The sequence below is a fragment of the Musca domestica genome, unplaced genomic scaffold, assembly GCF_030504385.1.
Source record: "Musca domestica strain aabys unplaced genomic scaffold, Musca_domestica.polishedcontigs.V.1.1 36, whole genome shotgun sequence".
NCBI lineage: Eukaryota > Metazoa > Arthropoda > Insecta > Diptera > Muscidae > Musca > Musca domestica.
Genome location: NW_026712318.1, coordinates 3300914 through 3361861, shown reverse-complemented (window position 1 = coordinate 3361861; position 60948 = coordinate 3300914). Strand labels below are relative to the sequence as shown.

Sequence of the window (60948 nt, the reverse complement as noted above, 5' to 3'; positions counted from 1 at the left end):
AAATAAACGTGGATTTTTAATTAATATTTAAAAAGAAAAAAATCTAGGAACCAATTGTAAAATAACCCTGAATTATGATAAAAAAAATAAACGTGAATTTAAAACAAAATTCTAAGGACCAACAGCCAAATAAACCTGGATTTTTAAAGAATATAATGGCTTTATTTATATATATATTTTTTAAAATTTTCAAAATTCGTTCTAAATGCTGAGGGGTATCCAAAGATCGGCCCGGCCGAACTTACTGCTTTTTTACTTGATGGTGGTTGTCTTTGTTGACAAAATAAAATAATAAAACATTTCGAATTTATTCTCCTAATTTTATTAACATGAAAAAATGTTTCAAGAAAAAGAATACTTTAAAAATAATCGTCATAAATGCAAATCTTAAAATACATCTAAAAATATAATATATTTTATAATTTTTATTTAACAAATATAAGATCTGTTCACAGAGATCTTAAAAATGAATATAGCTATATTTATTTCGGAGGATTATCACGTTTCCTTATTGCTTTGTTTCAATACAATGTTTTAATAAATATCTGCACTGGGAAAGTTTAGAACTTATATTATAAATTACATAATTATATCGCCACTGGCTATTTTAATAATTTTTAAAAAGGTGAAAATTTAAATATCTCTTACGCTCATTTTTTACTGGACTTGTTAACATTTGGTAACTTTTTTGTACGGATTGTTTAGCTACTTACACTAAACGGATTTTTTTAAGATCTTATTCTTACAAGGTTCACCTTAAATTACAATTTACAAAATGAAATCGTTGAGATTTTTGTTCTAAAGGGCATTACAATTAAACATTCGAAACACAAGGTAGCCTATTCTTAATATTCTACACATAAAAAAATAAAGTATCAATTCTTTTAAATGTCCTTAAATTTTAAGTATTCCGTTCCGCAGGATCCGCAACACCAAAGGCAGAGATGAAAACATTCACTACCGTCACAATAAATATACCAATAACGGTATAGTTATTGATTTTATTTGCCCGGCAAATTTCCCGTTCATTTTTGATGTTATATTTACTATTCAGAATTAGGCCAACGCCTACAGCGATCTGCAACAAAGGAACACACACACAAATTATTAAAATAACAAAAATCTATGCCATCTTACACCCACCTGAAATATAATGCTCAACGAAATGAACACCAAACTGGGATAATAATACGGATGACGGTCATATGACTCCAAAACGTAACGCAATTGATTAGCATTTGCCGATAGCAAGGCCAAATCCATCATTCCCTGGGCCAAGGTCTTTTTGTGTTGATAGGCATTGACATCGGGTATGGGTGTATCGACACCATTAATTGTCACAAAACCAGGACCCGCATAGCCGGGGAAACTAAAACTAGGACGTCGCGAAGGCTTCTCGGGTGTTCTGGACGGCACATCATGACCACCGTTTGGCAGCAGTCCATCATCCACTCCCATTCGGGGTCCTACGGCAAAAGGTCGATCATCATATTCATCTTCATCGGCCTCAGATACTTTTTTTGTCAAAGCAAAATGGTAAACAAAAGCAAAGTGGGAAAGGAGAACGGGAAAGAAACAAAAAAGGAAAACATATCGTAAGTAACTAGCTGTTCTACAGTAAAATATAACAAAAAGGGGATGCAAAATAAAAACATACATAAATTTCTAAGAGGATTAAACTAAAGAGAGTTGTTCTGCAAATAAAAATGGTTTTAAGGATCTTCTATAGGCAGAAGGCCTTGGCAGGTCTTCTATAAACAGAAGTCTTTTAAAAGGTCTTATATATATTGCTATAAATATTACAGGGAAATTTTGATAATTTAGATAGATTTGAATTGAAAGGTTCATTTTTATTAAATAGCTGTTATACCCTTCACCATAGTATGGAGGCTATATTAAATTTGTCATTTCGTTTGTAACACCTCGAAGACCCCACAAATTATATATACGCTTAATCAGCATAAAATTCTATGTCGATTTAGTGATGTCCGTCCGTCTGTCCGATTAAGTAGGTGATAAATTTTTATTCAGATATGGTTTAGATCTGGAAAAATGGCCTATATAGGTCCACGTTTTGTAATAGCCCCATATAACAAATTTAATTTTTTTTTTTGGTGTTTTAGTCACAATTTCAAACCGAATTTGCTCTAAACTGGGAGTATTTGTTCCCAGTATGTAGGCAACATCCTTGTATAAAACAGTCCATATTGGTCCACGTTTTAGTAAAGAACCATGTACCTTCGGATATTTGATGATTTGTGTAACAATTTTCACCCGAAATGTTTAAAATTTCATATTTGGAGTTCGTCATGGGAACTTTCTTTTATGACACAAAATTTCCTGGACAGGTTCACACCTTCGTATAACCCCATACAACGGGGCCTCCCCATATTCGGTATTTTGATGACATTAGCCACAAATTATATATACCCTTAATCAGCATAAAATTCTATGTCGATTTAGTGATGTCCGTCCGTCTGTCCGATTAAGTAGGTGATAAATTTTTATTCAGATATGGTTTAGATCTGGAAAAATGGCCTATATAGGTCCACGTTTTGTAATAGCCCCATATAACAAATTTAATTTTTTTTTGGTGTTTTAGTCACAATTTCAAACTGAATCTGCTCTAAACTGGGAGTATTTGTTCCCAGTATTTAGGCAACATCCTTGTATAAAACAGTCCATATAGGTCCACGTTTTGGTAAAGAATCCTATACCTCCGGATATTCGGTATTTTGATGATTTGTGTCACAATTTTTAACCGAAATGTTTAAAATTTCATATTTGGAGTTCGTCATGGGTACTTTCTTTTATGACACAAAATTTTCTGTGCAGATCCACACCTTCGTATAACCCCATACAACGAGACCTCACCATATTCGGTATTTTGATGACATTAGCCACATTTTTTAAAAGAATTATCCCGAACATGGTATTTTCAGTACGTAACAGGCATCAGCTTCTCTGTCAAATAATTGGCTATATGGGTGCACGGTTAGGTATAGATCCTATATAACTAACCTTCACACATTCGGTATTTTGATGATTTGGTTTACCGGGATTTTTATCGAATTTGTAATGGGTACTATTTCTAAGATAAAAAATGCCTATACAAGTCCACATTTTCATATAGCACATATATATATAACTGTACCTCCCTATATTCAATTATGTTGACAATTTTTGCCACATCTTTCACCAGAATTATTTCAAATTTAGAGTTCGTAGTGGGCACTAGTGAACCTATGACAAAAAATTACCCATGCCTCACAATATTCATTTGGTGATTTTTAGATAAATTTTTTAACTGAAGTATTTAAAACTTGATATAAACACCTCCTCCTCTGGCAGATAATTGGCTCCTATGATACACATTTACGTATGGGCCCATATAATCGTAACACCTGAGCGGTATTTTCAACAGATTTTTTTTTATATTTTGCCAATTCTAAATAATGGATTGTAGTAGCAGATCGGTCCGATCTTATCTACTTTTTAATCGTCAGATTTTTATTTGAATCAGTTTACAACAACAATTTCTGTACAGAATTTTTATACCCTCCACCATACTATGAGGGGTTTTTGTATAGCCCCCATATAAGAGTTCCTCCCGATATTGGGAATTCCGACCAGTATATAGCCCCATATAATAGTACCTTCCGATATTAGTCATTTGGACGATTTAGCCAAAAAATAATATCTAAAAATCACCCTTCTATAGAAAGATTTGTTCTCAAGTATTCAGTGAAGTGGTAACAGACAGTAGACCTCAAAAATTCTTCTATTGTCAAAAGGCCTGCAAAAGTTTTTTTTTTTAATTTTCTATATTCAGCAGTTCCGTAACAGGGACTGGCAACAGGTGGAAGACCTCTAAAGGTCTTCTAAAGTCAGTGAACTTGTGTCAGTTCTGCATATAGCAGCAGGCTCTTACTAAGTTGCATATAGACAGAAGCACTGTAGCAGGTCTTCCATAACGATCACATTCAGATTATACCGATATCCCTACTTACTTGTTTTGGGAATTTTTGGTACATGGCCATCGATGTAATCGATATCTTCGGGAGGAAATGTCTCTGTGGCCTGAAAGCATAAGAAAAAGTTTAAATATTAAACGACAATATATTCCAGCAAATATGTATCCTAAGAATAACAATTAAAAAAGCAGCTAAGTTCGGCCTGGACGAACTTTTAATATCCTCCACCATTGTGAAGGATCTTGAAAAATTATAAAAAAAAATCCGTCGAAAAATGACACTTAAATGAAAACCGTTCGTTATACGAAGAAGTGAACCTGCGTAGGCAATTTTTCGTCGTAGGTTCTAGAACTCATTACGAGCTTCAAACTTTAAATACGAAATTTGATACAACTCCTGTCAAAAATGTCGCTTTACAAGCGTACAAAAGCATTTTTGTGAGAATTTTGCAGAAAAAAAATTATTCGCGATAGTGTGATTTCTTTATATCTGGCTGGAAAACCACAAGTGGCTATCGTTAGAGCACTCCAGAATTTATTTGTGAATAAATCTTTTGTGTCTCGTACCATCGCTCGTTACCGTGATACTGGTAGCGTAGCCCGACGTCAAGGAAGTGCACGGAAGAAAACATCAACATCATCAGAAATGGTTCGAAACGTAAAAAAGCGACTTAATCGAAACCCGCGGCAAAAAAAAAGCTGAACATATCGCAATATTCTATTCGGCAAATATTGAAAAATTAGCTCGGGGTAAAGCCATTGAAATTCCAAAGAGTGCAAGAACTTACACCGCAACAGAAAGAAAATAGACTCAAAAGAGCTAAGTAGTTGCTTCGCTTGGCTGAAAGTGGTGAACTGCCGAATTTGGTTTTCTCCGTCTCCGATGAGAAAATATTCGTTGTCCAGCAGTTTGTAAACAAACAAAATGATCGTGTTTACTTGCCAAAGAGGTCAGCTGGAAATGTGCACCTTCGGTTGGCCACCAGAACTCAAGGGCCGGCCATGGTGATGGTGTGGGTCGCCATAACAGCCAATGGTCGCTGTCTGCTCGTATTAATCGTCCGTGGCATCGGAATAAATGACGAATATTATCGCGAAAATATTCTGGAGGGTGTATTAAAGCCTTGGGCACGCAAACATTTTGGCCGCACACCTTGGACATTCCAACAGGACTCAGCAGCATCGCACTCAGCACGCGCCACCCAAGAATGGTTTCAAAATGAGGTTCCTCCTGCATTTCCAGCGCACAATGGCCACCAAAATCTCCGGATACCAATCTATTGGACTATTGTGTCTGGAGTAGTTTGGAAAGCAAGGTTGGCACTAAAAAGTTTCCAAAATGACGATCACCTCAAGCAAGCGCTTCGCCGGAAATGGACCCAAATACCGCAGAGCGATATTCGGGCAGCGTGTGACGGTTTCATTGGCCGTTAATTCGTGCCAAAGGTGACCAATTCTAACAAATGTAAACTTATTCTAAAATGTGATGCTATTTTCCACATTTTTCTTGGCTTTCATTTAATAACATTTCAAGAAAATGTAAAAATTATGGCGTTTGACTTTGTTGCAGTTTTTTTATCTCACCTTGTATATGTTCTTAAAAAAATATCACTAAAAACTCATAAATATACTTTTAAAAATTTTGCAATATGAAACGTTATCCCACATTAAACTTAATTTTTCCTCGTTGCTCGACATATAAAATCATCGTTTTACAAGCCTCTTCTTAGTACCAGCAAGTAAATACTTGCTTGAAAAACTGCCAATAGATGACGTAGAAAAACAAAACACACAACAACATTTTATTGCTATAACAAATTTCGATATGTTTAGTAAGTCGATAGACACGTTTTGTGCTCCCGAAACTAGAATTTTTTATTGATCGTGAAGCCTTCACATTGTTCTCGCAATGAGATAATGACTAAGTCGTCGTACAACCATAGCCAACTTCATGAAGCATTTTTTTGTTTTTTGTTTATGTTGTTGTTATTTTGTTTACATCATAATTTTTTTTGTTTTTGTTTTTTTTTAATTCCAGTTTTATAGACATTTTGCTTCTATATAAAGTTAAATAGAATAGAAAAAATCGAACAAGTATCGATCGATAATAAATCATCAGCCCGGAGGAGATATTGAAACAATTAATAATGTTGAGCAAAAAGTCAGCATCTTTTATTAATTTATATGAGATTTGTAAATGTATTTGAAAATATAACCGAAATTCGCCTAAAATTTTTGTAATACCACTAACTAGCTGCCGCTAATAGATTAATATCTTTTTCAAATCTGCATTAAATTTTAGGTACTTTTTACAAAAGGTCGAGCGAGGCCGACCGTTGAATACCCTACAACACTATAATAAACGATACAGTTTATATAGGCAAGATACTCGAAAGAATTCCACAAGATATTGTGACAAATAATACAAGAAAACCATCAGGTTTCGTTCTCTAATTTCGAATAATAGCAACTTAAACTAATTTGCTCATTTCCAATTTATTGGTAGATGTTGCACGTAAATGGTCTTCCTAGATCTGAACCAATATTTCCCAAAGACCTATAATCTCTCAGAAGTGGCAAAAGATTAACAGTTATTATAGGTTTTTGACTGAAATGCATCTATATAAGATACAGTCATTTGACTATATTCAAAAAGTCACTGGAATGGACCTTTTCGTATTTTGTCTACAAAAGTTGGCAAACTCCTTCACACATTGAATATTTTTGGATGGCCATCCAAAACTGCTTGGGTTTTGAAATGTCCGGTAATCTCCATTCAAATGTGCGTGAGGATCGGACGATAATTACGACCTCCTGACAATTTTGCAGTTTTTTTGGTCCATTACAACCCCTATATATATGGCGATCATCTCCAAAAAGAGTAGGCTTCTACTCTGACCCTCATCTTATCCCCATGCAAAATTTCGTAAGGATCGGGCCTTAAATGCGATCTGTATATAATATCCTGATATTCTAACTACTTAGTTTTGTTAGCTGTAGAAATATTACCAAATGTTTAATTCAAAATGAAAATATGCCAAAAATATGACAAAATTGAAAAAATATGAGAAAATGTTACAAAACCAATATTTTCATCTTTAGAGAGATATTTTTATGCGATTTTTTAGACGTTTTTTCTTTCCTGCCAAAAGGCAATTCTGAATTAATGAGAACTGTCGAAATAAGTTCAGCCGTTCTCGACTAATAAGAGATCTTTCAAGCATATCTTCTTTGATAGACATATATATCGCACATATTTTGCTATATATCCGATTTGTTGGATGTTAACATCAATGTAAAGATCAGAAGTAACCTTGTCATGGCTTTGTGATTTCGCCGGGATTTAAAATATTCGCGGTTTAATAAAAAATTTTGAATTTTTTCAACACAAAAGATATGGTATATTTTACCCGCTAAATATTATCCGATGACCACCCAAATTGGTAGGATTCTTTCCCGCCCTAAACTCTAGCTACATGCGAAATTCCGCGTCGATTGGTCTATAATTGCGACCTGTATAGCTACTGCAAAATCTGACATTTTTTTAGTAGTTGGTCCATTTCAACCTCTAAACATTTGGCGATCATCTCCAAAAGAAATAGGGTTCTATTCTGACCCTAGCCCCACCACCATTCTAAATTTCGTAAAAATCGGGCCATAATTGCGACCTGTAGAGTGATTACAAATTAACATGGACAGACGGACAGACGGACGGACGGACATACATAGCTAAATCGACTCAGCTCGACGAGATAGGAAGATCCATATATACTTTCCTATGTGGGAAATCAATATTTCGTGGAGTCACATAATTTTTGGCCCAATCAAACTTATAATACCCCCAACACATAGTGTTGTAGGGTATAAATAGTTTACAAGAATTTTAACAGCTGTAGGGTCTACTTACCCCGTATTAGATCAAAGAGGAAGTCATGTTGCATAAAAGTCATATCAATTAATTATTCTATAATTAGAATGCCAGATGTTTTTTTATTTGCGACTTCTTCGGCTTGGTGCTGGCTTGTCGGTTATTTGTTTAGAACTCGTGACATTCTGCTAAGTAGTTAGTCATACAACACTCGCTGAGTGACAGAAATAATTTTGATTTTCTTCTAAATGTACAGATGCTATTATATCATATATTAAACCTATATTCAAGCTATTAATTCGAATTTTTTATACCCTCCACCACAGTATGGAGGGTATAATAAATTTGTCGTTCCGTTTGTAACACCTCGAAATACTCATGTCAGAGCCAACATATTGTTGATCAGCGTAGAATTCTAAGACGGTTTAGCAGTGTCCGTTTGTGGAAATCACTCTAGCTTCCGAACAAACTGAAGTAGGTTGATAAAGTTTTTTTTTGAATATTATGTCTGCAGGATATTTAGTATTGAAAATAGGTCATGTAGGTCTACGTTTTGGTATAGCCCCCATATAACTGTACCTCCCTATTTTGAGTATTTGGATGATTTTAGCGACATTATCCACCGGAATTGTTTCAAATTTGATATTTGAAGTTCGTAATGGATACTTTAGTCTATGACAGAAAATTGTCTGTGCAGGTCCACGTCTTCATATAGCCCCCATATAACAGTACCTCCCGATATTCGGTATTTTGATGATTTTAGCGACATTATTCACAGAAATTGTTTTAAATTTGGTATTTAAAGTTCTTAATGGATACTACATTCTAAGACAGATAATTGTCTGTGCAGGTCCACGCCTTCGTATAGCCTGCATATAACAGCACCTCCCAATATTCGGAGTTTGGATGATTTCAGCGACATTATTCACTGGAATTGTTTCAAATTTGGTATTTGAAGTTCGTAATGGATACTACAGCCTAAGACAGAAAATTGTCTGTGCAGGTTCACGTCTTCGTAGAACCCCCATATAACGGCACCTCCCGATATTCGCTATTTTGATGAAGTATTTGAAGTTCGTAATGGATACTATAGCCTATGACAAAAAATTACGTATACAGGGCCACGTCTTCGTATAGCCTCCATACAACGGTACCTTCCAATATTCGGTATTTTGATGATTTTACTGACATTTTTCACCGGAGTTGTTTCAAATTTCGTATTTAGGGTTCGTAATGGTAACTAAGGTCCAGTTCTTCGCATAAGCCCCATATACCAGTACCCCCCCCCCCCTTTATTCGGCGTTTTGGGGATTTTAGTTACAATATTAACCGAAATTGTTTGAAATTTCGTATTTGAAGTAACTAATGGGTACAACAGCATGTCACAGAAAATTGTCTATGCAATGTCTTCGTATAGCCCCTATATTCGGTATTTTGATGATTTTAGCTACATTGTTCGCCGTTTTTTTTTTTCCAGTTTTGTATAGACCCCAATATAACGCATTTAACAGATTTTTTAACGGACTTTTCTTTTGAAAATTCCAAATTTGTTCCCAATGGTGGAGGGTATTCAAAGTTAGGATCGGCCAAACTAACTGCATTTTTACTTGTATTGTACTATCTATCAAACATATTTTCTAACGTTTAATTTGATTTTTTTCTTTATAATTATGTATATTTTTTTTGCATTTTTTGTAGCATTCTTGCGAGAATGAAAACTATTTTATCGTCGGATATCGGATTAAGCATCGAAAGAATGAGCCCATTCGTTCGAATCCGGCTTGTCATTCCCATGTAATGTGTTTCATCTTATGAATAATGAATTGAATTTAATTTCAATTAATTCTAGTAATTATTTCATTTGAAGTGCAAATATTGATGTCGTTGTTTGTGCATAATGTGAAAATTATTTGTGTCTTTTTATTTTTAATTATCTTTAATTGATCCAACTTAAAATTCAAAATAATGTTCAGGTAAGAAATGTTAACAGAAGAGTCACAATACAGTACATATATGATAAACCAGTAAAAAAGTCTTAAAGTCAGGCGGGGCCGACTTTATGATACCCTACACCACTTTGCTATACTAACTCCGCATAACAATTTAAAGTTTTTTTATGGGAGAATTCAATCATACACGATATGCTTAAAATTATAATTTAAAGTTCAATATGCCGAAGCATTTGTATCTTTTAAATTCGGACTTGTATTGCCCATTTGGTGCACAATTAATTTTAAATCGGATAAAGATATATATGGGAGCTATATCCAAATCGGAACCGATCTCGATAAAAATTGGCAAAGATATTTCTGAGCGGTATTTGATATATTTTCCTGAATATTGTTGTTACAGAATGCATATTACGGCTGCGGAGGACAAAAATAACAAATCGGATGAACAATATATATGGGAGCTGTAGCTATATCTGAACCTATTTCGATCAAATTTGGCATACTTATTTTCAGGTCTAATTTGGTTGCATGTGCAAAATTCCATAATATTCGGGCTGATATTACACGTTTGGTGCACAATAAAAGGCAAATCGGACGAAGATATATATGGGAGCTATATCTAAATTTTTACCGATTATCTCCAATTTCAATAGGGTTCGTCCTTGGGCCAAACAAATGTTGTTTGGAAAATTTCATCTCAATCGGATAATAAAAGCGACCTGCATTTTGTTCACAAGAATACATGGACACACGGACGGACGGACTGGACGGACTGGACGGACTCGTTTCCATTTGCCTATTACAAACAAATGTACAAAGACATAATACCCTGACCACCTTTTGGTGTAGGGTATAATTAGTTATAGTAGCCATAACTCCGTATATTTGGTAATTTTATGATTTTAGCAGCTTTTTTAACGGAATTTTTTGAAAATTTGCAAACTCCTTCAAATGGCGGCCGAACTTACTGCTTGTTTACATTTTTTTCATTCAGCCACACTTTTTTGTGTTACTGTTTATCCGATGAAGGCACTAAATCTGGCGTTCTTCTGATTGGTAGCTGATCACACTATTCCTCCGCTGTTGTGAATATTAATTTTTGTTAGAATATACAACGGAAAAATCTTCCTATTTTTTGCAAGTTATGACTATTATAAGTATTGAATATTCTGATCCTTTATGGGAGAGGTACCGCTTTCGCTTTCCTTAAGCGTTTTGCTTTTCAAAATCATGAACCCTATGTGGGGAAGGTACCAGAAGGAATGGTCGGATCTTTATAACATATCTTGTGTTGATAGAAATATTCAGATGTGCCAAGTCTAAATGGAATCGGATGTTAATTTCGCGTTTTATGATCTTAATGGATATTCAAAACTTCGACCTTTTGTGGGGGAAGTACCAGAAGGAGTGGACCGATATATTCCATTTTAACACCAGATCTTGTGTTTATAAAAATATTAGGATGTGTGAAATAAGACAATCGGATCCTTACATCACATTTTATAAGAGTTTCAATTATTCAAAATTATGACCCTCTGTGGGGGAGGTACTTGATGGAGTCGACCTATATTGACGCAAATGTTAGGATTTGTTAAGTTGGAGCAAAATCGGATTATCGTTTCTCTTTCTTTGCAGAAAATATATATATTGAAAATTTCGACCTTTTGTGGGGGAAGTACCAGAAGAAGTGGACCGATCTACTCCATCTTAACAGCAGACTTTTGGTTAATACATTTATTGGGATGTGTGTAATTTGAAGACAATCGGACTCTTACATCACATTTTCTAAGAATTATACAGGGTGAGATGAAAAAATTGCAACCAACTTCAGACTGCTGTCATTTGTAAGCCACTCGTCCGACAGCTGTTAAATTATTTCAGTGACAGCTCATTATATCATATCAACAATATCAGCAAAAATGGTTCGAAAAGTAAAGGAGTGACTTGATCGAAACCCGCGTAGCAGTGGCCGAAATATGGCTCGAGAGCTGAACATATCGCAACATTCCATTCGGCAAATTTTGGAAAATGAGCTCGGGGTAAGGCCGTTGAAATTCCAAAAAGTGCAAGAACTTACACCGCAACACTGGCCGAACAGGTCAGCTGAAAATGTGCACCTTCGGTTGGCCACCGGTTGGTGTGGGCCGCCATAACAGCCGATGGTCGCTCTCCGCGACCGTGGCATCAGAATAAATGCCGAATATTATCGAGAAAATATTCTGGAGGGTGTATTAAAGCCTTGGGCACGCAAATATTTTGACCGCAGACCTTGGACATTCCAACAGGATGCAGAACGCGCCACCCAAGAATGGTTACATAATGAGGTTCATCGCTTCATTTCCATCGCCAATGGCCACCAAAATCTCCGAATACCAATTCGTTGGACTATTGTGTCTGGAGTATTTTGGAAAGCAAGGTTGCCACTATAAAATAAAATCGACAGATCACCTCAAGCAAGCGCTTCGCCGGGAATGGGCCAAAATACCGCAGAGCAACATTCGGGCAGCGTGTGACGGTTTCATTGGCCGTTTGAAGGCCACAATTCGTGCCAAAGGTGACCAATTCAAATCTAAACTTTTTCTAAAATTTGATGCTATTTCCGACTTCCGATTTTTTGCTTTCATTGAATAAAATTAAAAAAATGAAAAAATTATGGCGTTTAACTTTGTTGCAGTTTTTTATAAAAAAATTAGCCTAGGAACCCAAAAGCCTTTTAAACTACTAACCGAAAACTATCACCTAAACATGGGATTTCCCACTCCCATATCATGTAGATTTAACCAGACTTTAATAATTTCCCCCCTCTCCCCCCTTTATTAATATGTATCAAGGCCAAACATTGCTTCAAAACTCTCCCTACTGCCAATTTCTAATGTAAATGTTTGATTCTGCTCTGGTCACAGCAGCATTTCATAGAATTGGGACTTCACATCAATGTTTGAGACGGTGAGTCAAACCGGTTGGGATTTTTTTTTCATTTTATTGTTAAAGAAGCCATTGGAAGACGAGTCTATAGAGATATTGTACATACACATTCAACGCTCACCATTAGAGTGATGTGAAAGAAATTTATAGGCTGGTGGTACAAAAACAAATTAAGCAGCATTTTTAAACTATCTAATTGATTACTAAGCTAAAACCAAACTTAAAATTTACAAAAATATTTATCTAAATTTAAAAATTAAAATTCACAAAAATATTTATCTAAATTTAGATTTATGTTTACATATCCAACTTACATGATGATCGACATTTGTATCTGTCGGATTGCCAAATTCATAATTGAGCTTAGTTTCATTCATTTCCAAAGCCACATGAGGTTCAGTTTCTTTGTGATTTGCCATATCGACTTCCATTATTGACATTTTTCTTTAAATATATTTTATTATGTACTCCTTAGAATTCCAAATAGTTAATAAACAATTTTTTCACAATTATTTAAGCGCAATTTTCTTAATGTTAATGCGGTTGGCCTGGCGGTTTTTGTTTATCACCAAGTTTTCTTTTTTTTAATTATTTCTATTTTTTCTTTATTCCCGCAAATGTTAAAATTATACTTTTTCTTCGTAAAATGTTTGCTGATGTGTGTGTGTTTGTGTGCGTTTCTTGAAATATGTATTTTATTTAATAAAATAAAAATTAATGCATTTGCCGGTTCACAGTCCTCGCTATCTCGTTCGTCGTTTACTTTTTATTAATCCGCCGCGTTCCGTTGCTGTCCGTAGCGAACAACTTTTCCAACTGAGATCGTTGCTGCCGGTTTGTTTACTTTTAAATTGAGATGAGAATTTTGCTAAATCTTCTGGGGATTTTTTTCTCTGAGTACGTATTAAAATTTAAAACCGGAGGTTTGGGTGATTTTTATCTCAAATTAAAATCTCTTAAATATGTGAACATGCTTCTCTTTCAATTCGGATATATTTGAATGGCGAAATTGTCATTGTTCTTTTTTCCAAAATATATGTATTATAAAGGTATTTTTCTTAATTTTTATGCCAAAAAAATGTATTGGTCATTGTGGTCGGTATCTAGTGGCGGTTATCCCCCTTTGAAAGTGGTATTTTTTTTTCTTAGGTTGACAAACACAAATATCATGAAATTTGTTAATCCCTTGCAAAATGCTTTTTAGAATTAATTTGCAATAAACACATCAAAAATTCAGAAAATTACAAAATTAGTCGTTTCCGATAATGGGAAAACTTTGATCGTTTATTCTTAAATTCTATGGTATAGCAATACTCTTGGCATTTTTTGTCCATACCATGGTCAAGAAAAATTGGTGAGACATCGTGATGCACTGATTTTTTTTGGTATTATAGGACAAATTTAGAAGTATGATATCAATTTCTTTAAGTTTCAAGTCATAAAACGGAAAGTAGACATACGAGCTGATTACATTAATTGTTTTGAAAAATAAAACAAGTAAAAAAGCTGTATGTTCGGCCGGTCAGAATTTTGAATACCCTTCACCATTTGGTACAAATTTAACAATTTTCAAAAAAAAAATAATAATAAAATCCGTTAAAAATTCTGTTGAAATCTTAAAAATACCGAATGTATATTGGGGTCAATACAACGACGTGCATAGGCAGGTCCACCATTATATGGGGGCTATACGAAGAAGTGCTCATTTTCAATACCAAAAATCCTTCAGACATAATATACATTTGAGTAAAATTTTATCAACCTACTTCATTTCGTTCGGAAGCTAGAGTGATTTCCACAGACGGACAGATGGACGGACATTGATAAATCAACATAGAATTTTATGCTGATCACTAATATATATACTCTGTGGGGTCTAAAATGTATATTTCGAGGTCTTACAAACGGAATGACAAACTAAATATACCCTCCATACTATGGTGGAGGGTATAAAAATATTTTCAAAATCAATGATTAAAAGGTAATAACAAATTTTATACCCTCAGACATAGGGGTAAAGAGGGTATATTTCATTTGATACAAGCCGTATCAAAATAAAATATCTTTGGACAAAATCCGTTTCAGAACATTTGAAATTGATCTAGCGATGTTCGTCCTTCCGTCTGGCTGGTACCCGATTTGGTTCATATTTGGTACATGGTAATATTATTGTCAAACTTAGGTCGAGTTCCAAGATGGGCAATCTCCTTATTTTCATAGAAAAAAATTATTATTCGTATAGACCGAAAAAAGATCATCCTATTTTGTTGAAACTTTGCAAATCCTAATATTTGTATCAGTTCTAGGTCAGGTGGGAAAATTGACAATATCGGCCCACTCGATCAACTAGTTACCCCACAAAGGGTCAAAATTTTGAATATTCGTAGCTCTTATAAAATGTGAAATATAGCATTTTTCGACGGATTTTTTTTTGAAATTCTTGAAGTTCCTTAAAAATGGTGGAGGGTATTAAAAGTTCAGCCCTCCCGAACTTAGTTGTTTTTTTTTTGTTATGTTCTTTTTTTTTAATCGTTCCTTCTAATTCATTCGTATTTATAATTACTGTTCCCTTTGTCGTTTACATGAATTCACTTGTTTGTGTACAGGGTGAGATGAAAAAACTGCAATAAATTTCAGACAGAACAGAAAGAAAATTTACTCAAAAGAGCTAAAACTTTGTTTCGCTTGGCCGAAAGTGGTGAACTGTCGAATTTTGTTTTCTCCGTCTCCGATGAGAAAACATTCGTTGTCCAGCAGTTTGTAAACAAACAAAATGATCGTGTTTACTTGCCAAAGAGGTCAGCTGAAAATGTGCACCTTCGGTGGCCACCAGAACTCAAACGTCGGCCATGGATCACCACATGTTGTGGATCGCCATAACAACCGATGGTCGCTCTCCGATCATATTAATCGATCGTGGCATCAGAATAAATGCCGAATATTATAGCGAAAATATTCTGGAGGGTGTATTAAATAAAGCCTTGGGAACGCAAACATTTTGGACCTTGGACATTCCAACAGGACAGGATACCAATCCGTTGGACTATTGTGTCTGGAGTATTTTGGTTGACACTAAAAAATACCAATGTGTCGATCACCTCAAGCTTCGCCGAAAATGGGCCAAAATACCGCAGAACAACATTCGGGCAGCTTGTGACGGTTTAATTGGCCGTTTGAAGGCCATAATTCGTGCCAAAGGTGACCAATTCGAACAAATCTAAATTTATTCTAAAATTTGTTGCGGTTTTTATACCCTACACCACAAGGTGGTCTGGGTATTATGTCTTTGTGCATTTGTTTGTAACAGGCAAAAGGAAACGAGATAGACCCACAGTTCCTTTTGATGATCTGCATAGAATCACATTCTGTGTCGATTTATGCATGTCCGTCCGCTTGTCCGTCCGTCCGCTTGTCCGTCTGTCCATATATTTTTGTAAACAAAGTACAGTTCGGATTTATTGTCCTATCCAGATGAAATTTTGCACAAATCATTTGTTTGGCCCAAGGACGAACCCTATTGAAATTGGAGATAATCGGTCAAATTTAAAATATAGCTCCCATATATATCTTCGTCCGATTTGCCTTTTATTGTGCACCAAACGTGTAATATCAGGACGAATGATATGGAATTTTGCACATACAACCATGGTACAATAAAAAGGTAAGGTAGAGCTATCAGCTGATTACAATTTATTTCTAAGTGTGCCCGACTTCTGCCAATTTTGTGTATGTATTATTGTTTTGAAAATATTTTCAAAACCAATGAATGGAAGACACGTACATCGCGGCTCGCGTATTAAGGCTATTAACCAGTTTAGCCGTGAAATTGAAAGATTGAACAGTTTGGATCATATTTTTAAGAAAAAATCCAAACATTTCATTCATTTTTCGCCCTATTTATTTTATTTTAAAAATGAGGGAAAATATGAAAAAAAAAAGAAAACAACTTTGACAGGAAGCGGGCATAGCCTCAGGGCTGTATTTCTGTAGTTTTACGAAGCTGTTCTACCTCCTTATTGTACCATGCATACAACCAGATTAGGCCTGAAATTTTATCGAAATCGGTTCAGATATAGCTATAGCTCCCATGAATATTGTTCATCCGATTTGTTATTTTTGTCCTCCGCAGCCGTAATATGCACTCTGTAACAACAATATTTTGGGAAATATATCAACTTAGAAACACACTTCCTAAATTTTATCGCGATCGGTTCAGATTTGGATATAGCTCCCATATATAACTGTAAGCCTCCACCATTTGGAACGAATTTGGCAATTTTCAAAAAAAAAAAAAACGTTAAAAATTTTGTTGAAATTTTAAAAATACCGAATGTAGCCGTTATATTAGGGTCTATACGACAACTTTTGTTATAAGCTATTACAATATTCAAATGCGAAATACCGAATATCTGGGGTACCGTTATATGGGACCTTTACGAAGACGTGGGTCTGCACTGACAATTTTCTGTCATAGGCTGTAGTATCCATTACAGACTTCAGATACCAAATTTGAAACAAGTCCGGTAAATAATGTCGCTAAAATAATCAAAATATCGAATATCGGGAGGTACCGCTATATGGGTGCTATATGAAAACGTGGACTTACATGGCCCATTTACCTTTTAGCCTGCCTACTGGTAAAATAAACATGTGTGCAAAATTTTCGCCTTCTATCTTAATTCGTTCGAAAGATAGCGTGATTACAACAGACAGACAGGCGGACATCGCAAAATCGACTTAGAATTTTACGCTGATCAAGTACATATATACTTTGTGGGGTCTGACATGAGTATTTCGAGGATATACAAACGGAATAACAACGTTAATATACCCTCAATAGTATGAAGGAGGGTATAAAAATTGTTAAAAAATTCATATCATAACAACCTCCGTTTGGCTTTTATAGGAACACATAGACAAATCTACATATTTTTAAAGAAACATTTAAAAAATGTTGACATCAATGTTCCCCAAGCGTTGATGCATCTACCTGTATTCTTCTACCATGGATAAATCATTAAGACTTCCTGTAATATACTGCTGAGAATTGATGCAAGAAGCAGAAAAACTACAGTTCCCTGGGCAAACGCATGTAACCCAACTGTATCAGGAAAAATAATACAATTTAATATTTAATATATAATTTAATATTTTTAATCACCTGTTCTCTATTGGAGATATTTGTGCTTAACTTAAGAGACTTTAATTGCTAGAGGTTAAGAGAAAGAGAAATATTGACAATTTTAAACAGCAAAGCATTAACACTGAGAGCTTGTTTATGTGCAAATAATCTCTTATTGTTCGATGGATGTTCAAAGAGCAGTGACCCAACCACTGTTCCATGGTACGTCATCGCTTACAGAAGTTTTTCCCCATTTTACAGACAATAGGATACAGTTACATATAATGGGGGAAAAATCAACTCATTGACGAGCACCATCAACTTCTTGTAGTGGGGAATTCCATGAACGGTTGATTTAAAGTAGCAGACTGTGACTAATACTATTCCAGTCAGAAAAATGCTATGTGTACGAATTTTTTGGGGAGAAGAAATAAAACAGTGTTGACCACATGTTAGCAATGTTGGCTAGTAATTTAGACACCAATGCATGTAATAGGATTGCATTATAAATGTTAGGGTCTATTGAATAGTAAATATTTAGTCGACATACACCCATATGTAAGCATGCATTTAATTTACATTAAAATACGTTTACATACAACTTGATTACGCTTAATTACAGGAATAACTCTGTAGTAAGTAAAAATAGAAGATAAAAAAGATTTAAAAGTGTGCATCGCAAAATAACTCAAATACAGGGGACAAGGTCCCCTCTCTTCTAAATGTTTGAAATGTTTGGATTAAGATTCCGTGTAATCTTTAAATTTTGATATATAGCGAATTCGACAATATTAGAAATAACAATACTAGAATAATTTTGGTCATAAATATTAACCCTCAAACGAGGTCGTTTTGGTCAATTTTTCAAAATATGAAACGGGGTCGTAGCAAGGGAAGATATTCTTCAAAATTATTTGTCACAAAATACTATCATAGGTCGCAGAATAAACCCAAATTCTAAATCTTAGAGAAAAATTGGCATGAAGAACTTATAGAACAGATCACTATTTCCGGTACCTCTCCCAGAACGTGTCAAAATTTTAAATAACTCATAAAACGCTGTAACACCGTATGGTAACACCTCGAAATATACATTTTAGACCCCACAAAGTATATATATTCTTGGTCAGCATAAAATTCTATGTCGATTTAGTGACATCCGTCCGTCTATCCTTCTGTAGAAATCACTCTAGCTTCCAAACGAAATGAAGTAGATTGATAAAATTTTACTCAAATGTATATTATATCGGCAGGACTTTTTGTATTGAAAATGGACCATGTAGGTCCACGTTTTGGTATAGGCCCCATATAATGGTAACTCCCTTTTTCGGTATTTGATATTTGAAGTTCGTAATGGGTAGTATAGCCTATGACAGAAAATTGTCTGTGCAGGTCCACGTCCTCCTATATTCCCCTTATAACGGTACCTCCCGATATTCGGTGTTTTGATGATTTTTGCAAATTTTTCTACGGATTTGTCTAAAAATTGGTCTGTGTAGCTCATAATGAATTCTAGCTGCGGGGGCGAAATATTGTATTTATAGGTCCACGTTTTGGTACCGACAGTCGCTATTTTGATAATTTGCGCCACACTTTTAACGGATTTGTCTAAAAATTGGAATTTGTTGTTCGTAATGGGTTCTAGCTCCGGTGGCGGAACATAGTATATATGGATCCACGTTTTGGTGTAGCCCACCTATATCGGTACCTCCCGATATTCGGAATTTTTAAGATTTTTGCCCCATTTCTTCGTGGATTTGTCTGAAAATTGTTATTTGTAGGTCATAATGAGTTCTAGCTCCGGTGACAAAACATTGTATGTACAGGTCCACGTTTTTGTATAGCCCCCATATAACGAACCTCCCAATATTCGGTATTTTCATGATTTTGCCACATTTTGTGCACGGATTTGTCTAAAAATTGTTATTTGTATTTCATAATGGGTTCTAGCTCCGGTGGCAGAACATTGAATATTTAGTTCCACGTTTTCCTATAGCGCACATATAACAATATCCACCGATATTCGGTATTTTGATAATCCTAGTCATATTTTTTTAGAGGATTTTGTAGATGACAATCCTTGAAGTATAAGTATTTCTACAGAGGTTCCCGTGTTGGTATGGCCCCCACATAACCAACTTTATGTTTTTTTGAAAAAAAACTAAGAGCATTATCGAAATGGTCTTACTGGTATTTCTAGTTTAAAGCGGAACGCGTTTGAATTCAGATACTTTCATATATAAAAATGTTTTCTTTACCCAGGAGTGGAGGGTGCTAAAATTTCGGCCCTTCCGAACTTAATGATTTTACTTGTTAATATTATTGAAGACACTATATACCTAAATTGTAAGGATTTCAAAAAATATCAATCCGGAAATGTAAATAAATGTGGAAGAGGGGAGAACTTATTATTTCTATATAGGTTACTTTCCCATGTAAACTTTCAAAACGCCGGCAAAAGTATTTTCTAATATTAGCTCCATTTACTGGGTTGGCTTAATTCGAAATTTTTCCCAGAGGTAGGTACCCTGACTCCGGGAAACTATTTTTTTCTTGGGGGACGGACCCGGGAACCCAGATTTTTGACCCGAAAATCCGGGTTCAAGACCCGGCCTGGACCCGGATCCAATTACCCGATATAGACAATATAGGTATCGTTGGAAAGCTTATACCTATCCAGCAAGTGGGCACATGATGGGGTAAGTGGTCAAGGTTCGGAAGTTACAGTCAAATTATCGATTTTTTGGAACCGGATTTTTTATAAAACCCCCAAAAAGTCAAAAAGGGCCCATTATGGGGGTCAACAAAATTGATGGCAATCTATATCTGATACTCCCACCTTTCCAAATTTTATCTACTTGCACCGCTTTAATTAGAACTATTTACTATTGTTTCAAAGACATAGAAGTATAAAGATAGGACAAGACAGAGTAAAATATGGCAACCCTGTGAAAAATACCTCTGTTGTTATGATATCGTAACAAAATAGTTACCAATGTTAAACAATTTAAACCGCTAAGGCAGTATGCAATTATTTGGGAAGGTATATGGAATAAAATTTTGAATCCAATATTTTGGATTATCCAATCTTTTATTTGTCATTCTTTCCTATAATTGTGTTTTTTATATTAACATGCCTTTGTCATATACTGTTATTCAAAGTAGTATAGCCTCAAACCATTTGCTCAGAATGCATTTTGTCTAGTCTTTACCATTTTAGGTCTTTGATTGTTTACTGAAAAACGAATGAATGAATGACGACGGACTGGCCATTTTCTAAATAAATCACTTCAAACTTTAATATATCGTCCTTGCTTTAATGATTACAATTGCTCCTTATTATGTAAAGATAAATTCTTTAAATTTTCAATTTAATTTCCATCTAGTAATAATCTTGAAGCGGTCGCCAAATCAATGTAATACAATTTTTAATTTCACATATAAGGAGTAGCTTGTAGCACATACATACAACAACAATATCTCAACCTCAAAATAAAAAGCGAACAAAGAAAAAACGGCGGCAAAAATTGCGTGCACAATCGCGGAATGCTTTGATGTATAACGTCATAACTAATATGAGAAACAATACCCTCGTTGAACAAAGCATAATAGAATAGTATTTTATCACATCGATATAAAAAACGAAGCAAAACACAATTATTTACAGATGTATTTTAAAGATTACCGACCTAACTCAATATAAAAAATATTAAAAAATTGCCACTTATTTCATTCGATTGGTATTTACTTTTATTATCACTTTCTTCTTCAATTTTCGCAAGGGTTTCCTCTCATCTGATCGATTTATGTAAGTATGTGTTTCAACCGAAATTTTGGGGCAAAAACGTCTTTACCCACCAAAAGACACAAAGTGAACTAAAACAAGAATGGATTCCTATCGACGCTGTTGTCGTACGCTCTCAGCCAACAATGCGTTTTTTGGCGAAAAGAGGAATTCACAACAAAAAAACCGTCAACAAAACAGAACACAAACCTTGCCATAATTAGTAGCATTCCAGGAAAACCGTTTAACATTAACTAAATATTGCATGCAAGAAAAAAATGTGGAGCATGTTTGTATGTCATGAAATATTTTTTGTGTGCATGGGTTTCTCCAATGAAAAACGAAGCAGTTACAGTCATGGACGAAATTGTGTCAAAGCTGAAAATACAAACATTTATGTAAATAAAGAGTGATTTTTAGGAGATATCCTAAGTCTCCCAAAAAACACATAAAATCCAATAAGAAATGCATGAAAAATTTTTTATGAATTGTTAGTACGGACCATATAATTTAATGGTTGATGATAACTTTATGTGTGGCAAATGTCGACCGCGACTGCACTTTAAATGGTCAATCCGCTTAATCCAATTTTGGTGTCTCACAAATTAATTCTTCTATGTTCTCTCCCAATGCGTCAATTCGAGCGGACTCGTCTGGATAGACATTAAATTTAACATAGCCCCATATAAAATAGTTTGAAGGCGTTGAACCACACGATCTAGGCCACCAATTGACCGATTCCGAACATGAAATAACATGTTCACCGAACTCCTCTCTCAATGAGTCCATGTAAGTATACAAATAGGCTTTTAATTTCCATTCAAACATGTTATATTTTCTACCATAGTATGGAGCGTATATTAAGTTTGTCATTCCGTTTGTAACACCTCGAAATATACATTTAAGACCCCACAAAGTATATATATTCTTGATCAGGATAAAATTCTATGTCGATTTAGGGATGCTCGTCCGTCTATGGAAACGAAATAAAGTAGGTTGATAAAATTTTACTCAAATGTTTACTATGTCTGTAGGACTTTTGGTATTTAAAATGGGCCATGTAGGTCCACGTTTTGGTATAGCCCCATAAAATGGTATTTTTCGGTATTTTGCTGATTAAAGCGACATTATTCGCCGGAATTTTTCCAAATTTGGTATTTAAAGTTCGTAGTGGATACTACAGCCTAAGACAGAAAATTTTCTGTGCAGGTTCACGTCTTGGTATAGCCCCCATATAACTATACCTCCTGATATTCGGTATATTGATGAATTAGCGGCATTATTCACAGGAATTGTTTCATATTTGGTATTTGAAGTTCATAATGGATATTACAGTTTAAGACAGAAAATTGTCTCCTCAGGCCCACGTCTTCGTATATAACGGTACCTTCCGATATTCGGTATTTTGATGATTTTAGTGACATTATTCACCGGAATTGTTTCAAATTTGGTATTTGAAGTTCGTAATGAATACTACAGCCTATAACAGAAAATTGTCTGTGCAGGTCCACGTCTTCGTATAGCCCCCATAAAACGGTACCTCCTGATGTTTGGTATTTTGATGATTTTAGCGACATTATTCTCCGGAATTGCTTCAAATCGGGTATTTGAAGTTCGTAATGGATACTACAACCTAAGACGGAAAATTGTCTCTGCAGGTCCACCTCTTCGTATAGCCCCCATATAACGGTACCTCCTGATGTTTGGTATTTTGATGATTTTAGCGGCATTATTCACCGGAATTGTTTCAAATCTGGTATTTGAAGTTCGTAATGGATACTACAACGTAACACAGAAAATTGTCTGTGCAGGTCCACGTCTTCGTATAGAATCCATAAAACGGCACCTCCCTATATTCGGTATTTTGATGATTTCAGCGACATTAATCACCGGAATTGTTTCAAATTTGGTATTTGAAGTTGAATAATGCAGCCTATGACAGAAAATTGTCCGTGCAGGTTCACGTCTTCGGGAGATCCCAATATTAGGTATTTGGATGATTTTTAGCGGCATTATTCACCGGAATTGTTTCAAATTTGTTATTTGAAGTTCCTAATGAATACTACAGCCTATGACAGAAAATTGTCTGTGCAGGTCCATAGAATCCATAAAACGGTACCTCCCGATATTCGGTATTTTGATGATTTTACCGACATTATTCACCGGAATTGTTTCAAATTTCGTATTTGAAGTTGGTAATGGATTCTACAGCCTATGATAGAAAATTGTCCGTGCAGGTTCACGTCTTCGGGAGATCCCAATATTCGGTATTTGGATGATTTTTAGCGACATTATTCACCAGAATTGTTTCAAATTTTGTATTTGGAGTTCGAAATGGATACTACAGCCCAAGACAGAAAATTGTCTGTCCAGGTCCACGTCTTCGTATAGCCCCCATATAACGGCACCTCCCAATATTCGGCATTCTTATAATTTTAGCGGCATTATTCACCGGAATTGTTTAAAATTTCGTATTTGAAGTTCGTAATCCACGTCTTCGTACCTCCCGATATTCGGTTCTGGTGATTTTAGCGACATTATTCGCCGAAATCGTTTCAAATTTGGTATTTAAAGTTCGAAATGCATACTACAGCCCATGACAAAAAATTGTCTGTGCAGGTCCACGTTTTGGTATAGCCACAGTACCTCCCTATGTTCGGTATTTTGATGATTTTAGCTACATTATTCACCGATTTTTTTTTTTACTTTTCGCATTTGAATATTGTAATGGCTTATGACACAAGTTGCCTATATATCGGCTACATTCGGTATTTTAAAGATTTTAACAGATTCTTTTTTTTTTTTTTTTTTGAAAACTTCCAAATTCTTTCCAAATGGTTCGACTTGACCGAACTTACTGCTTTTTTACTTGTTAATACTCGATTTTGTCACTTCAAATATATTTTTTATTTTTGCTCGTTAGTGTGTAAATTCTGTTCGAATTTGCCACACATACCAATATTGCCCCATATTGCCTGTAATTAACCAATCATGCCTTTTCTCAAACCACCCACTTCCGTTCTGACAAAATGCATAAGAACGAAGGTCGGCCATCCATCGAAAACTTCAATGCAACTATTTAATTATAGTCATGTAAGTTCTTGGAAATTATTTTATTTATTAGATTAGTGAGAAGTTACACACATTAGGACCGTTTACGAAGAAAAAACGGATATATTGTAATAATAGTGCATGGAATAGTCGAATATCCGCATTAGCTGGGTTAATTATTAAGGAAAATGGGACAATCTGTTTTCTTTCGGGTTCACTTTCGAACCGTCATACAGAAACAGGCCATATATGTTCTTGGCTCAACAGCTACATAAAATGAAATTGTGCTTACCTGGAAAAGTCGTTCAGACACTGCAAGAAATTCACAGTTTGGATACCTCAAATCAAAACTATCCCAAAAGAAATCATTACACGTCGAGCTCCCAAATTTAAGGTCGTTGGTACAGGATGGGTAGATCAACAGTGTCTGAACGAATGTATAGCATGAAATCGGCAGTGGCATTCACTGAATGGCATGTGTTCTTACTTTCCTTCTTTTCTCCATAAACAGAAATGTGCGACGATAAATATCCCCATTGAGAGTCACTAAATTTTCGAAATTTCATGCAAAATGTATTCTTTGCCAAATGTATATTAACAAAACGAAATATTTTATTTCCGTTTATGCCTCCTATAAACTCCTGTACATTTTACAAAAAGGTACTGTGATCTGGATTTGTAATTATTTTCTATAGTTCTTAAACATAAATCATATAACATAGTACACAAAAGTCAAAGGGATTTATTTTATCTTACACCGACAACTCGTGTTCAGCAGCAACTTCAGCTTTATTTTTCTTTATACATATTTTGGCAACGCCAGAAGAACAATCTTTGGCACCACCCATTAATAGTACAAGCAGACCTTTGTGGGCCATGGACTTCCAGATTTTCGAAACCCATTTGTTGATTTTTTCAACGGTATCTTCAAATGTGGCACTAAGTAAATCTTCTGGTGCTATACGAAGATTACATATTGTGAGGGCATTTTCCAGTTGAATCTCTCGGCACTTTCGCACAGCATCTTTGTTGGAATTGACCTCATCAACTGTCACAACCTTGGTCGACTCATTGGGGAAGGCTTCCTCAGCTTTTTGAAGTAATTCTTTTACAATGTTTGGCAATGGTTTGCTCGTTATTATGGCAGTGCGTTTATCCCGTTTTGAGGCATGGGCCAACATGTTGTTTCGTACAGCCTCACCACTGGCGGCCATCATTATTTCTTGCAGTCTCTTTTTTTGCAACAAATGTTCATCACCAAATTCCAAACTGTTGGCTAACTTTAATTTGAGTAACTTCAAACATGATATTGAATCTTCCGTCGAATCGTGACCACCCATACCTTCTTGAATATTTTCCTTGAGAAATTCCAAGGCAAGTTTTTTAAGTTTAGATTTAGCTCTGCCACCCGTTAAATTGAAACAGATACTAGTGTCAATAACATAGGGATGCATCATTTTCATGGCATTCAAATCGAAATTCAAAGAGTGACCCACTAGAATTGCATCATCCGGAAGAATCTCGCAAACTTCTTTTTGAACTTGGTTGAGTTGTTTTGTAACTGACTTCATCATTTCCTCGGTAATACCCGAATATTGTGTTAGATAATCTATGATTTTATTATCTGGCCGCACCATTGACTCGTAGACAGTTTCATACTTTTCATTAACGATTGAAATTCGGGTCAGTTCATTGACGCCACTTGTTGTGTGACACATTTCACAATCGACACCAAAAAGTGGACTGCGATTTGTTACGGGAGCATATTTTTTCTTGGTAAGTACGTAAGTTCGGAACTGTTTGCTAAGTTCCCCTCGCAGCGGCAATGGATAGCCTTCTTCCACCATTTGCAATGCCGATAGCAGAAGCTTAGTTCTTGGAAATTTATCATCCGGATGTAAGTCATTTGCTTCTTTGTCCACTTCAGAGTTTTCCACAGGAAAAATCGATTTAATAACTAAAGTCGGATCTTTGTTCAGCGCTATGGCAGCTTCCAGAGAGCCATATTTTTCCACAAAATTATAGGCCTGCACGTTCGTCATCGGTACTTGCACCAATTCCTCAGCCATTAAGAAACCATCTTCTTTAGTGTTTGGTGGCATAAGAACATCTAAGCTGGTTTCAAAAATACTATCGATCTTCTCAAATTTATCCTTATTGGATAGATAGTGAAACAGTGAGAGACCATCCAGGCAGAGAACTACAGTGTGGGATACTTTTTCTGGCTTGTCGAAAAAACACCAGCGTTCTGGTTTGCATGGTGATTTTTTGCCCAGCAATGCTGACATTACCAGATGCTGGATATCTGTCAGAAAGATAGGCCGTCTTTCGTTGTCTCCATAGCTCAGCAGTGCCTTTTCTCCAGATTCACGCAGCCTAAAATATGGGACACTTTCCAATGCCCGTTTTCTCTCGCGCAGTTCTTTCTGCAGTTGTTTGTATTGATCCTCAGTTAAGTTAACCTTTTCAGCTTCCTCGTTTACACTGTCCCCGTTTTCTTGTTTTGATTTTTTCATGGCTGGCTCTTCATCGTTATTGGTCTGTGCTTTCTTTTTACTCTTTTTATGTGTTACCTAGGGGGAGAGCCGCTAGATGTTAGTCAGGTCAAAAAGCATTTAAAAGAGTATTCTACTTACCTTGGTAAAGCCATCAGCATCACCTTCCTCTGTACCATTTGTTTGGCCAGCTGCAATTTCCTTATCAGCCCTAGTCATAGTTTCTTCGTCAATTTGTTCCTTTCTGTCCTTGTCGTTGGATTTGATCAAGTTGGCCAAAGCGGCTAGTTTTTGTTTCTTGCGTTCTTTACGTTCCAATTGTTTGGCTGACAGTGTCTGCATAACTAGTGGTAATGTCTATGGTTGAGTCGAACTATGTAATTTGAAATTTAATTGAAAAATTTATAATTGATTTCAAGGAAAATACCAAACACGTTTTAAACTTCCATTCCCATGTGTTGTTTTCTGACAACGGAGGGGAAAGATCTCTTCGTCGACGCCGTCGCCTTATCAGGTGTAAACAAATTGACGGCGACGTTCTGTGCTTGCCGTGTACTCTGTACACAGACACATTAACGAGTGTTTTACAAATATACACTAATACACTCAACATTCAAAAAGTTGCGAATGGAGTAAGAGGCAACAAGCCGAATGTATAGAAAGTGGAAGAGGCACAACTTCACAACAGCCGTTAATTCACCTGAGGAAAAGAAGGAACCAGTTCGAAAAACATTATTTCCAGTATGCAAAATATATGTGTTCATTGAATACACAAAGGGGCGAGGGTTATTTAAATTAATAAATTAATAAAAACACATAAATTTCAGAAAAAACACTAAATCTTTAATTGAATTATTAGTACGATTCATATAAATATGTTTGACCCAGCTGCTGGGACAATGAAATGTCAAACCGATTTTGGAATTGAAAATGTTGAATGAAAAATGATTATAATTTGTAAAAATTGTTGAAAAATTCATATTATAACAACCTCTGACTTGCGTCGTATAAAAAAAAAACATTTAAAAATCCACTTATTTTTCATAAAACATTTTAAAATTATTGACGTATCAATGTTCCCAAGCGTTGATGCATCTACCTGTATTTTTCTACCATGCTAGGTAGCCAATTGACCGATCTCGATCTTAAAATTAAACGTTCACAATAAGTCTATTGTTATGTGAGGCAGTTGGAACCAAAATATTTTGCCCGTCAAACTTTTGCATTTTAGGCAATTAAGTTGGATATAATTTCACGGTAGCTCTCTCCATTTACAAGTACGTTACGATTCGCAGCATCTCTGAAGAAGTACTGCCAATAATGCCACCGGCCCATGTACCTCACCTAAACATGACTTGCAATGCCTCTGACCCAAAATGGACAATTATGCTTATTTACGTACCCAGTGTGCCAAAAATGAGCTTCGATTAAACTGACCATAAAATGGAAGAAGCGCGCGATAAACTTTCTCAACAAAGTAAGCACTTTAATAATGAAATTCAATGCTTTACTTTACTCGTTTGTAAGACGATTCATATATAAATTATAGTTTTAAACTAAGAGAGTGCTGTTTCAATCAGTGTTACCAAAAATATAATAGCTAAAAATTCACCCTTTATTTAAAAACACATTCATGGTTCCATAACAACCTTCTGTATTCTCATTTATATTGTGTTATATGTTTTGAAATAAACAAAAGTAATAAAATGAATTTCTTTCTATCTAACCCCAGATAAATATATGTCCAGGCGAAAATCAAGGCAAAGCCAAGATAACGGCTCCCTTCACTTCCCGTCCATTTTTTTCTTATTATACAATCAAAAACTGACTGGAAGCCACCATATGTGTGTATGCTATCACTTTATGTGGATTGCCGTAAAGTGTGAAGAAGAATTGTTTTTATGAACTCATTCCTATACTCCAACATGTGAATAGTTTCTTTGAACTATTTCGTTTCGGAACGGCACAACACTTCCACAGATTCCTCCCATTGTAATAGGAAAAAATGATAAACACCCGCCTATTTCGTCTTGTTCGGGATAAGCGATTAAGTGTTCCAGTGCTGCGATACTTTCATGATGAATTTACTAAACCTGAACTGAAACGAGAAGCTGACAAAAAGCAGGAAAAACACACCTCCGATTATGAAACGGAACAAGCAGTTTTGACCGGCGCCATGAGACACAAATTCAAAGAGTTTCGGGAAGAAGAATCACCGGAAATATTGGATGTTGTTGAGGAGCGGGAACGCTATCAGACACAAGATGAAACCGATGATTTGTACAGTGATGCATATCTGGGACTTAATTTAAAAAGTACGTATTTCGGAATTGGCTATAGATTCCTATTTTTAATATTGTTTGTATTATTGCAGGAGGTGTACATGGTGTCTTTGATGTGGAGGATCTAGTGGATGTTTTACGCAAAGAAAGTGCCGAAGATATATTTGTTTGCTCTGTACCAAAAGATCTAAAGTATGTCGACCACATGGTTATCTGCAGTGGTCGCAGCTACCGCCATATGTTGGCCACAGCAGAATTTGTGAGACGGGTGTTCAAAATGAAAAGACATAAAGGTGATGTTCTGCCAAAAATTGAGGGCGAAAAGAGTCGCGATTGGATGGCCATGGATTTGGGTAATATAGCCTTGCATATTTTCTCACCAAAAGCCAGAGAAACATATGACTTGGAATCGTTGTGGGCAATTGGTGTGGAATACGATCGGGAATACAATAAACCACAGGATCCATTGGTGGAACTTTTCGAAAGTCACTCAACGTTATTGGCTGATATTAAACCATTGAATAAGACATAGTAGTAGTTTATTTTAAATGAATTGTTACTTTGTTAGTTTTATTGCAATTTAGTTCAGCTTACAATTAAGAAAGATTACATATATACATATATTTTTTGTTATATTAAATCTACCACACTATATTATTGTTGGCTAGTTTCTTGTGGAAGTCATATAAGCTTGGAAACACATAGCTTGGATCGATTTTATCTTCCCCGTATTTCTCCATCAAATATTCGGCATTTTTCTCATGCACCAAAGCTGCATTCCAACCAGCCCCCTTGGCAGCCATATAATCTGTTGTGGGTCCATCACCAATGTGTAAACATTGCTCAGGTTTGAGATCCTTCAGTTTTGAGGCCTTAATTGCCATATCGAAAATTTCCGGACTTGGTTTTTCCACCTTACAGTCATAGGAGTTGAGAGCAAACTCAAGAAAATGATCAATTTTTAAATTACCCAAAAGCTTGGGTAGACGTGGATCAAAATTTGCAATCACTCCCATAACAAAGGGTTGTTCCCCCTTGCCGTTTTCTCTAGCTCCCAATTGTTGTTGCATGCGCAAGTAGTTGAGTAGGTCAACACTACCATTACAATGCTGCCAGCATGATGAGGTCTTATACAGCTCGAGTAAATGTTTGCTGAAATTTTCGATTTTATCTTCTGGTATACGCGCCCCGCTATCGGCAAATGTGTCTGCAATGAAACGGTGAGTTAATTAAATACGATTGGAAAATGATGAGAATAATAATTTCAATTTAGGTACTTACTAGCAATCAACTCTCTCCACCACTGCTGCCATTCCAGCAAAGCTGAGTGCCGGCCAAAATTTGGATACAATCGGTTCATTTTTTGCCTGAAATTATGGAAAAATAGGAAGTTATTTAAATGATTAAAATTGGATTTTGAAATCATGTCGTGTTCATATATGGCAAGGATTATTATATCGGAAATAAGAGATGCAGTTCTCGACTAAATAAGTTTTAAATCAGAAATTTGATACGTCCAAAACGTGCTTCATCGAAATAACGGTTTTAAACCCTTGGCCTCTTTGGACCAAATCCGTTTCAGGACATTTGGAGTCGATCTAGCCATGTTCGCCCGTCTGTTAAAATTATTCCAGTGACAGCTCATTATATTGATTGCAAGCGTACAAAAGCATTTTGGTGAGAATTTTCCAGAAAAAAAGTTATTCGTGATGGAATTCAAGCGTGATAGTGTGATTTCTTTATTTTTGGCTTGAAAACCACAAGTGGCTATCGTTAGAGCACTCCAGCATTTAAATGTGAATAAATGTTTTGTGTCTCGTACCATCGCTCGTTACCGTTATGCTGGTAGCAAAGCCCGACGTCAAGGAAGTGGACGGAAGAAAACAGCAACATCAGCAGAAATGGTTCGAAAAGTAAAGAGGCGACTTGATCGAAACCCGCGTCGCAGTGGCCGAAAATGGCTCGTGAGCTGAACATATCGCAATATTCCATTCGGCAAATATTGAAAAATGAGCTCGGGGTAAAGCCATTGAAATTCCAAAAAGGAACTTACTTACACCGCAACAGAAAGAAAATAGAAAATAGACTCAAAAGAGCTAGAGTTGCTTCGCTTGCCCGAAAGTGGTGGACTGCCGAATTTGGTTTTCTCTGTCTCCGATGAGAAAACATTCGTTGTCCAGCAGTTTGTAAACAAACAAAATAATCGTGTTTACTTGCCAATGAAGTCAGCTGAAAATGTGCACCCTAGGTTGGCCACCAGAACTCAAGCGCCGGCCATGGTGATGATGTGGGCTGCCATAACAGCCGATGGTCGTTCTCCGCTCGTATTAATTGAATAGTTTCATCAGAATAAATGCCGAATATTATCGCAAAAATATTCTGGAGGGTCTTTTTGAGTCTTGGGCACGCAAACATTTTGGCTGCAGACCTTGGACATTCCAACAGGACTCAGCACGTACCACCAAATAATGGTTACAAAATGAGGTTGCTCGATCCATTTCCAGCCGAATACCAATCCGTTGGACTATTGTGTATGGAATATTTTTTAAAGCAAGGTTGGCACTAAAAAAAACCAAAGTGTCGATCACTTCAATCAAGCGCTTCGCTGGGAATGGACCAAAATACCGCAGAGCAACATTCGGGCAGCGTGTGACGGTTTCATTGGCCGTTTGAAGGCCTTAACTCTTGCCAAAGATGGCCGATTCGAACAAATCTAAACTTATTCTAAGATTTGATGCTATTTCCGACATTTTATTGCTTTCATTCAAAAAAATTTAAAAAAATGTAAAAATGTGACGTTTGACTTTGTTGCAGATTTTTTATCTCACCCTGTATATTTCAATTATGGCACGTTGTAGCATTTATATCAGCCTTAGGTCAGATAAGAATTGGACATTATTGGCAACCGCTTCGGAAACTCCCCCATAGAGGGTCAACAGTTAGAATAATCATAACTCAAGGCTGGGGGTATACATCTGTCGGCAAAACCGACTGATAATATTTAACATGTTACTTGTTTTTTTTACCGCTGGTAGTTTTTCCATTTTCGGCCAGCATAATTAATAATGGAGGCTACCTGAATAGGCTGTATATAGACTTTTCTCTGTTTTCGCTTAGTTGGCATCAATTTTATTCTATGTGTATCGCAAAATAATGCTTAGAACTTAACATTTTATATTGTCCAATTAAATAAATTCAATTTAGCCAAGTTCACATTCCATATCTACCACTTTTTTAATATCCAAATGTAATTATTTTATTTTATTTTATATTATTATTTTAAACAATCTTCTAATTTATTTTACATACCAATTTGCTCGGAAATTTTTCACCAAATCATTGTTATTACAACGTACACCGAATAGGGCGCCAATTTCACCATATTGTTTGCCGGGACTTGAACGGAATTGCAGCAAAGTGTTGGTCACATCAAAGGTTATTAAACGTAAACGGCCCAAACTTGACATAGCTTTCAATTTATTTTCTTTTCAATATCAAATCGCTGCTCTAATTTTGAAAAATGAACTTTCGTCTGTTTGTTGTTATTTTTTTACAGAGCGTTGAGTCTATTGTCCGCGTATATACGCTCATGTATATCCGGCTTCGTAGAATAATGACTTTGTTTGGTTTCAATAATGTCACCACTTGCGCTCGCTAGCCACCCTGACTACTCTGCCGATTTCTATTATAAATGAGTGGCAGCGGAGAAAACAAGAAAAATTATTAAAATCTTCTCCGGTTGCAATCAAATGCTGGAAAAATGGGAGACTATACAATGTATGTATGTGTGATTGTGTACGTAAATAAGTATGTACTACACCCTACATTAGACAGTTATATGGCACTGGATGAACCCATGGTACAATAATTACCAATGTTAAACTACACATTTTTCAGTTGTAATTCGAATAATTTTTGAATTAATTCGTAACATTTCATTTGTAATTCGAGAATTCCATTTGTAATTCGAATTATTTCAGTTGTAATTCGAGAATTCCAATTGTAATTCGAATAATTCAATTTGTAATTCTAATTATATTAATTTTTAAATTCGAATCATAATATTTAAAATTTGATATATTAACAATTGCCTTTGAAAAGGGACTATTCAGTTTAATATAGAAATATAGACATTAGTAAATGCACACTAGTACGGTGAAACGAAATCGACTCGAATCGTATTTCAAATAGTTATATTGTTTATTATTTGATTTGATTACTAGTTGTCAGCTCTGGTGATAAGCTGACTTGTGTTCCATTCATCCATATCAGTGATACGTACCAGCTGAAGGTTTAAACGTCATTCGCTTGCTGGAATTGGCCTGCCGTGGCACAATGACACCAAATCTGTTTGTTTGTTTATTTAGTACAGTGTACGATTTTGTATAAAATTCGAATTACTTTTGTAATGTATCAGTACTCCTGTGTTTCGGGTTAATTGTGCACCAAATGAGCCATATCAGTCCAAATGGTCTGAATTTTGGCACATCCGACCGAATTCAGTCTAGAAGCAAGTACATCAAAAATTTGGAGAAAATTGGTTCAAATATAGCTATACCTCCCATGTATATGTTTCATCGGATTTAGGGTTTTAAGCCCTCCACATGCGCAATGGGCACTCCACAACAATGATCTTTGGTACCAGATATCAGATACAGCTCGAAAATACCTCTGCCAAATTTGTCCACCATAAATTTAATATAAGCCCAAAATGGGATAGACTTCTTCATATTCAGCCGAATTTTTCCATTTGGTGAAACTCGGTCGGATATATCTAGTGCTCCAATAAATATTATACCCTCAGCCATTTGGCTACAGAGGGTATATACAATTAGATACGGTCAAAACGTGCCTAGTCGAAATAACGGTTTTATACCCTAGGTCTCTTTGGACCAAATCCGTTTCAGAAAATTTGGAGTCGATTTAGCGATGTCCGTCCGTCCGTCGGTCTGTCTATCTGTCTGGCTAGTGCGAACAATAACTCTCGAAGGGAGTATCCGATTTGGTCCAAACTTGGTACATCGTAATATTTTTGTCAAACTTAGATCGAGTTTGTGGGAGAGGTACTTAATGGAGTGGACTAATATTGTCAATTATCGCACCTGACCTAGCACTGACAAAAATATTGGTATTAATAAAGTTTGCAAAAAATCGAAAGGTCCCTTCTCTTTCCATGGGGTAAATTATTTTCTTTGAAATTTTTGAATTTTTGTGGAGAGGTACCAGAAAGAGTGGCCCGATGTGACATATCTTCGAACTCGATCTAAGTTTGACAAAAATATTACGATGTACCAAGTTTGGATCAAATCAGATACTCTCTTTGAGAGTTATCGTGTACACCAGCCAGACAGATGGACGAACGGATATCCCTAGATCGACTCCAAATGTCCTGAAACGGATTTGGTCCAAAAAGTGAAAACCGTTATTTCGATGAGGCAAATGATATATACCCTCTGAAAATATTTTCAATTTCATATTTTCAAAAAAAAATAATTTAGAACCGCCAGGTTTTCTCAGGATTCTCGTAATATGAAAATTTGTTCGCGTTGTATAAGCTTCATGGTTATTCAAAATTTTGACCCGTTGCGGGGGAGGCACCAGAAGGAGAGTGGACCGATTTATCCTATCTTTACACCAAACTTTGGGTTAAAATATTGTGATGTTTGAAGTGTGAAGAGACCCGGATGCTTATTTCAGATTTTATAATTTTTTTTGGCTATTCAAAAATGTTTCCCCTGAAGGAATGGTCGGATTTTTACCATCTTTATAACCGATTCTGTGTTGATAGATAAACAGAGATTTGTCAAGTCTGAATGGAATGGGATATAAATTTCGCGTTCTATGGGCTTCACGAATATTCAAAGTTGTTACCCTATGTGGGGGAGGTACCAGAAGGAGTGGACCATATATTCCATCTTCACACTAGACCTTGGGTTAATAAAAATATTGTGATGTGTGTAATTTAAAGACAATCGGACTCTTACAGCATATTTTATGAGAGTTGTAATTATTCAAAATTTTGACTCTTTGTGGTGGAGGTACTTGATGGAGTAGACCGGTATTGTCCATTTTCGCACCTGACCTAGCACTGATGCAAATTTTAGGATTTGTAAAGTTGGAGAAAAATCGGATTATCCTTCCTTTTCTGTGTAGTAATTTTTTTTTTTTTTTTAAATTTCGACCTTTTGTGGGTGTGATACCAGAAGGAGTGGACCGATATTGTCCATCTCCGAACTCGATCTAATTTTTATAATAATATTACGATGTACAAAGTTTGAAACCATAAAATCGTAATTTCGATGTGTCACGTTTTATCCGTATCAAATGATATATATCCTCTCCAGCCGTAAGGCTGAGGGTATAATTATTCCTTTGACAACGTCTGATGGTAAAAATATATATCCATGAATATTTTCCTCTTTTATAAAGATTTTCATATCACATTTTCATGGAACAAGAATTGACTTTCTGAATTAATGCTTTTAATTATATTCTTACTAAGGGAACACGTAAAATGATGACACTTCTTATGTGCTTAATTTCATTATTAAAATTTTCTTTATAAATGTTATCCTATGGAGAACACAGTCCTCCTCAAAGGAACTCAAAAACATTTGAAATATTTCGAATGTCTTACAGTAGATTATGGTTGATTAAATATCCACCATCAATGCCGTTTATAATTATACACGATTTTATTTAAAATGTCATATAACACTATATAATCCCCCACTGTGGCTCACAAGAGATTCTCTCTCTCTCTCTATCTCTCTAACTTTGTATGTCTCTTTTTCCAAGGGAAAAAAGAGCTGAAACATAGATTAAGAATAATCCACAATATGTAATACATACAATGTGATTATAACTACATTCGTGTCTATGGACACGAACGCTTTCACATATTAAATAGATCCAATAATAAAACTGACATTCCTTATCACTGTGTTATTTTTTTTGTCGGGATTTAATGAGTTATTATTACCTCTCAATTAAAACCAGTAGCTTAAACATATTATACCTATTTCAATGGCCATTTATATTTCTTATGAGTTTCATAAATGTCTGGGACTGTCATTTTGCGATTATTGCGGGTGTAGATTATATACTGCCCCCGCTGATAATTTTGTCTAAACAAAGACACGAAAATGTTTTTGTGGAATACTAATAATTTGGTCAATGGACTTTGCTACTACGTCAGCAAGATGCATGTGTAGATTTCTTATGAATGTACTTATATTGTATTCCAAAGTCTATAATTTAATTTCCATGTTATTTTCTGTAGTTCGACGATAACACTATGCAACAATATAATTGCAAATTCATCTTCAAGTAAGTAAAATAGTGTTAAGTTTGTCCGGATCGAACTTATAATGAAAATATCGGAAAATATACAGGGTGAGATGAAAAAACTGCAACCAACATCAGTCTGCTGTCATTTCTGAGCCACTCCGACAGCTGTTGAAATTATTCCTGAAAAAAGTAATTCGTGATGGATTGCAAGCGTGATAGAGTGATTTCTTTTTATTTGGCAGAAAAACACAAGTGGCTACCGTTAGAGCACTCCAGCATTGAAATGTGAATAAATCTTTTGTGTCTCGTACCATCGCTCGTTACCGTGATACCTGTAGCGTAGCCCGACATCAAGGAAGTGGACGGAAGAAAACAGCAAAATCAGCAGAAATGGTTCGAAAAATAAAGAAGCGACTTTATCTAAACCCGCGTCGCAGTGGCCGAAAAATGGCTCGTGAACTGAACATATCGCAATATTCCATTCGGCAAATATTGAAAAATGAATTCGGGGAAAAGCGATTGAAATTCCAAAAAGTGCAAGAACTTACACCGCAACGGAAAGAAATTAGACTCAAAAAAGCTAAAGAGTTGCTTCGCTGGGCCGAAAGTGGTGAACTGCCGAATTTGGTTTTCCCCATCTCCGATGAGAAAACACTCGTTGTCCAGCAGTTTGTAAACAAATAAAATGATCGTATTGACTTGCCAAAGAGGTCAGCGGAAAATGTGCACCTTCGGTTGGCTACCGTGGCATCAGAATTAATGTCAAATATTATCGCGAAAATATTCTGGAAGGCGTATTAAAGCCTTGGGCGGGCAAACATTTTTGCAGCAGACCTTGAACATTCCAATAGGACTCAGCACTCAGCACGCGCCACCCAAAAATGGCTACAAAATGAAGTTTCTCGCTTCATTTCAAGCGCACAATGGCCATCAAAATCTCCGGATACCAATCCGTTGGACTATTGTGTCTGGAGTATTTTAGAAAGCAAGGTTGGCACTAAAAAATACCAAAGTGTCGATCATCTCAAACAGGCGCTTCGACGGGAATGGGCCAAAACACCGCAGAGCAACATTCAGGCAGCGTGTGACGGTTTCATTGGCCGCTTAAAGTCCATAAAAAGAGGTGACCAATTTGAACAAATCTAAACTTTTTTTAAAAGTTGATGCCATTTCCGAAATTTTTAGCTTTCATTCAATAAAATTTAAACAAAATATAAAAATTGTAGAGTTAGACTTTGTTGCAGTTCTTTTATCTCACTCTGAATACCGAATATTCCATTAGATCGTCAATTTTCGGAATATCGAGAGGTACAATTATATGGGAGCTTTACGATGATGTGGACCTACATAGATAATGGATACAGGAAATAAGATTGATTTTAATGTCCAAATACCGAACTTAAAGCTATTCCGCTAGAAATTGTTTGATTCTCTGTAAAATCGGAGATACACTTATATGGTCGTATAGAGGAACTATATCGACAAAGTTTTGCCCAATTCGAACTCTAAATACCAAATTTTAAACTATTCAGTTTTGGGAGTGTGGCACAAATCGTCCCTCGACTATTTTTTTTGTGGCGATACCTGAAGCCATTGGTTTACAAGCAACAACGCTTTGGAAACCGATATTCAACGCTGAAAAGTTGATCTAGAATGACCTTTCTGCAAAATAGTCGTAGTGACCATATGAAATTACCCACCAAGTAATTTGGTATGATATGTGTTTTATTTAAATCAAATCAACTCAACAAGCTCTTAGAAAAACTCTCTTATATACTTTCAATTAGGAATATTCTAAATAACTCATTGTCAAACTTGACAAAGAAATCCTTCCAAATAAATTATTGCTTCATTTTTTGTTTAAGAGATTTTTTTCACAGACAATACTTAAGTTGTGCTACAAGAACAACACAGTTATTGTATATTTTGCTTATGCCGAAAAGCATGCTTCTAATTTGTATATAAATATGCAACTACTATACAAAACAGTAATCACAAATAGATGGCGCTTTTCTTGCAATGCCAATATGTAGAGTGATTTACTTCATAGTTATTTGTGTTAAATGAGGATGGCGATCACATAAAACCATTTATGGTAGAAGAATTCAGGTAGATGCACCAACTCTTGGGAACAAAAAAAAAAAATTTAAATGTTTTTCAATATAAGTAGATTTTTTTGTTTTCTTATAAAACGTCAATCGGAGGTTATTATAATATGCGCTTTTTAAGCAATTTTTACAAACTTAAATAGTTTTTCATTCAAAAATTTCAATTCTAAAATTGGTTTGACAGTTCATTGTCACATCAGCTGTGTCGATGCGTCTACTTGTATTCTTCTACCATTGTACCACTCCTACTTCAAGTGAGAACATAGCCAACAATGCCATGTCACAAATTCTAATCGAAATGGTTTCAATTTCGTAATTTAAAATCAATGTTTTTATACCCTCCACCATGGTATGGAGGGTAAATTGAGTTTGTCATTCCGTTTGTAACACCTCGAAATATAAATTTTACACCCCACTTGATCAGCATAAAATTCTAAGGCGATTTAGCCCTCTCCGTCCGTCGGTTCGTCTGTTGTAATTACGCTGCAGTCAAAACGAATTAAGATATGAAGCTAACATTTTGCAAAGATGTCTTTTGTCTACAGGCAGGTCAAGTTCGAAGATGGGCAATATCAATCCACGATATCGTATAACCCCCATATAACGGTACCCCCCGATTTTGGGTATTTAAATTATTTTACCCACATTTTTCAATGGATCAACTCGAAATATACATTTTAGACCCCATAAAGCATATATATTCTTGATCAGCATACAAATTCTATGCCGATTTAGCGATCTCCGTCCGGACAATCCGTCTGTCCGTCTGCCGAAATCACTTTAGCTTCCGAACGAAATGAAGTAGGTTGATAAAATTTTGCTTAAATATATATTATGTCTGCAGGATTTTTGGTATTGAAAACAGGCCATGTTGGGCCACGTTTTGATATAGCCCCCAATTTGGGTATGTTGGTGATTTAAGCGACATTATTCACCGGAAATGTTTCAAATTTGGTATCTGAAGTTCGTAATGGATATTACAGCCTATGACAGAAAATTGTCTGTGCGTGAACCTTCGTATTGCCCCCATATAACGGCACCTCCTGATATTCGGTATTTTGATGATTTTAGCGGAATTGTTTCAAATTTGGAATTTGAAGTTCGTATTGGATAATACAGCGTAAGACAGAAAATTGTCGTGGACCTGCACAGACAATTTTCTGTCTTAGGCTGTATTATCCAATACAAACTTCAAATCTTCGTATAGCCCCCCATATAACGGTACCTCTCGATATTCAGTATTTTGATCATTTTAGAGATATTATTCATCGGAATTGTTTCAAATTTGGAATTTGAAGTTCGTAATGAATGCTACAGCCTAAGGCAGAAAATTGTCTATGCTGGTCCACATCTTCGTATAGCCCCCATATAACGGTACCTCTCGATATTCGGTATTTTGATCACTTTAGCGATATTATTCACCGGAATTGTTTCAAATTTGTTGTTTGAAGTTCTACTACAGCCTAAGACAGAAAATCGTCTGTGCAGGTCCACATCTTCGTATAGCCCCCATATAACGGTACCTCCTGATATTCGGTATTTTGATGATTTTAGCGTCATTATTCAACGTAGTAGTTTCAAATTACGTATTTAGAGTTCGTAATGGGAACTACAGTCTGTGACAGAAAATTGTCCATGCAGGTCCAGGTCTTCCTATAGGCCCCATATATCAGTTCCTCCCTATATTCGGTATATGGACGATTTTAGGTACAATATTCACCGAAATTGTTTGAGATTTCGGATTTGAAGTTGGTAATGTAAGCTACAGCCTGTGACAGAAAATTGTCTATGCAGGTCCAGGTATTCGTATAGCTCCGATATATAGCGGTACCTCTCTATGTACGGTATTTTGATGATTTAAGCCACTTTATTCAACGTTTATTTCAAGTTTCGAATTTCGAATATGGTAATGGCTTGTGACAAACAATGTCTATGTAGGTGCAGGTCGTACAGACCCTAATATAACGGCTATATTCGGTATTTTTAAGATGTTAATAGAATTTGTTAAGGATTTTATTTTTTGAAAATTTCCAATTTCGTTCCAAATGGTGGAGGGTATTCAAAGTTCGGCCAGGCCGAACTTACTCCTTTTTAACTTGTTCAAGTTTCGCATTTGAATATTGTAATGGCTTATGGCAAAAGTTGCCTATTCAGGCCCACGTCGTCGTATAGAATCTAATATAATGGCTATATTCGGTATTTTTAAGATTTGAAGAGAATTTTTAGCGGATTTTATTTTTTGAAAATTGTCAAATTCGTTCCAAATGGTGGTTGGTATTCAAAGTTCTTATTGGTACACATTTTGTGCAGAGAAATGTATCGCTGGGGTATTTGCGTTGACACGATTTTGTTGACGTGGATCCATCAAGGTGGCGGGCGGAATTTCGTATGTGTACTCGTGTATGCGAATGCCTTTTTAGTTCACAGCTCCCTATTGGCGACGCTTAGGGCTATTTTCAGGAGATTATGACGATGACAACGTCGTCGACGACGACGACGATGATGATGATGAATAATAATGTGTGTGGGCATTTTCGAAATGAACGCCTTAAAAATAGACACAGACGTAATTTATCATGAATTTAAATATTTGGCGAAATAAAATAAGTAAATTGATGAAAATTTAAATTTATTTAAATTTTTGGTTTTCGAAAAAAAAAGTTAAAAAAAATTTTCTTTGGCTATAAATTTGTTTGCTGCTTAAAGTGTCAAAGATGCTAGAGAATTTTTGGTTAAGAATTCAAGGAAGGAAAATGTTTGAATAAAAAATTGAATTAATTTCCATAATCACCTTAAACTAATTGATCCTAACCGATATCCTAGTTTAAATTGGATATTTTGTGAAACAACTCCGCAAATTGCAGAAATACTGTTGCTCCTTCGCTATAGTCGTGGTGGTATCCAAAATGCATGCGGTATGACACTTTATGGCCCAGAGTAGTGGTTACTTTATGGCAAGTTATGTGGTTCAACACATTGATATACATTCGATAAGGCCGGAAAGCTTGCCTGCCGTACAGCCAACAACAACGACAAAGTAAAGTTATTTAAAAAACCTCAGGAAAAAAATATTTCTCATATTTTTGGTAACCCGTTTACCTTAAGTCAATCCACATATGGGTACGTGTCAGTTTTATTAATGATCGTGGGAAGGGAATGCGACTTGCGACCGAACGCACGCATAAAGCACGTTCCTCTCCGTTCCAGCTATTGCGTTCGGTGGCATCAAGAAGAACCAGACTAAAGAATGAAAAAATGTGGCAAAAAGGAATACGCCGAAAAAGAAATGCGGCGGCGAACGATAAGTTGGGGAAGAGAAAAAAATAATGGGAAATGAAGCTCAATTTTTTTGTGGAACATTACAAAGTTATTCGATGTTGCACCCTCAAGAGATTTTTTATATAAAATACCTTTAAAAGTTCTTTTATAAATAGAAGATCTTTGAGAGGTCTCTTAAGGTGGAACGACTTTAAATGTTTTTTTTATACCCTCCACCATAGTATGGAGGTTATATTAAGTTTGTCATCCCGTTTGTAAAACCTCAAAATATACATTTTAGACCCCACAAAGTAGATAGATTCCGTCTGTCTGTCCGTCTATCCATCTGTCCGTCTGTGGAAATCACTCTAGCTTCCGAAAGAAATGATGTAAGTTGATAAAAATTTACTTAAATATGTGTTATGTCTGCAGGACTTTTGACATTGGAAATGGACGATGTAGGTCCACGTTTTGGTATAGCCCCCATACAACGGTACCTCCCAATATTCGGTATTTTGATCATTTCAGCAACTTTAATTAGCGGAATCGTTTCAAATTTCGTATTTGAAGTTCGTAATGAGTACTACAGCCTATGACAAAAAATTTTGTATGTAGGTCCATGTCCTCGTATAGCCCCCATATAATGGCACATCCCGATATTCGGTGTTTTGATGATTTAAGCGACATTATTCTCCGGAATTGTTAAAAATTTGGTATTTGAAGTTCGTAATGGATACTACAGCCCAAGACGGAAAATTGTCTGTGCAGGTCCACGTCTTCGTATAGCCCCCATATAACCTCCCGATATTCAGTGTTTTGATGATTTTAGCGACATTATTCTCCGGAATTGTTACAAATTTGGTATTTGAAGTTCGTAATGGATACTACAGCCCAAGACAGAAAATTGTCTGTGCAGGTCTATGTTTTTGTATAGTCCTCATATAACGATACCTCCTTATATTCGGTATTTTGATGATTTTAGCTTCATTATTCACCGGAATTGTTTCAAATTTGGTATTTGAAGTTCATAATGGATACTACAGCCTAAGACTGAAAATTGTCTGTGCAGGTCGACGCCTTCGTATAGACGCCATATAATGGTACCTCTCGATATGCGGTATTTTGATGATTTTAGCTACATTATACACCGGAATTCCTTCAAATTCGATATTTGAATTTCGGAATGGATACTACAGCATAATTATCTGGTTCACGTTTTCGTATAGCCCCCATTTAATGGTACCTTCCTATATTCGGTATTATGTTTATTTTAGCGACATTATTCACCGGAATTGTTTGAAATTGGGTTTTTGACGTTCGTAATGGATATTACAGCATACGACAGAAAAAAAAATGTGCAGGTCCGCGTCTTCGTATAGCCCTAATATAAGGGTACCTCCCGATATTCGGCATTTTGGTGATTTTAGCGACATTATTCACCGGAATTGTTTCAAATTTGGTATTTTAAGTTCGTAATGGATAGTACAGCCTAAGACAGAAAATTGTCTGTGCAGGTCCACGACTTCGTATAGATTTCATATAACGGTACCTCCCGATATTCGGCATTTTGGTGATTTTAGTGACATTATTCACCGGAATTGTTTCCAATTCGGTATTTGAAGTTCGTAATGGATTCTACAGCCCAAGACAGAAAATTGTCGGTGCAGGTCCACGTCTTTGTATAGCCCCCATATAACAGTACCTCCCTATATTCGGTTTTTTGATGATTTTAGCTACATTATTTACGGGAATTGTTTCAAATTCTGTATTTGAAGTTCGTAGTGGATACTACAGCCTATCATAGAAGATTGTCCGCGCCTTCGCATATTCCTCATATAGCGGTTCCTACCCATATTCGGTATTTTGATTATTTTAGCTTCATTATTCACCGGAATTGTTTCAAATTTGGTATTTGAAGTTCGTAATAGTTACTACAGCCTAAGGCAGAAAATTGTCTGTGCAGGTCGACGCCTTCGTATAGACGCCATATAATGGTACCTCTCAATATTCGGTATTTTGATGATTTTAGTGACATTACTCACCGGAATTGTTTCAAATTTGGTATTTGAAGTTCGTAACGGATACTACAGCATAAGACAGAAAATTGTCTGTGCAGGTCCACGTCATCGTATAGCCCCCATATAACGGTACCTCCCGATATTCGGTATTTTGATGATTTTAGCTACATTATTCACCGAAAATGTTTCAAATTTCGTATTTGAAGTTCGTAATGAATACTACAGCCTATGATAGAAGATTGTCTGTGCAGGTCCACGTCTTCGTATAGCCCCCATATAATGGTACCTCCCGATATTTTTTATTTGGATGATTTTAGCGAAATTATTCACCGGAATTGTTTCAAATTTGGTATTTGAAGTTCGAAATGGATACTAGAACTCAAGACAGAAAATTGTCTGGGCAGGTCCACGACTTCGTGTAGCTCCCATATAACGGTACCTCTCGATATTCGGTATTTAGATGATTTTAGCTACATTATTTATCGGAAATATTACAAATTTGGTATTTGAAATTCGTAATGGATACTACAGCCCAAGACAGAAAATTGTCTGGGCAGGTCCACGACTTCGTGTAGCCCCCATATAACGGTACCTCCCGATATTCGGTATTTTGATGATACATTATTCAACGATTTTTTCAAGTTTCGCATTTGAATATTCATCCACGTTGTATTATCCCTAATATAACGGCTTTATTCGGTATGAAGATGCAGGAAGAAGGCATATGAGGACCTAGAAATCTTCTTTTTACGACAGAAGAAGAGTCTGACTTGACAATGTTGGATTTCCAGGAATTCTATTATAAAGTCTTCTACATGATTTTTTTTAGAATGATAAACCTAATATGCGAGTAATCTCCATCGAATGTCGGCAATACATCAATAACGCATTCCAGCGATAGCTGGAATACTTCTCAAAAGCAAACATTACTTTTTGTGAAATTATTTACGACTTTTTACGATACTTGACCACTTTCGAAATCATTTCGAAATCATTGTTGAAAAGAATTCTCAGTAGTTGGGCTGATTTGTATCCTTTTGTATTTCATTGTTGTTATTGTTGTTGCTGTTCGTTTTATTTGTATTGATGCGCTCGATTGCATGCACATCGTGTGTATGTGTGTGGTGCGGCAGAGTGCGGGTGTGCCGGTCTAATCATCACCGAAACAAAATCAATTCCTGGAAAAATCACTTGGAATCTTGGGAAAACTATTTTGTTTGCACTCTGTTTGTTTTCGGCCCTTCGTTCTCAGGATCGGTGGTGGTTGGTGGGATAAGGATTTTATGATGGGATGGGTTTTTTGTGGACGTTAAGTGGAGTACGGAGAGACAGAGCGATAAGTAGCAAAATAAACAAACAGGAAAGAAAAGCAAGAACAACAACAACAAAAACTGGTTACAAGTGACCAGATAGGTAGGCCACTGCTGCGTTGTGATTGGTATTCTCGCATGGGATTTACTTGTGACGGCCATGGTGTTGGTGTCTGTTTTTCCTTTCTCTCAATTGCCATAACTAATTGTGTGTGTGTGTTTGTAAGTGTTGTTGACGAAGACGATTCAACATTGAACAGTTTTCCCAAACACACACACACACACAAAATTCCTTGGAAATCCAGTTATTTATTATCCATTTGCAAACGGGCCTGGTAGCATCCATCGTTAAAGCCAAGATCAAAGTGCCGGAACCGAAGCGTGCAGAGGACTCGCTGTGCATACAATTGCAATTTGTGAAATGTGAGATATTGTCGTCGTCGTCCATCGTTGTCGTCAAGTGTGTCATCTTTTCCTGGAAATGCGTTTAAGGATCTAATGAAAACATAATACAACGAAATCCTGTTATTCTGTTTTTCCTAAGAATTTTTCAATGAATTTCTTCTTGGACCCTGACACTTGAGAATTGCCGCTCGTAATGGCCATAGATAACTGGGGAAATTTTTAAATTTCATCAGAAATTCTCAATGAAATGCCATAGAAAATGGACCGTTATGGGTGTTAAGAATAACATTTCCCAGGAAATGAAAGGATACCATAAAATTGCTCTCAACGTCTCCTAATGAGTGTGACGAATTGTGACACAATGGCTTGGTATAACCGAGAACAAAAATATTTTGTAGGCAATTTTCGGGGAAAAGTTAAATGTAGATCTGCAAAAGGGTCTTAGACCCACACCCCCTTCCTTGAAAAAAATTTTAGACCCAAAATAATTTTAGACCCAACAAAGTATATATATTCTTGATCAGCGTAAAATTCTAAGACGATTTAGCCATGTCCGTTCGCCATAATATGGAGGGTATATTAAGTTTGTCATTCCGTTTGTAACACCTCGAAATATACATTTTAGACCCCACAAGGTATATATATATTCTTGATCAGCATAAAATTCTATGTCGATTAAGCAATATCCGTCCGTCTGTCCGTCTGTCCGTCTGTGGAAATCACTCTAGCTGCCGAACGAAATTCAGTAAGTTCATAAATTTTTATTCAAATGTGTATTATGTCTGCAGGACTTTTGTTATTGAAAATGGGCCATGTAGGTCCTCGTCTTCGCTATGTAGGTCCACGTATAGCCCACATATAACGGTACCCTTCGATATTCGGTATTTTGATGATTTTAGCGACATTATTTACCGGAATTCATTCAAATTTGGTATTTGAAGTTCGCAATGGATACCACAGCCTAAGGCAGAAAATGAGCCATGTAGGTCCACGTCTTCGTATAGGTAGCGGTACTACCTGATATTTGGTATTTTGATGATTTTAGCGACATATTTTACCGGAATTGTTTTAAATTTGGCATTTGAAGTTCGTAATAGATACTACAGCATAAAACAGAATATGGACCATGTAGGTCCACGTCTTCGTATAGCAACCATGTAACGGTATCTCCCGATATTCGGTATTTTGATGATTTTAGCGACATTATTTACTGGAACTATTTCAAATTTAGTATTTGAAGTTCGTAATGAATACTACAGCCTATGACAGAAAATTGTCTGTGCAGGTCCACGTCTTCGTATAGCCCCCATGTAACGGTACCTACGGATATTGGGTATTTTGATGATTTTAGCGAGATTATTTACCGGAATTATTTTACATTTTGTATTTGAAGTTCGTAATGGATTCTACAGTCTATGCCAGAAAATTGTCTGTGCAGGTCCACGTTTTATAACCCCCATGGTACCTCCCTATATTCGGTATTTTGATGATTTTAGCTACATTATAAACAGATTTTTTTCAAGTTTCGCATTTGAATATGGCAATACTTTCTGACAAAAGTTGTCCACGTCGTCTTATAGACCCTAATATACGGCTACATTCGGTATTTCTAAGATTTTGAACAGAATTTTTAACGGATTTTATTTTTGTAAAAATTTCAAAATTTTTACCAAATGGTGGATGGTACTCAAAGTTCTGCTCGGCCAAACTTATTGCTTTTTTTACTTGTTCCAAACTATTTATACCCTACAACACTATGTGTTGGGGGTATTATAAGTTGTACGGCCCGGCCGTACTTAGAGCTTTTTTTCTTGTTCCAAACTATTTATACCCTACAACACTATGTGTTGGGGGTATTATAAGTTGGATTGGGCCAAAAATTATGTAACACCTCGAAAAATTGGTTTCCCACATAGGAAAGTATATATGGATCTTCCAGTCTCGCCGAGCTGAGTCGATCTAGCTATGTATGTCCGTCTGTCCATGTTAATTTGTAATCACAAATCAAAATTATGGCACGATCCTCACGAAATTTTTCATAGAGGTAGAGTTATGGTCAGAATAGAACCCAATTGCTTTTGGAGATGATCGCATAATATTTAGGGGTTAAAATGGGGTTATAATGGTACATCCCGATATTCGGTACTTTGTTGAATTTAGCGACATTATTCACCGAAATTTTCTCAAATTTGGTATTTAATGTCCGTAATGGATACTACAGCCTAAGACGTAAAATTGTCTGTGCAGGTCTACATCTTCTTATGATATCGTTGACGAATATAGCCAAATATCGTAGACAAGCAAATCACATGGGTGAAGCTAAATTTGAAGATACAGAGGGGCCTCTTGCTTTTGTAGATGATCGTACGCAATTGAAGCCAATCGACACGCCTGAGAAGAGAGTTAAGGACACTGAAGAATTCTAGCATTTTAGATGACCATTGGATTATATTTAGCTGTAAAATGGACCACAAAAACTAACAGAACGACGGAGTGCGTAAATATTGGACAAATGTCTCTTGTCAACATGCTGAGGGTAATATCTGGGCAGTGCTACGTGACATAATTTCAAAAGCGAAATCTTCCAAAATGGAGTTGGACATAAGGGGACTTCTAGTATATATTATAGTGTTGTAGGGTATCACATGGTCGGCCCCGCTCGACTATAGCCTTTGCCTACTTGTTTTTCATATAATTTTAAATAAATTTTTATTTGGTATTTGGAGTTTGTGCTACTTCAACGAAACTATCTCAAAATTGGTATTTAGAGTTCACACAGGCTTCTCGAAGTGACTTCCATGGAGGGAATGCCTACGAAAAGCCTTCCATAGGGAGAAGAGAAGTCCTTTGAGAGATGGTTTTCTATGGGATATAATATCTGTGAAAAATCTATAAAGAGAGGCCCTGCTAATGGTATGCCATGGATAGAAGTCCTTTCAAATATCTTTTATGAAGAGGAAGGTCTTTGAAGATGTTCGAAAGATCTTCTATAGATAGAAGAACTTCGAAAAGTCTTCTTCCAAAGGTTTTCTATGAAGATAAGACCTTAGAAGAAAGTGGGCAGGGTGGATTATGCGGAGAGAGTATGTTCAAATGGACTTTCTTCTTCAATTAAAAAAAATCCTACCGCTGGCCTATTGAAAAAAATGTTCGACCGATCATTTTTGGAGAGAAGACCTTCAAGGAGTTTTCTATGGAGAGAAGGGTTTTCTATGTTCGTAAGTGGAAAGAGGACCTTCAAAAAGTCATTTATGGAGAGAAGACTTTTGAAAGTCTTCTGTTAAGAAAACACCATCGGAAAGTCGTCTATGGAGAGAAGAACTTCGAAGGATCTTGTACAAGGTAAAGGTCTTCTTTAGAATGAAATCATTCGGTACGTCTATTCAGCTATGGCATCCGAAAGATCATAAATGGAGAGAATACCTCCGATATGTCTTCAATGGAGAGAAGGTCTTTGAACGATTGTTTGGAACGGAAATGGCCTTTGGGTGGCCTTCTGTAAAAAAGGGTATTTTAAAGGTCTTGTATGTTTATAGGTCTTCTATGGAAAGAAGGGCTTCGAAAGGCCTTCCATGGAAAGACCTTTAAACATACAAGACCTTTAAAAGACCCTATTTTACAGAAGGCCTTTGGTTGGTCTTCTGTAAAATAGGGTATTTTAAAGATCTTGTATGGAAAGAAGGGTCTCGAAAGGCCTTCCATGGAAAGACCTTTGAAAAGTCTTCTATGTAGAAAAAAAGCGGCAAAAACATTCTACGGAGAGAACAACTTCTATAGGTCTTCTATGGAGAAAAGTCTGTCGAAAGATCATCTATGAAGAGAGGGTATTCAAAATGTCTTATATGGAGAGAAGGGCTTCGAAAGGCCCTCTATGGAGAGAAGATTTTCGCAAGGTCTTCTTTGAAAAACTTTTCAAATGTGTCTATGGAGAGGGGACCTTTACAAGTTTTCTATGGAGAAAAGCCCTTTTGTTCCCATTTATATGAACTATCAAAATTGATACTTGGAGTTCACAATAGGCACCACATTTTTGCACATTCTTTTAATATAGCCCCTATATAACTGTACCGGAATCGGTATTCAAATTTTATTATTTCATTGTTTAACCCATTTGGGAGATATGGAAAATGTTCAAATTATTGGAAAGTATTCTCGTGGAAGAGATCGGCCCAAGACCAACCAGCTACATATAATTGAAAATCCGCAAAAAACCCTTAAAAACATAATACTTTAAATTTTGTCAACCTGTGAGCTGCCTTCACTTTGAAGACATTCCAAGAAAGCTTATGATTAAAGTACAAGCTTTGAAGTTTGACTCAACCTTGTCTCCAGATTTTCGGGGTTCTGAAGGCCTTAGAGTGTTGCATTTACGATCTTTATTAGGAAAATTAGGTTTGTTTTCCTGGTGGAAGTCGGATGAAAAATGGCTCAACTCCACAGTCAACTTTTAGTTCCAAAGTTCTAACTGTTTTTTTTTTCAGATGACATACCTTCTAGAAATGTTGGACCAGTTGGTTGATTTTTTAAGTTGTTACGATTACCACAAATTTTTGAGGAGATTCAAATTGGTAATGGAAAATTTTGGCTAGCTACTCTTCCAGCTAGAAGCAACGTTTGTCAATGTACACCGATTGCCATAGGCACTCCAACAAGCCGAAACAATGATTGCAGCTAACAAGTGTATGATGCAGCATCAAGCATGTATGTAGGTACCTTTCATGCAGGCCACTAGCGATGCAAGCTAAATTAAAAAATTATTACTTTGCTGTATTGACAACTTTCCACAAACCCCATCCCATTCCACCTCACCTCACCCTGGCAGAATAGCTGTGGTAGGGCTTATTTTCGTTAATTACCATTTCGCCCTTAATGGACAAATGGGCCGTGATCGTGATTATGCCGCAATTCGTTTACCAGTCAACCGCCTGTAACTAAGCATGGATGTCGTTGTCGCTGATACCCCGCTTGCTGATGGTGTCGCCACCGCCTTCATTTGAAGTGGCGTCAGAATTTAACTCTTTAACATAAATGACCGTCGATCAATTCATCGATGGATGGTTGGATGGATGGATCGCTTCATCTCCTTTGTAGTTAACCTCATTCATATGAGCGAGCCGCTTTGCTCATTAGTGATGCAAGTTCATCAGAAATGCTTGCACACACACACACACGCACAATCTACATAAGTGGGCTTAAGGTGCAGACGACCGAAAATGGTATGCAAGTTATTTAGCTGGAGCTATAGATGGAGGGACATTGAATTGGGACCACATGGGCTATGAATGTCTTGCACAGCTTTGATTTTTAGAAAATCATTGCTCAACAAGCGCTCAAGGAAGGCCACTGTCCATATGGGGCCATTAAAAGATATTATGTCCTTATAATGAGTAATGGACTATCCAACGATTAGCTATCCAAGAACTTTGAATAACTTATAGGCTATTTTTCGATAAGCTATTGATGAGCTATCGATAAGCTAACAAGAAACTATGAACGAGCTATGGAGAAAAGAATTTCTGGAGGGTTCTAATGTGAGAAAATTTTTATGGAGAGAAAAAATTTCAAGGGTGTTGAGGACAGAGCATTAACGTGACTTCCTGGGTGAGAAGAAATTCTATGGAGAACAGATGCTTAAAATTGTTTCTATTCAGAGAATACTGCTTAAAGGTTCCTCTAGAAGAACTTTATTTGGAGAAGAGACGTTTACAAAATCTTTTGTATGAATAGAAGAGTTTTATATTCTCTACTATTTAGAAGAGACATTCTGCTGCTGAAGAACTTCCATTGAGGGCAGGTCTTCAAATGGTCTTCTTTTGAGAGAAGAAGCATTCTACGAATATTTTCGGTAGGTTTTCAATGGAGAGAATAACTCGAAAGGAGAAGACATTCGTAAGATCTCTCTTCTATAGAGAGGAGACCTTCGAAAGTGTCTCATTCATTGAGAGAAGGTCTTCGAATATTATTTTATGGAGAAAGGGTATTTGAAATGTATTTTAAGAAGAGAGGGCCTTCTTAAAATCTTCTTTAGAGAAAACTGGAAAAATCTTCTACGGAGAGAATGCCTTAAGAGGTTCTTCTATGGAGAAAAGACCTTCGAAAAGTCTTTTAGGGAAAAGAAGTATTCGAAAGGACTTTTATAAAGAGGACACTCTCGTAATGTTTTCTATGGAAAATGCCGTTGAAAATTCTTTAATGAAAGGAAGGACTTTGCAAGTTTTTCTAAGCTCTTCGAAATGTCGTCTATAGAGAAAGCTCCTTCGAAAAAATTCTACGGAAAGAAAAAACTTGGAAAAACTCTTAGGGAGAAAATGCCTTCGCATTGTCTTCACGAAGGCTTTTGAAAGGTCCTCTATGGAGAGAATGCCTTTCTTTTATAGGGAATAGGGTTTCGAAAGGTCTTCCATGGAAGGAGACCTTCGTAAGTTATTTTATAGAAGAAAGTACTTTTAATTTTTTTTTCTAAGAAGAGAGGGTTTTCGAAAGCTTTTGTATGGAGAAAGCTCTATTGAAAAATCATCTATGAAGGGAGGGCCTTCAAATGGTTTTCTATGGAGAGGAAGGCTTTGCTGGTTCTTACATAGAGAAAATACCTTCGAAAAGTCTCTTAGGAAGAAAAAGCCTTTGAAAGGTCTTCTATAGAAAGAAGGCCTTTGAAAGGTCTTCTATGGAGAGAATACCTTTGAAAAGACTTCTATGAAGAGAGGAGCTTCGCTTCGAACCTTCTGTAAGGAGAAGGCTTTCGAAAGGTCTTCCATGGAAGGAAACCTTCGTAAGTTCTTTTATAGAAGAAAGTTTTCTAAGAAGAGAGGATCTTCGAAAGTTTTTCTATGGAGAAAGCTCTTTTGAAAAATCTTCTACGAAGAGAAGGCCTTCAAAGGGGTTTCTATGGACAGGAAGGCTTTGCTGGTTCTTACATAGAGAAAATACCTTCGAAAAATCTCTTAGGAAGAAAAAGCCTTTGAAAGATCTTGTATAGAAAGAAGGCCTTTGAAAGGTCTTCTATGGAGAGAATACATTTGAAAGGACTTCTATGAAGAGAAGAGCTTCGCTTCGAGTCTTCTGTAGAGAGAAGGCTTTCGAAAGGTCTTCCATGGAGAGGAGACCTTCGAAAATTCTTTTATGGAAGAAAGGACTTTGAATTTTTTTCTAAGAAGAGGGGGTCTTCGAAAGTTTTTTATAGAGAAATCTCTTTTGAAAAATCTTCTACGAAGAGAAGGCCTTCAAAGGGTTTTCCATGGAGAGGAAGGCTTCGCTGGTTCTTAGACAGAAAAAAGGCCTTCGAAAAGTCTCTTACTAAGAAAAAGACTTGGAAGGGTCTTCCATAGAAAGAAGGTCCTTGAAAGGTATCGAGAGAATACCTTTGAAAGGATTTCTATGAAGAGAAGAGCTTCGCTTCGAGTCTTCTGTAGGGAGAAGGCATTCGAAAGATTTTCCATGGAAGGAGACCTTCGTAAATTCTTTTATGGAAGAAAGGACTTCGATTTTTTTCTAAGAAGAGGGGGTCTTCGAAAGTTTTTCTATGGAAAATCTTCTTCTTCTAAGAGAATGCCTTCAAAGGGGTTTTTAAAGTCTCTTAGAAAGAAGGCCTTGGGAAGGTTTTCTATGGACAGAATACCTTTGAAAGGACTTCTATGAAGAGAAGAGCTTCGAAAAGTTTTCGAAAGGTCCTCTATGGTAAATATATTTATTGAATGAAGGACTTTGAAATATTTTCTAAGGGTCTTCTATGGAGAGAATAACTTCGGAAGTTCTTACGTAGAGAAAAGACCTTCGAAAAGACTCTTAGGGAGAAACGGCCTTCAAAAAATCTTCTATGAAGAAGGTGTCTTCTATGGAGAGAATACCTTGAAAGGGGTACTATGAAGAGAAATGCTTCGAAAAGCCTTATATGGAGAGAAGGGTTTCGAAAGGTCTTTTATGAAGAATAGACCTTCCAAAATTGTTTTGTGGAAAGAAGGACTTTGAATTGTTTTCTAAGGAGAGAAGGACTTCAACGTGTTTTCTATGGAGGAAACTACTTCACAAAATCAGCTACAGAGCAAAGACCCTCAAAAGGTCTTCTAAAGAAAGAAAGGGGCTCGTAAGCTTTTAGATGAAGAGAAGACCTTAAAAAAGTCTTTTATGGAAAAAAAATCCTTCGAAAGGTTCTCGAAAAAGAGAAGACATTTTAAAGATTTTCTATGGAGAAATGGAGCGAATACCTTCCAAAAGCCTTCTACAGAGAGAAAATAAGTCCCTTGAAAAGTCTTCTATGGAGAGAAGACCAACGAAAGATTTGCTATGGAGTGAATATCTGTGAATGGTTTTATATGAAGGGAAGGCCTGCTAACGGTATGTCATGCAGAGACAACTTTTGAAACGTTTTCAATGGAGAGAAGGTTTTCAAGAAGTGTGTATGGAGAAATAGCCTTCCATATGAAGAAGAGATTCAAAAAGTCTTCTTCTTAAGTTCTTTTATGAAAAGAGGACCTTAGAAAAACCTTCTGCGGGAAGAATTGCTTTGATGAGTTTCCCATAGGGAGAATATCTTTAAAAGATAGATCTGGGAGTGAGAAGACTTTTTAGGGAGAATATCTTCAAAGGGACTTCTAGGAGAGAGAAGACTTTTTTGGGAGGATATCTTCAAAAGGACTTCTAGGAGAGAGAAGACGTTTTTTTTAAGATTCTACAATGGAGAAGATTCCTTTTCAAGGAATGATGTGTCTTCTGTTGTTCCAACGCGCTTGGAGACATTCGATTCTCGCAAAGTTCTTCCCAACTCACTTGCCACATACTGTCCCAAAACACAACATACCAACATACTTTATCACTTAGTACCACACGTTTTATTAATGTAGTTACTGGTGTTGTTGTTGTTGTTGTTATTGTTGTTGCACTGTCGTCGAAGCATACGTTCGACTTGTTGCTGCATTCTTTCACTTTGTTGACCGATAATCATTAAAAACTCCTGTGAAGTTATGCGACAATGCTTTTCGAACGCTTTCAGGCACATTCCAGTTTCAATGATGATCATCACCGTCATCATCATCGCCAGCAGCAGCAACAGCACCAACAAGAAGAATTACAATAACAACAGCAACAACAATAATGTTCTCCACCGGCTACAGTGTAGACAAATGCGGCCGAGTGTAAATTGTTTGGTTAAGTGTTATTATGGCGCATGCGTTGCGTCGTGGTACCTCCGTCCGTTGTGTGCTAAGCCCTGGCTGTGAATTTGTGAACGCTGTGAAATAAATTAATGTTGGTAAAACAATTGGATATGCGCGTAGGTCCAATAACAAAAATAAAAAAAAGAATGTTGAATGGAATTTAAGTTGTTTTATTTTCTCATAGATACCTGCGGCCACCTAGTATGTTCATCTGGTCTAGTTATATTGCCTACGTCAGTAGATAGTGCTTTTATAATTGGTAGGGTTAGGAATTCGTATAGAAATTCCAATATGTTCTTGAAATTCGAGATGAAAATGAGAGGCATATACATTTTAGGCCCCACAAAGTATAGATCTTCTTGATCAGCATACAATTTTATGTCGATTTAGCGAAGTCCGACCATCTGTCTGTCTGTGGAAATCACTCTAGCTTCCAAATGAAATGAAGTAGGTTGACAAAATTTTACTCATATGTGTATTATGTCTGCAGGACTTTTTTTGACTTTTTGAAAATGGGTTATGCAGGCCCACGTTTTGGTATAGCCTCCATATAATGGTGCCTCCCTATTTTCGGTATTTTGATGATTTTAGCGACATTATTCAACGGAATTGTTTCAAATTTGGTATTTGAATTTCGTAATGGATACTACAGCTTAAGACAGAAAATTGCCTGTGGAGGTCCAAGTTTTCGTATAGTCCCCCAAATATCGATACCTCCCGATATTCGGTATTTTGACGATTTTAGCGACATTATTCACCGAAATTGTTTCAAATTTGGTATTTGAAGTTCGTAATGGATACTACAGCCTATGACAGAAAATTGTCTGTGCAGGTCCACCTCTACGTATAGTCTTCATATAATGGTACCTCCCTTTTTTCGGTATTTTGATGATTTTAGCGACTTTATTCACCGGAATCGTTTCAAATTTGGTATTTAAAGTTCATAATGGATACTACAGCCTATGACAGAAAATTGTCTGTGCAGGCCCAAGTCTTCGTATAGCCCCCATATAACAGAACCCCGCGTTATTCGGTATTTTGATGATTTTAGCGGCATTATTCACCAGAATTGTTTCAAATTTAGTATTAGAAGTTCATAATGGATACTACAGCCTATGACAGAAAAAAATTTTGTGCAGGCTCACGTCTTCGTATAGCCCCCATATAACGTTACCTCCCGATATTCGGTATTTTGATGATTTTAGCGACATTATTTACCGCAATTGTTTCAAATTTGGTATTTGAATTTCGTTATAGATACTACAGTCTATGACAGAAAATTGTCTGTGAAGGATCTAGTCTTCTAGTCCTCCATATAATGGTACCTCCCCTTTTTCGGTATTTTGATGATTATAGCGACATTATTCACCGGAATTGTTTCTTATTTATTATTTGAAGTTCGTAATAGATGCTACAGCCTATGGCCCAAAATTGTCTGTGCGGGTCTACGTCTTCGTATAGCCCCCATATAACGGTGCCTTCCGATATTCGGTATTTTGATGATTTTAGCGACATTATTCACCGTAATTGTTTCTAATTTGTTATTTGAAGTTCGTAATGGATACTACAGCCCAAGACAGAAAATTGTCTGTGCATGTCCACGTCTTCGTATAGCCCCAATATAAGGGTACCTCCTGTATTTCGGTAGTTTGATGATTTTAGCGACATTATTCACCGGAATTGTTTCAAATTTGGTATTAGAAGTTCATAGTGGATACTACAGCCTATGACAGGAAATTTGTTGGGCAGGCCTATGTTTTCGTATAGCCCCTAATATAACGGCTATATTAGGTATTTTTAAAATTTTAACAGAATTTTTAGCGGATTTTATTTTTTTGAAAATTGCGAAAATCGTTCCAAATGGTGGAGGGTATTCGAAGATCGGCCCGGCTGAATTAACATCTTTTTTATTTGTTTTTTTTTCTGGATAGGAAATTCGTAACATTTTTGTGTGGATGGGTGGCTTGTTAGGGGTCTTCTCAAAATGGCGTATCCTTCAAAATTCCGCTGTATGAAATATATTATAGAATATATCCAAATTTTATAATCCAAATATTTTTATTGCGATTTTATTTAGTTTTTGTTTTCCTAATCCTCCCTGAACCAGCCCACAATGGTGTACCAGGGAGAAGACATACGTATATACATGTGTATTTGTCTACATGCAGACAGACAGACAGACAGACATTCATTTTTTTTTATAGTTTTATTTATTTGTCATTGCTATTTAGGCATTTAACTAGACGAGGCATTTGTTTTGTTGCTGTTGTTGTTGCTGATGATTTTCTTTTTGTTAGTTTGCGGTGTTTGGGGTGATAGACGTCGCGCCATAGTGCGGTGTGGTGATCGGTGTGATTTTTCCGACTGGGCTCCCTGTGGCCAGACGATATTTCATCCGAATCACTTTATAAAATATTCATTTGGCTGCCAGAGCTTCCACTGGCGCAAAAAACCATTCGACAAACAGCAGACAGACAGACAGATATTCGTACATACATACATACGGATGTACTTTTAGCAGACATTCAAATGAGGACGGAGCAGCAGCGGTATATAGAAGAGATCGCGTCAAATATATGTATGTATAGGGTAGACATACCTATGTATGAACGGACATATATAAATATAACCGCAACAGCAGCAACAACAACTACAACAACCCAACATCAGTAACAACTTTGGCGGCAGTGATGTTGCGACATCATCATTAGCGCCATCATTATGATCCATCCCAGCCAGCCAGCCAGCCTAAAGGTAATGATCGGAAAAAATCAGCCAGACAATAACAACAACAACATCAGCAGCAGCAGCAGCAATAGTATCACTCTCACCTCTCCGCGACAGCATCACTGGCATCGTCCGTCGTCATTGCCATCCATGCTCGTCGTTATTAGAAAAACACACAGCATCAGCAATCAAATCAAACACTACATACCTACAACAATAAAATGTCATTAACAAAAACAACAATAATAACATTACACCAATGTCTTCAGCAAAAAAAAAAAAAAACAAAAACAAAAAAATCACACAAAACAAAATAGATATAACACAACAGCACAGACACAGACAGTGGACGGACGGGCGAACCAACAAGCGAACGAACGAAGAATATCTGTCTAAGTATTTTTAAACTGTCTCAATTTGAAATCTATTTTTGTGAACTTGCAGATTAAGAAGGAAGTGAACAAACATTCAGATATACTCATGTATCTCCACTGGCACCACCGAGTTATTTTTGGTTCCACTTCTCCTCGAACTTACTAATGTCACACCTAACACCATTTGCTGCCTGACTGGCTTCAAATAATATGCCTCATACGATTTAATATTAAAGTCCTTCAACGTAGCGATATGCACTCCATATGAATATTATTTGACAAATGATACCAGATTTAGCCAAGACCTACTTTTTTCCAAAATGTTTTTAAAATCGATTTAGATTTCGATATATTGTTCCCGTATGTCTCCTTCCAATCTTCATACGTTCATCTACGTTTGTCCAATCAAGGTGAATTTTGGATCAAATAATCATGTTCGAATTAGAATTTTATAGCTTTGACCAAATCGGTTCAGATATAGACATGGAAATAATATTTCATGTGAGTGGTCATACATAGTAAAAACAAGCAAAACAAGTAAAAAAGCAGTAAGTTCAGTCGGGCCGAACTTTTACTAACCTCCACCATTTAAAATGTTTCAAAATTTGGCAATTTAATAAAAAATAAAACAAGTTAAAAAGCATTAAGTCCGGCCGGGCCGAACTTTGAATACCCTCCACCATTTGGAACGAATTTGGAAATAAAATCCTGAAAAAATTTTTGGTAAAATTTTAAAAATACGGAATATTGCCGCTATATTGGTGCCTATACTACGTGGACCCACACAGGCATTATTTGTCATGAGTCGTTACCAAATTCAAATTCGGAACTTGAAATAAACGCGAATAATGTAGCTAAAATCATCAAAGTATAGAATATAGGGAGGTACCGTTATATCGGAGCTGTGCGAAGACCTGAACCTTTAGCATCCATTACGAACTTAAAATATGACATTTCAAATAATTTCGGTGAGTATTGTACCTAAAATCGTCAAAATATCGAATATAGGGAGTTACTGATATATGGGGCCTATACGAAGAGCTGGACCTGCATAGACAATTTTCTGTCACAGACTGGAGTTACCATTACGAACTCTAAATGCGTAATTTGAAAAAAATATTGGTGAATAAAGACGCTAAAATCACCAAAATACCGAATATAGGGAGGTACCGTTATATTGGGGTAATGCGAAGATGTGGACCGGCACAGACAATTTTCTGACATAGGCTGTAGTATCCATTACGAACTTCAAATACCAAATTTGAAACAATTCCGGTGAATAATGTCGCAAAAATCATCAAAATACCGAATATCGGGAGGTACCGTTATATGGCGGCTATACGAAGGCGTGGACCTGTACAGACAATTTTCTGTCATAGGTTGTAGTATCTATAACTAACTTCAAGTATTAAAATTGAAACAATTCCGGTGAATAATATCGCTAAAATCATCAAAATGTCGAATATCGGGCGGTACCGTTATTACAGACATTTTTCTGTTTTAGGCTGTAGTATCCATTACGAACTTCAAATACCAAAATTGAAACAATTCCGGCGAATAATCCCGCTAAAATCAACAAAAAACCAAATATCGGGAGGTACTGTAATATGCACAGACAATTTGCTCTCTTACGCTGTACTATTCATTACGAAGTTCGAATACGAAATTTGTAACAATTCTGGTGAATAATGTCGCTAAAATAATCAAAATACCGAATATATGGAGGTCAGTTATATCGGGGCTGTACAAAGACGTGGACCTGCACAGACAATTTTCTGGCATAGGCTGTAGTATCCATTACGAACTTCAAACACCAAATTTGAAACAATTCCGGTGAATAATGTCGCTAAAATCATCAAAATACCGAATATCGGGAGGTATCGTTACATGGAGGCTATACCAAAACGAGGACCTACATGACCCATTTTCAATGCCAAAAGTCCTGCAGACATAATATACACTTGAGAAAATTTTTATCAATCTACTTCACTTCGTTCGGAAGCTACAAACGGAATGGCAAACTTAATATACCCTCCTTACTATGGTGGAGGTTATAAAAGTATTGAAAATTGTGACCCTTGGTGAGTGAGGTACCAAAAGTGGTTCTCAGAAATGTTTGTATGTGTGACATTTGAGAGTTGAGAGTGACAAGAGAGTTGAATGCTTATTTTGCTTTCTTTGAGCGTTTTGTTTCTCAAGATCTTGGCCCAATGTGGGACAGGTAGCAAAATAAATGGTCCGATCTTTACCATCTTTAAAAAAGATCTTGAGTTGATTGAAATATTGAGATGTACCAAGTCTTGAATGAAATCGGATGTTAATTTCGCTTTTTGTGAGCTTTATGGATATTCAAAATTTTGAGCCTTTGTGGGGAATGTACCAGAAGTAGTGGACGGATATATGCCATCTTCACAACTTTTGTTAGTGGAAATAATGGGATGTGTGATATTAAAGATGATGCTTATTTCGCGTTTTATGACCTGTATAGATATTTAAAATTTTGACCCTTTGTAGGGGAGGCACGAGAAGGAATGGTCCAATCCCTACCATCCATCTTGTGTTGATGAAAATATTGAGATGTACCAAGTCTAAATGTAATCGGATGTTAATTTCGCGTTTTATGAGCTTAATGGTTATTCAAAATTTCGACCTTTTGTGGGGGAGGTACACCAGATCTTTGGTTTATAAAAATATTGGGATGTGTGAAATTCTGAAGATAATCGGACTCTTACATCACATTTTATAAGAGTATTAATTATCCGAAATTTAGACCCTTTGTGGGGGTGGATCGATGGAGTGGACCAACTATTAGGATTCGCAAAATTGGAGCAGAATCGGATTATCGTTTTCATTTCTG

At 36.3% G+C, this 60948-nt stretch overlaps 4 protein-coding genes across 6 annotated transcripts; 1 reads left to right on the top strand and 3 right to left on the bottom strand.

Annotated features, from left to right (window-relative positions):
- Positions 1-294: 294 nt before the first annotated feature.
- LOC101887449 (ninjurin-A) lies at positions 295-13817 on the bottom strand. Of its 2 annotated transcripts, none has more exons than XM_020036051.2 (4): positions 13033-13817; positions 4011-4080; positions 1144-1466; positions 295-1078 (listed from the first exon to the last, which is right to left on the bottom strand). In XM_020036051.2, exons 1-4 carry the CDS (start codon positions 13156-13158, stop codon positions 902-904), a joined length of 696 nt encoding a protein of 231 aa, XP_019891610.1. In that variant the 5' UTR covers positions 13159-13817; the 3' UTR covers positions 295-901. The 2 variants fall into 2 exon arrangements, with proteins under 2 accessions (XP_019891610.1, XP_005181531.2); XM_005181474.4 differs by having other exon boundaries at positions 300-1078; positions 1144-1514; positions 13033-13800.
- Positions 13818-25226: 11409 nt separating this feature from the next.
- On the bottom strand, positions 25227-27664 carry LOC101887624 (uncharacterized). 2 transcript variants are annotated; one of them, XM_011293364.3, is made up of 3 exons: positions 27598-27664; positions 27312-27543; positions 25227-27248 (listed from the first exon to the last, which is right to left on the bottom strand). In XM_011293364.3, exons 2-3 carry the CDS (start codon positions 27510-27512, stop codon positions 25428-25430), a joined length of 2022 nt encoding a protein of 673 aa, XP_011291666.1. In that variant the 5' UTR covers positions 27513-27543; positions 27598-27664; the 3' UTR covers positions 25227-25427. The 2 variants fall into 2 exon arrangements, with proteins under 2 accessions (XP_011291666.1, XP_058982027.1); XM_059126044.1 differs by having other exon boundaries at positions 27312-27527; positions 27598-27656.
- Positions 27665-29089: 1425 nt separating this feature from the next.
- LOC101887957 (uncharacterized) lies at positions 29090-30106 on the top strand. Its single transcript, XM_005181477.4, has 2 exons — positions 29090-29485; positions 29545-30106. The coding sequence occupies exons 1-2, from the start codon at positions 29176-29178 to the stop codon at positions 29982-29984; spliced, it is 750 nt and encodes a 249-aa protein (XP_005181534.2). The 5' UTR covers positions 29090-29175; the 3' UTR covers positions 29985-30106.
- Positions 29991-33143, bottom strand: LOC101887790 (rhythmically expressed gene 2 protein). The gene is made up of 3 exons (XM_005181476.4): positions 32762-33143; positions 30734-30819; positions 29991-30659 (listed from the first exon to the last, which is right to left on the bottom strand). The coding sequence occupies exons 1-3, from the start codon at positions 32917-32919 to the stop codon at positions 30094-30096; spliced, it is 810 nt and encodes a 269-aa protein (XP_005181533.1). The 5' UTR covers positions 32920-33143; the 3' UTR covers positions 29991-30093.
- Between the last annotated feature and the right edge of the window lie 27805 nt (positions 33144-60948).

Excerpts from the sequence above, each read along its gene's own strand:
- LOC101887449 (XM_005181474.4), bottom strand. The coding sequence starts at position 13,158 with ATGTCAATAATGGAAGTCGATATGGCAAATCACAAAGAAACTGAACCT. Across the intron at positions 1,515-4,010 it reads ACCAAAAATTCCCAAAACAA|TATCTGAGGCCGATGAAGAT; the intron begins GTAAGTAGGGAT and ends TGACAAAAAAAG. Across the intron at positions 1,079-1,143 it reads CGTTGAGCATTATATTTCAG|ATCGCTGTAGGCGTTGGCCT; the intron begins GTGGGTGTAAGA and ends CCTTTGTTGCAG.
- LOC101887624 (XM_011293364.3), bottom strand. The coding sequence starts at position 27,512 with ATGCAGACACTGTCAGCCAAACAATTGGAACGTAAAGAACGCAAGAAA. Across the intron at positions 27,249-27,311 it reads ATGCTGATGGCTTTACCAAG|GTAACACATAAAAAGAGTAA; the intron begins GTAAGTAGAATA and ends CTCTCCCCCTAG.
- LOC101887957 (XM_005181477.4), top strand. The coding sequence starts at position 29,176 with ATGATAAACACCCGCCTATTTCGTCTTGTTCGGGATAAGCGATTAAGT. Across the intron at positions 29,486-29,544 it reads TCTGGGACTTAATTTAAAAA|GAGGTGTACATGGTGTCTTT; the intron begins GTACGTATTTCG and ends GTATTATTGCAG.
- LOC101887790 (XM_005181476.4), bottom strand. The coding sequence starts at position 32,919 with ATGTCAAGTTTGGGCCGTTTACGTTTAATAACCTTTGATGTGACCAAC. Across the intron at positions 30,820-32,761 it reads AAAAATTTCCGAGCAAATTG|GCAAAAAATGAACCGATTGT; the intron begins GTATGTAAAATA and ends CCATAATTTCAG. Across the intron at positions 30,660-30,733 it reads GTGGAGAGAGTTGATTGCTA|ACACATTTGCCGATAGCGGG; the intron begins GTAAGTACCTAA and ends GTTTCATTGCAG.